The 72,089-nt window shown below is 43.2% G+C and overlaps 1 protein-coding gene across 1 annotated transcript; it reads left to right on the top strand.

Annotated features, from left to right (window-relative positions):
* Positions 1-45,625: 45,625 nt before the first annotated feature.
* Positions 45,626-70,953, top strand: LOC106978753 (ectonucleotide pyrophosphatase/phosphodiesterase family member 7-like). Its single transcript, XM_027042951.2, has 3 exons — positions 45,626-45,935; positions 63,471-63,616; positions 70,297-70,953. Exons 1-3 carry the CDS (start codon positions 45,686-45,688, stop codon positions 70,936-70,938), a joined length of 1,038 nt encoding a protein of 345 aa, XP_026898752.2. The 5' UTR covers positions 45,626-45,685; the 3' UTR covers positions 70,939-70,953.
* The last annotated feature ends 1,136 nt before the right edge of the window (positions 70,954-72,089 follow it).

The following is a 72,089-nucleotide window of genomic DNA, read 5'->3' as shown; positions in this document are numbered from 1 at the left end:
GACCTCAAATGTAACATTTTGGCTGTACTTGGGGCCTCCCATAGAAGCTGCCTCATTTGGTCTACAGAGTTTCCCGAGTCTTGGAATCATTTCCTCATGTGGCCATGCAGCCCATATCTCTGAATATTCGTGGTTGCGAAGATTCTCCCATGGTAATTTGAAGTACTGGGCTTCCATTTTCAAGCTCTCTCCAGGCTGAGAACCTACAAAATCACCCTCCCCCTGATCTCATATTCACTGACACCTTCAAAACTACAAATACTCAAGATCAATAAAGCTGAACTGATTTATTTGTTATTTCCTGGTTACTGGTAACTTTTTTGTGGATTTCTTTGCTTTAACTTCGCATTCATTTCTGCCATAACAAAATCATATATTTTATTGATAAATGTATCAGTGCTCTGCCTTATTCCAAAGAGGAGTTGAAGTGGCTAAGAAAACAATGCATTGAAAATGGCTTTGTCAGAGTCATTCATTGTGGTAGACCCAATCCACAGTGATTTCTCCTGGCGGCCTTCTCTGTGTCTCCCCACTTTTCTTCTGGTAACAGGTACACCTAGCCTTAACTCTAGACTCAGGTTGGGCCAATCATAGTATCTCAAACCCTTGCTCTATACAGATTGGCAAGTGGCCAAGGAGGGTCCATTACAACCCTTTCCTGGGAGTTTACACCAATGTGCAGTCAGTTTTCTTCCTGGCAACAAAGGCATAGGATGAATAGCCAAGACACTTTTGCCAACATCCCCATCATATACAAAAATTCCATCTACAGTAGGAGGAAAGAAACCAACATACAGAGATGAGAAAGGGAGAGAAAACGGGCAAGAGAGAGCTCCCCATGGTCTGATCATGTCAACCAATACTTTCCCTTTTCTGATTCAGTGAGTTAGATGCAGAACCCATGAAGTAATAAAGATAAATACTCATACCTCTGGTCTTTACTGAAGTCAATGTTTGCATATTTTATCTGACCCTTGACACCAAACTTAGTTGACAGAATCCAAAAGCCAAGAAATCTCACCAGCCAGAAGCAAAAGCTATTGGCTTCTGCCCCTCCATCCTCCTCATTTGCAAGCACGGCAGAAGAACTCCACTCCTCCTATCTGTAAAGCAACCCCTACCCAGGAAATCAGGCAATCGGAGACACCTGATCACTCCTCCTGGCCTGCCTGGGGTTAGGGATCTGGGAACATGGGGTTGGCACTTGGTGAGTACAATTAGCCAATTGGCTACCTAAAGAGAAGTAGCATCCTGAGAGGCAAGAAACCCATCTGAGTAGCCAAAGAGTCTAGGCAGAAGGAAAGGATTTGAGGATCCCAGGGGAAGGAGTTTCAAAGAACAGGTGGAGGTAGTCTGAGGGGACTGAGATGAAGTCATGGCTGCAGCCATCTAAGAGGATGCCCACAGCCTCAGGCATGGGCTTTGAAGATGTCAATCCCACTTGGGTAAGCTCAGGTGCATCAGCTGTGGTTCCTAAAAGTCACCTATCTTGCTGCTATAGAATGATCTGTGCGGTCCTGAGATGTGCCAGGCAGGGGGCAGGGGGTGGGGGGACCCACCTGCATGCCCAGCAAGCTACAGCCTCCCCAGTCTTTATTAACAAATAACTGATATGTTTTGATCACCTTCTAAGTGCCAGGAACTATGACAAGAGCTTACCAGGCATTATATAAATTAATTCTTGCAATAACCCTATGAGGTATAATTCCATATTATAGGTGAGGAGACTATAAGATTCAGAGAAATTAAATCACTTTCACCAAGTCAGTGGCACAGCTAGTCCAAATGCATTCTTTCCAGCTCCAAAGCCACAATGCCAGAGTGCACCCCTGAACAGACTCTCACAAAAGACTGGACTCTATTGCCCACATCCACATCTTTAGGGAGCAGATAGCACCTTTTTCCCAATTCTCAGACCACTAAAATTGGATCAAGGATCAGCACTCGCTCGAAACTGTGATCGCTGGCTTTACCCCCAGGGCTTGACATCCTTGGACAGTATCACCAGCCCCAAACCTTCTCACATTCTCCATGCCTCTTTGTACACAGTAATTGAGAATTCTGGGGTTCACCATCCCTTCATTAAAGCCAACTTGGTTTTCCCAACCCCATTCTGTTCAATCTCCCTGCCCTTCCCCATCAGCCCACCCCAGGGAGGTCCAGAATACCTGATGGCCAAATCCACTCACATAATGACACAGGGTCACAATTTTCCATCTCAAGTTCAGAGTGAAAGTCTGTGCACTGGGCACAAAGGAGAGAATGCTTTGGCTTATTTCCAATAAAATGAAAGTACAGAGCAGAGGAGAAATAAGCAAGACCAGCCCTGAAGCTGCACCAAGTCTCATAAATGACAAATGCTATATACTCATGTCAGGAAACCAAGGCTATAAAAGCCACAAGTGAATTAGGAAGGAGTCCAAAGTGGTGATGTCATGTGAGAACATCTTTATGTAGCATCATTGCCTTGCAACGAGGCTGTCGCTCACCTCCTGGTGAGACAAAGTTCTCAGACCCTGATGGAGCCAACCATCAGGAGAAGAAGGTGGAGAAAAGGCAGAAATGAATTCTGGAGTCACTACTCTCAAGGAAGCCAAGGTGGTCAGGGAACACAGCCACCCTTTCACTGTCCATGAAAAGCATTCCAAGGAAAATGTGATAGTAGACATTTGTCAGTCTATGGCTGACACCCCCATTAGCATCCTGATCTGTCTTTAGGGAGAAGTCCTCATTATATACAGCTTCAGTAGGGGTTAAATCTCAAACCTATTTCCCACTGCCATTCCCCTTCCCAAATACCCATGATGTTTGCTACCAGGGTTTTGAATCTTAAGAAAGATTTGCAAAGACAGAGTTCAGTTCTATCCCAATAGATAGCTCCAGCTGGCTGGCTCCAACCATCATCACCCCCAAAGAAACACACATTCCTGCCCATTCCCAGAGCCTGGTCCTGCAGCTGCCTGTAGATTCTTCAAGCCCCCAAGAACCTTGCAGTGAACTCCCTTTTTGCTTCATAAACACTTAGAGCCAAGGATTCTTGCAGCCAAGAGTCCTAACTGATATACACTTCATTGTGTTCATTGGGTTTGTTTTCAGAGCCAGCAGCCCTGAGGATATTTCAAACTGTGGGCATAGGTACAATTCTATAAAAAGGAGCCAGAAACTATTTAGATGCTTGCCAGGAAGAAGCACTTACAGATGTTTGGAGGAAAGGTATACAATATTGACATATTGAGTGAGGCCCAAATATGGGGTTCTCTCTTTCAATACCTCATGATCTTTGCACATGCTCTTCCCTGGGCTTTCCATCTGGCTAATGCTCACCCAAGTCTCACCCTAAATGTCACTTCCTCAAGAAAGCTACCATAACTGGTCACCATATGTTGACTTTATTTAACATCCATGTACCTCACTAGCTTGTGAGCTCCAGAAAGGAGGGACCAGGGCTATTTTTCATACCACTCTGTCCCAATGCCTATCATATCCTGGCATCAAATAGGCATTTCAAAAATATTTGCGAAGGAATTCACATTCATGGGATAGAATCACCCATCCAAGCTGTTGTTGTTATTTAACCTTCTTGACAACCGTGAGGTAGATGTTATCATCATCCCCAGTTTACAGATGAGAAATCTGAGAATAAGGAATTTGCTGTAAGTAACCAAGTGGTTACAGGATAAAGAGGGGATTTGAACCCAGGTATTCTGATTCCAGAGTTCTTTTAATTAACCAGAGCAGGAACTTTATGCAAAGTCGGTGTTCTAATTATTTCTTGTTGCATAACAAACCACTCCAAAATTTAGTGTCTTAAAAAATACATCATTTGTTTTGCTAACAAATCTGTGATGTGGGCAGGACTCCACAGGAAAGGCTCATTTCTGCTCTTTATGCCTTCAGTTGGGGTTTCTTGAGTGGGGTTGGAGGGACCACTCTCAAGATGGCTCAGTCTGGGGCACCTGGGTGGCTCGGTCGGTTGGGCATCCGACTTCAGCTCAGGACATGATCTCACAGTTTGTGAGTTTGAGCCCCATGTCAGCTCTGTGCTGACAGCTCAGAGCCTGGGCCTGCTTCAGATTCTATCTCCCTCTCTCTCTACTCCTTCCCTGCTTGCACCCTGTCTCTCTCTCTCCCTCAAAATAGATAAACATAAGAAAAAATTAAAAAAAAAAAAAAAAGATGGCTCAGGCCATGGCTGGAGAGTTGATAACACTGTCTTCTGAGAGCTCAGTTGGGGTTCCTCCATGTGGGCCTTGCCATGGGCTCCTTGGGCTTCCTTGCAGCATGGTGGCTGGGTTCCAAGAGTAAGCATGTGAACAGAGCCAGGAGGAAGCTAGACAGCTTTTTTTAACTCAGCCTCCAAAGTCAGAGAGCCACTGCCACCGCAACCTATTTGTGGAAATGTTCAGATTCAAAAGGAAAGGAATTGTGCTCCCCTTTCTGTGGGGGGAAGACAAGTTTCTAGAAGAATCCATAAGATGGGAGAGATTATCATGGCCATCTTCGGAGAATACAATCTGCCACAGCAAACAGCATGTTGCATGACCAGGCTGTCCTAACTTACAAACATTAAAATAACACCCTGCCCCCAACAACCCACCCCAGGGGACCCCAAATAAGAGTTCAGAAAATCACTGCACTCAGAAAAGAAGCTAGAAAAAGTAAAAGCCACTCGAGGGACAGGCATGGCAAAGGGAGTCTTCCCCCACAATATTTACATATTTTCACTTCATTTCCTTACAATGCCTAAAGCTCTACTAATTAGAAACTCATTTGAGATAACTAGTAACCAATTTAAAAATGCAAACACCTCAGGGGCTAGCCAGAGTCCTCCAAACAGTCCTGTAAATTGGTTTCATCAAGGATTTCCTCCTACCCATTGTGAGAGGCCTGTTGCAAGGACAGACTGCAGGAGGGCAATGGGTAACTCTGTTGCTTCAAGCACTTCCGGATGGAGAGGTGGGATAAAGAGACAAATGGAGTTCACCAAGAGGAGGTAGAAAGGGAAGCTTATTTATGCATCTGAACAAACGTCCTGGTTTGTGGCTCTGCAAATATAGCCCTGATCAGGCTACAAGATGTTGTGGCAGCAACATTTACACTCAGTCACTCCTCGTGGGCCCAGCCACTTTTCAAAAAAACCCTTGCACAGCCATGCAGAGCGGCCGGCTCCACTGGCAACCGGCAGAGCCATAACTCACGCTGTCACCGCTCCCCTCAAACCTCTTCTGTAAGCACTTTTAATCAATGTAACAAGAATAAACATTTGCTGCAGAGTGGCAATATGCAGCGGAGGAACATGGTTCCACTTGGCTCAGAAAGCAAAACCTTCCAGCTGTTTCCATCTATGAGAGCCCACAGGAAAAGCCCCTCCATCCCAGTGTCACTGCCTGGCTGGACACATTTTCCCCAACCAGGTAAGCTTCTCTTTCAGAGTTAATTTGTGCTCTCAGGTGCCATCTGTCAATGACATTGTTCTCCAGTTGACTTTTCAAAGCATCACTTCTCTCTAAATGGTCACCAGCCCCGCCCCACAAGCCTCCAGGTGACGTTAGACTTCAGTGAGAAAACTGAGCATCCTCAAGTCTCTGCATGGGGATGAAGCCTTTTTTTCCCAAGCTGTGGTCTAAACCTTTGTTTGTAACTTGCTTTGGTTGCTGGAGACTTGGAAACTGACTTCCCATGTAATCAACAAGAGTAATGCCATCGACTCGGGTCTAGCAATGAAGTTTATGATTAATATTACCAAGGGGTGAAACTTGACCTGAGCATTAATTAGCACATTTCATCCTCCTGAGAGCCCTGCAAGGTGGATACCCTTGCAATGCCCACATTACAGAAGCGGAAACCGATCCCAGAGAGGTTGAGCAACTAATACAAAGTCACAGAGCTAGTGAACCAGGATTCTAAATCATTCTTCTGAAGTCTGTGCTTGAAATCAATCTGCTCCTGGGATGCACAGAGAGGTCACCTTCTCCGTGTTCGGGGTAAGAGAAGAAATAGAAGTTGATAGCCTTAGAGGAGAAATAAAGCAGGTGAGAGCATAAAAACAGGGGAGGGAGTGGGGAGGAGCCACAGCCTGTCCTTGAGAAGTAGCATGCCTTTCTTCCAAAGACAAACCAGGTGTACAGAAACCCAAGAATCAAGAGTCAACTTGGGGGAGCCACAGTGTAAAAGCAGAAGGGAATCATGGTATGGCTAAGGTGGTAGTCTTGTTTCCAGGGCACCTATGGGGAGGTGGAGGGGGTGAGAGTAGCGAGGGGGCCATGAGGTGCTCGGACTATTTGCATCAGAATCTCTAGGAGGCAGGCTTCTTAAAAATTCAGGTTCCTATATATGGATGAATCCTGAAAACATTTTGCTAAGTGAAAGAAATCAAGCACAAAAGGCCACATATTGTGTGACTCCATGTCCAGAACAGGCAAATCTAGAGGGACAGACAGCTGATTAGTTGGTGCCAGGGTCTGGGGAAGGGGAGTGGAGAATGACAATGAATGAGTGTGGGGTTCCTTTTTGGGGCGATGAAAAAGCTCTGGAGCTAGATAGTGGTGATGGCTGAGCAACATTATGAATGCTATAAATACCACTAAATTGTACACATTAAAATGGTTAAAAAAGTAAATTTTATGTTATGTGCATTTTACCACAATTAAAAATGTAGCTTCCTGGGTTTCATTATTCATTTAACAAATACTAATGGTACCTCACTACATGCCAAGCACTGTTCTAAGTGCTGGAGATACAGCACCGAACAAAAAAAAGACAAAAACTCCGCTTCCGTAATGTTGGCATTCTAGGGGGAGGAAAGGAAATTAAGTAAGATAAATGTTTTAAATGTTTATGTGTTAGAGATGAAAGTGAGAGGGGAAACAAAGTAGGGACCAGGATAGGGAGTGTTGAAGGAAGTGTGGGTATCATGATTTTAAAGATATTCTTTTAATGTTTATTTTTGAGAGAGAGAGAGACAGAGTACAAGTGGGGGAGAGACAGAGAGAGAGGGAGATGCAGAATCCAAAGCAGGCTCCAGACTCTGAGCGGTCAGCACAGAGCCCGACACAGGGCTTGAACTCACAAACTGTGAGATCATGACCTGAGCCAAAGTCGGACGCTCAACCAATTGAGCCACCCAGGCGCCGTGGGTATCACAATTTTAGACAGGGAGACTAGGAAAGGCTCATTGAGAGGTAACAATTGAGCAGGGAGTTGGAGGGAGAGACGGAGTGAGCCATATGGATGTCTGGGGAATGGCATTCCCAGGAGAGCACAAGTGCAAAGGCTCTGAGGCAGGAGCAGGCCCAGCATAGTCATGGAACAGAGAAGAGGCCACTGTGGCTTGAGCAGGAGGAGTGATGGGGAGAGGGGTAGCAGATGAGAATGGGGAGGAGGCAATTAGGGGCCAGGTCTTATAGAGCCTTGTAGGTTATAGTCAGGGTTTCAGCTTCAACTCTGAGTGTTGGGAGGCACCAGACAGTTCTAAACAGAGGACTAATACAACCTGACTTCTGTTTTAAAAGGAACATTCCAGATACTGTGTGTAGAATAGACTCTGGGCAGGCAAAGGCAGAAGCAGGAGACCACCAAGGAGAATGAGCAGTGATCCAGGCGGGAGTCAGTCATGGCTCAGTCCAGGCTGGCACTAAAGAGGGGGCTGGAATCTGGATATACTTTGAAGGTGGAGCAACTCATTGATTCTAAGAGTGGCCCCCCACAAGTCAGCATTTGTCACAACCTTCCTAGAGGATTCTAACTCAGCCTGAAGCTGAAGAACTTCAGGTTTAAGCTAATCTTCTGTTTCATATTTTGGGAAGATCCTTCGGGATTTTCTCCAACCCAACTCAGAATAGATTCTAGGAAGGACATTCCACAACATCTGACCTTGTGTGCACAGCTCTAGACAGACCTCATGGCTTCTGGCAAATAACACAAGCTTTGAAGAGAACGTCAGGTAATGGGAGCACAACAGTGAATGACCATGGGCCCTTTCCTCAATGAGCCTTGCCTTTGATGAGGGAAATAAATAGTAAAAAATCAAAAATCAAAAATCAAAAATCAGGGGAACCCGGGTGGCTCAATCAGTTAAGTGTCTGACTCTTGATTTCAGCTCAGGTCATAATCTCACAGTTCATGAGTTCAAGCCCCGAGTTGGGCTCTGTGCTGACAGTGTGGAACCTGCTTGGGATTCTCTCTCTCTCTCTCTCTCTCTCTCCCTCTCTCTCTGCCCCTCCCCCAGCTCACTCTGTGTGTGTGTGTGTGTGTGTGTGTGTGTGTGTGTCTCCCTCAAAATAAATAAATAAACTTAAAAAAAAAAACCTCATTCACAACTCCAAGTGGAAAGTGCTATGACAAGAGTTCACATGGGGAAGTGGAAGCACACGGAAGAGAAAAAGAATCTAATATTAGGTGGTCGGAAATATATCTCCGATCAGATGACCCTAAGTTGAAGACTAGAAGGTAGTAAAGTTGTCCAGGTGAATAAGGAGGACCATGGAAGACTGCTCCAAGCACAAGGATGAGCACATGCAAAGACTGAAAGGCAAAAGGGTATGTGAGGAGCAGAAAGAAGTTCATATAATTTTAGGAGTAAGAGCTGAGGAATGTAGAAGTTGGAGCCAAATCAGGGCTCTTGCCAACCACGTTTATTCTGTGGACAAAGGGAGCCAAGAGATATCTCCACGCAGAAGAATAACAATCTTCTTTGTGCTATGAAAACAGAAATCCGGCTGAAGGATGGATGGGAGGAAAGGAGACCAGGTGACAGACTGCAAGAACCAAGTGAGACAAGGTGTTGGCTGAACCAAGCTTGTAGTGCTGTAGTTGGAGAGGAGAGGATGGACTAACTTGACTGAAGAATAGGGAGAAATACAAAATGGCATCTAAATTTTTTTGGAAGCTTTATGGATGGTGGAGTGAGTTGGACCAGTTGAACCCAGGCAGAAGAGGAAATCAGGAGAGGAGAGATAACCTGAGGTCAGTATGAGAGGGACATCCAAGTGGAGAAGAATCCCCAGTGGACAGCTGGATATGCCAGAGCAGAGCCATGGACAGAGTTCTGAAATGTAAATAAAGATTGAAGGACCTTCAGAGTAGATGATCCCCCAGAGAAAGTGCAGAGGAATAAGCATAGAACCTAGAACACAGAGGAAGGGGAGAGATTCGTGATTAAAACCAACCAACCAGGGGAGCCTGGCTGGTTCAGTCGTTGGAGGATGTGACTCTTGATCTCAGGGTTGTGGGTTCAAACCCTATACTGGGTGTAGAAATTACTTTAAAAAAATTTTTAGGGGCGCCTGGGTGGCTCAGTCGGTTGAGCATCCGACTGCAGCTCAGGTCATGATCTCCCAGTCCATGAGTTTGAGCCCCACGTCAGGCTCTGTGCTGACAGCTCAGAGCCTGGAGCCTGTTTCGGATTCTGTGTCTCCCTCTCTCTCTGACCCTCCCCCATTCATGCTGTCTCTCCCTGTCTCAAAAATAAATAAACGTTAAAAAAAATTTTTTTTAATTTTAATTAAGAAAAAAACCCACAACCATCAGACATCTTCCCAGAAACACAAATTGGAGGTTTCCTCAGTATGCGTTATTCAGGACCATATTTAAGATCACATTCAAAATAACTATTGGGAAGTTCTCAAAACATGTAATGGTGCTTTTTAAAAAAATTTTTAATAAAAAAATAGGAGTTCAGCTATTGCACAGACCTTGAAGCAATTTTCCAGCAAGTGTCTATCAAACAAGAATCTGATCTGACTCAAGAGGGTGTCACATCAAGTGTAAGAATCCAATTCCATTGTCTGTACAAGCCTTTCTGCCAGGTACAAGACTCTAATCCAGTTGAAGTGATTTTCTATTGATTAACAGGCTGGGAATACACAGGTTGTTGGTTTTTGAGATTCCCTTTCCTGGGTCTTGATGCCAGCTGTGAATAATTTTCACAGAGTGGAAAAGCTCCATACCATCAAAATAAAAATGACACTCGGTCACGAAGGAGGCAGATTATAGGTCAATCACCTTGATTATTTTTTAACTGTGAAGCACCATTAATGTTACTGAATAAGCAAATCTGTTTGCATAACCAGATTTTTATAGGCTACTGGGAATAAAGGTTTTCCTAAGTGGATGATTTGTACAACGATAGCCTTTGGGTCTCTGATGGAACAGCTCTGATGAGGAAATGTTCCTTTAATTATGTGGAAGGCCAATTACCATGTTATAGCCACATTGTTTTGCAGATTGCATATAATTTTGCCATTTCCATAGCTTCAGCACTATAATTCTGGAGAAAACGCAGGCACCAAGAAGACACTTGAGGCACATTATGCTGGAGATGAAGATGTTTTAGCGAATTCAATTTAAGCTACAACATTAAAGTTATTTTGTTGAATAAAACATAACGCAATAATGAGCTTGTGTATGTCAACTCTATAGTGGAGGTAATAATAGCTAGAGAGAGAGCATCCCCTCTCCCCTTTCTCATGCTCATTAGAGTAATAGATAATGCTATGGAGAGAACCTTTCTCTAATATGTGCTTCATCTAGGTTAAGTGTGTTTTCTGCAACTGTGCTTCATAGGGGAAAAAAAAAAAAAGTAAAGGGACTAATTGGGAGCCATTCACAGAAGTACTACTACTTGATGTTTTTTATCCACTGAGATTTCTTGTTCCCAATGCCAGCCAGGAAAGGACTTCCTTGAGAAGGGCAAATTAATCACTATCTTTATGAACTTAACAATGGGAGGTTTGTAGAGAGAAACTGAAGAAATCAGAGCAAAGGTAGAAGAAAAACAACATGATGGCACAAAGGCAGAACTATTGCAGTGTTGGTCTCAAATCTGCCACTAATTAGTGATACCAATGACTTCCCTCTCTAGAACTCAGTTGTTCTTGTCTGCAAAATGGAGGAATAGGAGAGTCTTTAAAGCCCCCCAAAAGTACCACCATTCCATGACTCCAACTATCTATAAAATACTTTTCATTCATACTAGTAGGGATCTTGACCACTTTGCCAAGAAGATACAATAATTATCAAGCTGAATACAGCAAACAACATAGCCTTGAACTATGTAAGCAAAAACTGTGTAAATTATTTGGGAAGACAGGCAAATCCCCAATAAGAATAAGAAATGTTTGGCACACTCTCCGTGTGCCAGACACAAAACTGTGTCCACCACACTGTTCCTCTTCCTGGACATGTAGGACATTTCCCAGCCTCCCTTGTGATTAGGTCTGGAACCATGTGACTGCATTTCCACCAACAGGAATATAAGAAATCATATGTCACTTCTGGTCCAAGATAATTAAAGGCAAGTGTGGGTTCTCCATGCCTTCCTCTTTTTCCACATGGCTGTAAGTGGAAAAACTGTGAGATGGCAGAATTACAAAATGGAAACCTCCAAGATCTCTGAAACACTGACTTGCACTGGACTGTGATGTGGGTGATAAATGATTGTTGTGTGAAAACTCTGAGATTTCAGGGTTTATTTGTCATAGCAGCACTGTCAGAGTGTTACTCTGACTAACCTACAAGGTTCTGAGAGATCTAGCAGAGAAAGAAGTTAGACTTCAATTATACTGCTATCCTTGGCTATATGTTTAAAAATTAAAACTCTCCTAAAAAGACAGATCATCCACATGCCTTTGAAGGACACATGACATGTTTGTGAAAAGTTGACCACAATGGAGGCCCTAAGAGAAATCACAACAAAATCCATGACATAACTGGCATTTTACAGGCCACATTTTCTGACCATAATGAAGCAAAATTAGAAATTAACAGCAAAAGATAACTAAACATAAGCATACATTTAGAAAATCCTTCTGAATAATCCATGAGTTAAAGGGAAAATCACAATAGAAACCACTAAATATGTATACTGAATGACACAACTACATACATATTTTTTTTCATGTGAATTCATTCAGCTACTTGACTTTTGCTTTCATCAAGTTATTCTAGGGACAGTAGTTGCTCATTCCAACCTACTTTTATTGCAACCCGTAATTGATAAGAACACACCTCTTCCAGAGGGCTAAACACTGAGCTGAATTATGCTGCAGCACAACCATGGAAGGAACAACTATGCTACTGGGGAGCGGTGGGGTGAGCGTGCACACACTGGCAAACCTGTGCAATGACAGAGACAAACAATGGCCTTGAGCAGGTCTTTTGTTATGCCAAGCATCCAGACAGAAGCTAAAAGTCAATCACTAAGCCATCTCAATACATTTTTTTTAATTTACATCCAAGATAGTTAGCATATAGTGCAACAATGATTTCAGGGGTAGATTCCTTAATGCTCCTTGCCCACTTAGCCCATCCCCCCTCCCACAACCCCTCCAGCAACCCACTGTTTGTTCTCCATATTTAAGAGTCTCTTATGTTTTGTCCCCCTCCCTGTTTTTATATTATTTTTGCTTCCCTTCCGTTGTGTTCATCTGTTCTGTGTCTTAAAGTCCTCATGTGAGTGAAGTCATGTGATATTTGGCTTTCTCTAATTTCACTTAGCATAATACCTTCTAGTTCCATCCCCGTAGTTGCAATTGGCTTAATACTTTGATTTCACTGTAACTTTTGGCAGCAGGTTGCAATTGAGAGGAAGAAAATAAAGTAACGAGAGTGTAAGGTAAAGTACACACACACACACACACACACACACACACACACACACACACACGTATAAAAGAAGCTGGTGAGACCAGACTATATATTTATCTCTCTTTAGCTCCTCAGGTCATTTGTCTTATAACATACCAAGGGGCAAAATACAAACTTGCTCCTGTGTCTACTTCCTGCTCTTTGCTCATGTGTCCCAGACGTATGAGGCCCTTTCTAGGAGCCAGTGTGCAGGGCAGTTCTATGTGACAAGCATGTGCTCAAGAAAGCACAGGCAGGAAAGAACTTTGGACAGTGGTTTCCTCTGAGAAGGGGGGAAATGAGATGGGGTGGGGATGTTCATCTGTATCTGTGATGTCGTTTCTTAAGAAACCACAAAAGATCTGAAGCACATATTGCAAAGTGATGTTAATAGGGGTCTTTTGTATTATATTTCCTTATCTTCTGTACATTTCTGTATGTTTGAAATATTACACAGTTTAAAAGAAATTTAATAAAAGAAAAATGAATTTAGAGAAATACCTAACCCTCCTTTGGGGGCGAGAGGGAGGGGGGGACATCCAAACTGACTTTGAAGCAGACCCAGCTCAGAACATGACTGAGAATTCATCTGAGAACACCTTCAAGGAGGGGCTCCCGGGAAGACACCTTATGTGGCCCCACCTGTCCTGCTGCAGGATCAGCCAGAGCCCAGAAGTCCTGCATGCAGTCAAGAGTTTAATTCTACAATGGAGTTTAATTCTAAAGTGTCTGGTTTGAAATGCTTTTGTGAACTCCGTGGCTGAACCACAGATGTAACAGTGGATGGGAGGGAAATAAAACACGGGGTTTGGGAAGGAGCAGGTCACCTACCCCGCTTTCCCCACTGAGGGATGCAAGGGCATACCTACGTGCCCTCAAATACCAGCACGCTGATGGAGGTCCCTTGTACCCCTCGACATACTACTGTTCCATTCTGACTTGGGGAGAGGGTGCCTATAGCCTCCAACTAAAATCAAATCCTTCAGGGCTCTGCGAACGAGCCTGGAACATTTTTTGATTCATCTTGGGCACCAGAAACACCCAGGTGTTAGAACACTGTCCCTTCCACATCTGAAACGCCAAACTTCATCACAAATTTCAACCTAAATTGGAATGTTTCTATAAAGAATTCACCAAACTCCACACCCAAAAAACAAATAATCCAGTGAAGAAATGGGCAGAAGACTTGAATAGACACTTCTCTAAAGAAGACATCCACATGCCCAACAGGCACATGAAAAGATGCCCAACGTCACTCCTCATCAGGGAAATACAAATCAAAACCACATTCAGATACCACCTCACGCCAGTCAGAGTGGCTAAAATGAACAAATCAGGAGACGATAGATGCTGGCGAGGATGTGGAGAAACGGGAACGCTCTGGCACTGTTGGTGGGAATTCAAACTGGTGCAGCGGCTCTGGAAAACAGGGTGGAGGTTCCTCAAAAAATTAAAAAGAGATCAACCCTATTACCTAGTGATAGCACTGCTAGGAATTTACCCAAGGGATACAGGAGTGCTGATGCAGAGGGGCACTTGTACCCCAATGTTTATAGCAGCACTTTCAACAATAGCCAAATTATGGAAAGAGCCTAAATGTCCATCAACTGATGAATGGATAAAGAAGTTGTGGTTTATGTATACAATGGAATACTACTTGGCAATGAGAAAGAATGAAATCTGGCCATTTGTAGCCACATGGATGGAAATGGAGAGTTATGCTGAGTGAAATATGTCAGGCAGAGAAAGACAGATACCATGTTTCACTCATATGTGGATCCTGAGAAACTTAACAGAAGACCATGGGGGAGGGGAAGGGGGGAAAAAAAGTTACAGAGAGGGAAGGAGGCAAACCATTGGAGACTCTTAAATGCTGAGGACAAAAAGAAAGAGAAAGAAAGAAAGAAAGAAAGAAAGAAAGAAAGAAAGAAAGAAAGAAAGAAAGAAAGAAAGAAAGAAAGAAAAAGAAAGAAAGAAAGAAAGAAAGAAAGAAAGAAAGAAAGAAAGAAAGAAAGAAAGAAAGAAAGAGAGAGAAGGAAAGAAAGGAAGATAGAAAGAAAGAAAGAAAAAGGATGGAAGAAAGAAAATGCTGAGAACAAACTGAGGGTTGATGGAGGGTGGAGGAGAGGGGAAGGTGGGTGATGGGCACTGAGGAGGGCACCTGTTGGGATGAGCACTGGGTGTTGTATGGAAACCAATTTTACAATAAATTATATATATATATATATATATATATATATATATATATATATATATATATATAAATAAAATATAGGGGAGCCTGGGTGGCGCAGTCGGTTAAGCGTCTGTTTGTGCTGAGTTCCATCTGTACTATTATTTCCTTTACCCCTTTCTTTAAGTCACATCACTTTTCAGCTTAAATACGGTTAGAGGGGCGCCTGGGTGGCGCAGTCGGTTAAGCGTCCGACTTCAGCCAGGTCACGATCTCGCGGTCCGTGAGTTTGAGCCCCGCATCGGGCTCTGGGCTGATGGCTCAGAGCCTGGAGCCTGTTTCCGATTCTGTGTCTCCCTCTCTCTCTGCCCCTCCCCCGTTCATGCTTTGTCTCCCTCTGTCCCAAAAATAAATAAACGTTGAAAAAAAAATGTATATAAAATATAAATAAATAAATAAATAAACAAATAAATAAGAGATGGATCTAGCTACGCAAACTCAAAAAAAAAAAAAAAGGAATGTTTCTATACAGGTTTTATAATTCTAGCTTAAAACTGACCATTCACTCCCTAATACCTTTTTCTTTTTCTTTTTTTCTTTTCTTTTTTTTTTTTTTGTTTGTTTTTTGTTTTTTGTTTTTTTGGAACCAGTTGAATTTCTGATGGAGCTTCCTTACAATCATGGTGCCTGGTTCAGGGCCAGGCAGGAGGTAGCAAACCCTCCCCATGCTGCCTAAGGCTGAGGGGTTGGGAGTAAAAACAAAAGTTTAAAGCTATGTTTGACAGTTTGGGCACTGACAGTGCCCTGGATGCAACAACCAGGAAAATCATGTTAATCAAGGAAACAAAAATCCTTCTAAACTCTGTGATACTCTTTTTTAAAAGCAGCAAATGAACAAAAATAAGTTGCCTAAGCTACTGCTCTCAGGATAATGGTTGGCCCGTCCACTCCAATATGTGGCTGCTGTGTTCAGAGTTCCTTGATCCAGTTATTACTCAAAAAATGGTTATTGAGCACTGACTGTGTGCCAGGTACCACTTGAGGCACTGAGAACATAGCTGTGAGCAAGAGAGACAAAAACCATGGGTTTCATAGGGACTGCAGTCCCTAAGGAACACAGACAGTAAACAAATTAATATAGTAACGTGTTATTAACTTACCATCTGTGGAATGTATTGCTATACAGTTACAGCTAATTAATACATACTCAAGTAATAATAATATGTGCATATAACTGTATATTGACATCACATATATAGTATATACATGACATATAGTTAGTTAGTTTGTTAGTTGCAAGTGCTAAAGGGGAAAAAAGTGAAGCAAGAAAGGAATAAAAAGTGCCAGGGTTGGGTTGCAGCCTCAGCTGGTTGGCCAGGGAAAGCTTCCATTAAGTTAAAGATGACCCTGTAGACCAGAGTCAAGCCCATACCGCTCCTAGGGAAAGAGCATTCCAGGTGGTGGGAACAGCAAGATTGAGTGCCCTGAGATTTGGTTTGTTGCAGGAATCCCCAGAAGCAGGGAGGAGAGGGCAGAGCAGCAGGAGATAGAAGACTCTGCTCTGGGCCACTGAGATGGAGGGAGGCCTGTGAACACAGGAGTGACACATTCTGGCTGCTGTACATGGGGGAGGACAGAAGCAGGAGGGCCAGGTCAGAAAGTGCTGTCATAACTTGGAGGAGGGATGAGGCAGACCTGGAGCAGGGTGGTAGCTGTGGAGGTAAAGGCAGGGAGAAGCCCTTGGGAATTGCTGGTCAAAATCACTCCTAGGATGGGCAGAGCGATGTCAATCTAGGGAGTGACTTTTTTTCTATGTGCTTTCAGATTTCTGTGCCTTCTTTTCCTTGTCTTGAAATGGGCACAACATCACCTCGTCTGCTGCTTTGGAACGTTCCATTAGATTCAGTGATCTAAAAGGCTGTCAAGGGGGCGCCTGGGTGGCGCAGTCGGTTAAGCGCCCGACTTCAGCCAGGTCACGATCTCGCGGTCCGTGAGTTCGAGCCCCGCGTCGGGCTCTGGGCTGATGGCTCGGAGCCTGGAGCCTGTTTCCGATTCTGTGTCTCCCTCTCTCTCTGCCCCTCCCCCGTTCATGCTCTGTCTCTCTCTGTCCCAAAAATAAAATAAACGTTGAAAAAAAAAATTATAAAAGGCTGTCAAGACTCAGAGGAGAAGTTGGCTCTGATGACACTGAAGGAAGGCTAACTCACTGTCCTGGTCACACTGTCATAAACGCCATGCCCTCAAATTTGCTAATAGAGAGTCTGTCCTCTGTCAAGATACCAGTGGTGGAGAAAAACAACTCTCCCCACAGAAAGCCAGTCTCCCCAAAAGCCTGTCCCCACTTGGATCCTTTTTTATTATTCTTGGGAAAGTGGTGTGAAAATTTGATAAGGCAAGACATCAAAGTCCTGGTATTGTTACAGAAAGAGCTCTCACTTGCTGATAATGTGCAGATACGGCAGGTCAAAAAGTACTTTTTTATTGCTTCAGGGCGCTCACTCTGTATCGAAGTTCCAAAGCAGCTGGCTGAGTCAGCTCATTCTCAGCCACTCAACCTTCCAGAACATCATCTGCACAAATCTGCAGCACAATGCTGATTTCTGAGTTCATCTTCTGGGTGAAACCAAACCGTCTCAGGGAGCAGGATGGGTCAGCCACTATCTCCACAACAATGGCAGTCATGATGGCAGATGGCAGACACCCAAGCTCTCTCAGGTGGAGGGTCACTCTCCTAGGAACACAGGTGTTCCAAATGTAACATCTGGGAAGGATTCTCCTCTTGGTTCAGTCCTGCCACAACAATCTCATTAACACATACTGCTGTGTTTAAAACTTCTAAATCTTTCCTTTGGAATATGTGATATCTGGATTTTACTTGTAAATAACCAAGGAGCTAGGGGGAGGAAGCATATGGGAGGTATAGATTAAACAAGACTGGCCATGAGGTGGTAATTTTTACTGTTGAAATGCATGATGGGTACACAGTATGCGTTAAACAATTCTCTCTACTTTTATATATTTGAAATTTTCTATAATAAATTTTTAACCACCCTTAAAGCAGTTTGACAATATCTCATAAAATTAGAGAGGTTCATATCTTTTGACTCAGCAATTCCACTTCTTGAAATTCATCAGACATACTAGCAAAGGTGCCAGATAAAGTGTTTTTCCTTGTAGCACTAGTTGGAATAGCAAGAGGCTAGAAACAAGCTAAGCGTTCATCAGGAGGGAATAGGTTAGGTAAATTGTGGTATATCCAAACAATGGAACATTGTCTATGAGGCTGATACAAGGGAAAGAACACTCTATGCCCTAACATGGAACAATCTCCAAGATTTATCATGATGGGTACAATAATGGTCCCCAAAGAAGTCCACATTCTTATCCCTAGAACCTCAGAATATGTTACATGGCAAAAAGGACTTTGCAGATATGATTAAATTAAGAATTTTGAGATAGGGAGACTACTCTGGATTATTCAGTTGAGTCCAATGCAATCATAAGAATCCTTATAACAGGGAAGAATGAGGATCAGAGTCAGAGAGAGATTTGAAGATGTTATACTGCTGGCTTCAAAGATAGAAAGGTCCTTGGGGCGCCTGGGTGGCTCAGTCGGTTAAGCATCCGACTTCAGCTCAGGTCATGATCTCACAGTTCGTGAGTTCGAGCCCTGCATCGGGCTCTGTGCTGAGACCTTAGAGCCTGGAGCCTGCTTCAAATTCTATGTCTCCCTCTCGCTCTGCTTCTCCCCCGCTCATGCTCTGTCTCTCTCTCCTTCAAAAATAAATAAAAACATTAAAAAAAAATAAAAAGATAGAGTGGTCCTTGAGCCAAGGAATGCAGGCAGCCTCTAGAAGGTAGAAATGGCAAGGGAACAACTTGATTTTAGCCCATTGGGACCCATTTGGAATTTCTAAACTCCAAACAACACAAAAATAAATTTGTGTTGTTTTAAGCACTAAATTTGTGGTAACTTGTTATAGCAGCAATGGGAAACCAATGCATAATTTAAAGGAAAAAAGTTGCAAAATATTATTTATAGTAAGCTATCATTTATAGGAGATGAGTAGGTATAGGTATAGATATAGATGATATAGACATAGATATTCTTTGCGGAAGGAGACCAGAAACCAATAATACTTGTTACCTGTGAGGGGACAACTGGTAGCAGGGGGAGAAGGATGGAAGGCTGACTTTTCAATGTGTACCCCGTCTGTAACAAAATACCACTCAAGCTGCTATAACAAAATGCCACAGATTGGGTAGTTTATAAACAACATAAATTTATTTCCTCACATTTCAGTCAACTGGGAAATCCAAGATCAAGGTGCCAGCAGATTTAGTGTCTCTTGGTTCCTAAATGGCCATCTTCTCCCTGTGTCCCTGGTAGAAAGGGTGAGGGAGCTTTCTGAGGACTCTTTCATAAAAACACTAGTCCCATTCATGAGGCTCCACCCTCATAACTTAATCATCTTCCAAAGGCCCCACCTCCTAATACCATCACATTACAGGTTAGAATTTCAGCATGTGAATTGGGGGGAGGGGAGGACACAAATATTTAGTCTATAGCAACCCTTACGCACCTTTTGAATTTTGTACTATTTGAATTTATTGATTAGTGAAACAATAAAATTTCAATATAAGTAAACCTCCCTCCATTACCATGACATACAGATTTTTGAAGATTCAGATTATTTAAAATGTACAAACTGAAGAAGTGTGGAAACAGAATGTTCACTACCCAGTGGTTGGGGCTCCTGGGAGACCTGGAGTACCTGAGAAGTGGAGACAAAAATCAGAGGAAAATCTTAACCAGATTTCACCAGCTACATGGCATTCAACAACTCACAGGGCCAGTGGCCCATTTCAAGACTGACTTAAGGAAGAAATTTCTGGCAAATAATACATAAGCCCCTATTATAGACCTTTCTCCAGTCTTCTCTGGATCCTGCAACATGCCCCAAAATGGCAGTAAAAACAAGCTGTGATGCCACCTATCCTGGAGCCTGCTCCGTCCTTCGAGGTTCCAAGTAGGCCACAGCTAGACTCTGCAACATCCCTTGCTCTACCTAAAAAATCCTCAATCCTCTGATTTTATATGTCAGCTAGGGAAAAGACTGGAAGACTATAATAGCCCAAGGCAAAAATGCTTCCAGACCTAAAGTGATTAGCTTTATGGAAGCCATTATGCAAATTTATGGCTATTTCAAAGCTATTCAGCCTTGAGAAGACCTGGCAGAGAATGAGAAGTAGAACTCAAAAGTTTTTGATTATCCATGTTCACTCAAATTCTAATATGAATATTAAACTTGCTATGATTACTATATGGTCCCTGTATCATCAGATGCTTTTAAGCTTTACTGATATCATGTTCAAAATCAGGGCTGTAGAGAAGTGAAAACAGTAATGACTCAAAGAACAAAGGTTAGTCTAGTGTCATCAATTCCTGGGGGTTTTCTCTCCCATCACCTTTGTACCTGGACCAAGGCATCAGCCTGATCTTACCACTTAATTCTTGGACAAGCAAGATGAGGTAGCTGCAGACATACCCAAGCTCAAAGACTTTAAGCTAGAGTCCAGACTGAGGTCCCCAACAACTCAGAAAGAGACAGGAGAACATTTACTGAGCACTTGCTACCAGCAGGTCACACTTCACAATAGAGTACTTGTATGAATTCACGTACTCCTCCCAGCAGCCCCATGAGTTCCACACTGATACTACCAACCACATTTGACAAATAAGGAAGCTAAGGCACCATTGATTAGTGACAGCAGGGATTCCATCCAGCAATTCACACTGTCTCCTGGATCAACATATGCTTCCCCCTCTAAAGCATATAAAACTAGTAATTTGGGATTTCTTAGATATGACATGTATGTATCCTACTTGGATGGACAATGTTCTGAACAGGATGAGAACGGGCTTGGGCCCTGAAAGGAGACAACCTGTGTTCAACCTTGGCTGTGACAATGCTCCTTAGGTCATCACAGATGAGAGTCTTGTTGTTCTTGTTGTTGTTGTTGTTGCTATTGAGATATGATTCACATATCTTAAAGTGCACAGTTCAGTAATATTTAGTGTATTCACAAAGTTATGCAACCATCACCACTATCTAGTTCCAGAACAATTTTCTTCACCCCAAACAGTAATCCTGTACGTAATCGCAGTCACTCCCAATCCCTTTCCCTGCAATTCCAGGCAACTGCTAATCTACTTTCTAGCTCTATGGATCTGTCTATTCTGGACATTTCATATAAATAAAATCAGACAACACGTGGCCTTTTGTTTCTGGCTTCTTTCACTTAATAACATGTTTTTGAGATTCATCCATATTGTAGCATGTGTCAGTACTTCATTCCTTTTTATAGCAAAATAATATTCCATTGTGTGAATGGACCACATTTTATTTATCCAATCATCAGTTGATGGACATTTTGGGGTGTTTCCACTTTTTGGCTATTATGAATACATTTTCTATGAATATTTGTGTACAAGTTTTTATGTGGACATATGTTTTCAGTTCCCTTGGGTATATACCTAGAAATGGAATGGCTGGGTCATATGGTAACTCTATGTTAACTCTGAGGAAATGCCAGACTATTTTCCACAGCAGCTGCACCATTTTACATTCCTGCCAACAATGCATGAGTGTTCCAATTTTTCCACCACCTCACCAAGCCCAGTTATTATGTCTTTTTTTATTATAGCTATCCTCATGGGTATGAAATGGTATCCCATCGTGGGTTTTTTATGTATTTATTTTGAGAGAGAGAGAGAGAGCGCGCATGGGAGAAGCAGAGAGAGAGAGAGAGAGAGAGAGAGAGGAGAGAATCTCAACCAGGCTCTGCAGTGTCAGCACAGAGTCCAATGCAGGGCTCAAACCCACAAACCATGAGGTCATGACCTGAGCCAAAATCAAGAGGTGGACACTTAACCGACTGAGCCACCCAGGAGCACCCCCACCATTGTCATTTTTTAAACTGAGATATAACTCACATATCATGAAATTCACCTTTTAATTTACAATTCAGCATTTTTTGGAATATTCATAAAGTTGTGTAACTATCACCATGATCTAATTCCAGAACATTTTCTTCATCCCCAAAAGAAACCCCATACCTATTACTGGTCCCTCTCCATTTCCCTCTCCCTATAGGCCCTGAAACCACTGGTCTACCTTCTAAGGGACAAGACTTTTATCCTCTCCATCTATACAGAAAGGCTGATAATAACCCCTGCCTCTTGAGCAGTGGTGAGGATAAGATGAGATCATGTGTAGAAACTTGTAGTGCAGAGACTGGCACATATATGCTCTGATCTAAATCTAGGCACTGGGCTGATAGACTCCCCTCTGCTCTACTTGCCATCCTCAAGGCTGTGTCAAGAAAGACCCCCAGCTCCAAGGCATTACTCAGAAATTCAGAATATTGGCCAGCACTTTCTTTTTCTAAATGAATGATCCTCCTGAGAAAAATTCTGTGAATGAGTGCAAACCCTGCTTGGTATGTCCTGGACCCCACACCCAGCAAAGCACTTGAATGTGACAGTTTCAAACTGGCCTGATCACACCATTCCCTTTCTTAAGAACCTTCACTGTATCCCCACTGCCCAAAAATGAAAATACATGAGTGACTCTCCACAATCTAGCCTCAACCTATTTGCTCCAATGATTACTAAATGTTGAAGAGATTCCAGTTACTCTAGAGAAGCTCCTTTGAACTCAGACAAAGGTTGTGACCTTGCTGGCTGTGGCCTTGAAAAATCACTTCACCCCTCTGAGTCTAAGATCCTCATTGTTAAAGTAGAAGCAATAATGGCTCCCTTGCAGGGCTGCTGTAGTTATTAGATGGAAATGTAACTAAAAAGGGTCTGCCCCAGCTTCTGGCATACACAAGACCAGGTATCACCTATGTTTTTGTTTGGTTTGGTTTGGTTTGGTTTGGTTTGGTTTGGTTTGGTTTGGTAAATGGCCAGACAGTAAATCTTTAAGTTTTGTGGGCCATATGGCCTCCATCATAATTACTCAAAGCTGCAGTCATAGGGCCAAAGCAACCATACATCATATGTGAAGGAATGGGAGTGGCTGTGTTCCAATTAAACTTTATTTACAAAAGCAGGTGGTGGGCAAGTTTTGGCCTAAGGGCCGTGGTTGCCAATCCCTGCACTAGTCAATAAATTTCTCTCATTTGCCTATGATGTCTTATTCCTGAGCCACACCAGATTCCTCACAGTTTTCTGCACACAACCCTATACTCCACTCCATGTCTCCACTCAAACTTGTCTACTACCCCAAACTGTCCAGCATGAACCTTTGTCTCTTTTGTGGAGAATGTCCTGGATTCCCCCATGCCCTGCAGGCTGCCAAAGTCCATGCTCTTGTCAACACATGTCCACATCATCCCATGATGAGTGGCTTACAATTCTCTCTTCCAAATTGGACAGAGATCCCTATAGTCCTCATAATCTCAGGGCCTAGCACAGCACACAACACATCACAGGTGATCAGTAAATATTTACAGAGGAAAAGCAGCAGTAATATTCACACAACACGATGAAGAAATCTCACAGACATGATGCTGAGTGAAAGAAGCTGGACACAAAAGAGTTCCTACTGCAAGATTTCAGTTACACAAAGTTCAAGAATAGGCAAAACACACCAATGATGACAGAAATCAAAACAGGTTAGTTCAGGTGAAGAAAGAGGTTATAAACTGGGAAGGGGCCCAAGGGAAATTTCTAGGTGCTAAATCTGCATCTCAGTGGTGGTCACATGGGTATATCAATTTGCTAGGTTTCTATAACAAAGCACCACAAAGTGGGTGGCTTAACACAACAGAAATTTGTCGTCTCAAGTTCTGGAGGCCAGAAGTCTGGGACAAGGATATGTCAGCACAGCCACATTCTCTCTCTGACAGCTCTAGGAGAGAAATCCTTCCATGCCTCTCCCAGCTTGTGGTGGCTGAAAGAAATCCTTGCCTTCCTTAGATCGTAGAGGCATCCTTTCAATCTGCACCTTCGTCTTTACATGGTCTTCTCCCTGTGTGTGTGCCTGTAACCAAATTTCTCTCTTCTCATAAAGACGCCTGTCACATTGGAATAAGAATCCACACCAACCCAGCACAATCTCATCTTAACTAATTTTATCTACAACAACCCTGTTTCCAAATCAGGTCACATTCTGAGGTCCTGGGGGTTAGAACTTTCCATATATCTTTTATGAGGACACAATTCAAATCACAATGGGTGTATACATGTGTAAAAAATCATCAAATTGAAAATTTAAGATGATTACACCTTACTGCATAAACATCATGTCTCAACAAAACAAAATGAAAGAAAAACAATAAATAAGCATAACCAACAAGTCCCACCTCTCTGTCAGCATCTGAGAGAACCGGTAATAATACACCTCACTTATGGAGAAGATATGTTTTATTTTTTTCCTCTCACTTATGGCATCAGATATGCACTCCCTCCCCGTAAAATCTGCTCAGGCCTCTGGGATCTGCCTCTTCCAGAGGTCAGGGAGAGACTGATTGTGAAACAGCCATCATTTTCAGCGTGAAACCGTCTCAAAATTAGCAGGACCAGCCAGCTGCTCACTTTCCACCCTCACGTGCCACCCTTGGCAGACAAGAAGGAATTTTAAAAGACTGATTACACATTCTTTTTTATTGGTGCCATGTTTGTAGTATTTGCTGTCCCCAGCTGGTGCCACAGTAGGTGATATAAAAAGATATATGAATAATGTATACAACAGTTCCAGAGTCATCAGAGAACCTCACTGCCAAAACAGGCAAGGGACAGCAGGTCGAGATAATGGATTCGAAGGGGAAGCAAAAGAAATGCATATTCCTGCTCAGTTGTCCCTGAAAACTGTGGGCTACAGTCAGCTTGAAGATGAGCAAGTGAGACCCTCATCTAGCCCTAGAGGAAACGCTCACCAGGAATGTACAGGGTATTTGAACACAGCAATGCCACATCCCAAAATGTAACTTACCAAAATATGGTAGCAGATGTACAAATATTTATGGACAAGGATGTTCATTTCAGCACTGTCCTACTTGTGAGTAAAATAATTAAACCTACTGATTTAAGAGGGTTTTTCCAGAAAGTCCTCTTCATAGAGCATGAGCCCTACAAACAAAAGCTGCCTCATAATGAGACCGTCCCTGACATGAGTTGACATATATAGGTCTTAAGTGATCAACAAGATATGACTTGTTGCATTGGGAAGCACATGGAAGAGCATAATGGATTAATTGGCGATTTACTGGGAAGAGTTGGAAGGTTGTCTATCCATGGGTAGAGAGACCCCTCCTCAGCTCTTTTTTTCTCTCTTGCCTCTGTCTACAGAGGCTGAACAAGAGATGTTTGCTTTCCCAGCCTCTCTTGCAGCTGGGGTGGCCAGGTGACCCAATCTTGACCAGTGAGATATATAGGAAGGTCTCCTGGGAAAGACATCTCCTCCTTCATAAAAAAAAAAAAAAAAAAAAAACCTTCCTCCCGCTCTCTCTCCCTCCCTCTCTCTCTCCCTCCCCCTCTGTCTCCCTCCCTCCCTCTCTCCCTCTCTCTCTCTCTCTATCCCACACACACACACACACACACACACACACACACACACACACACACACCTGGCCATACCCAGCACCCTCTCACTCACTCACATTTCACACCTTTGGATGGAGCTGTGTGAACACTTCCTGCTTGATTCACAGCAGCCATCTTGCAACCAAGAGGGAAAAGCGAAAAGAAGCGCAGAATCCCCTGATATCGTGAAGCTTCCGAACCATCCCCAGAAACACCAACCTTCAGGCTTATTATGGATCTTCCCATTTACCTTCTGAGAATTGGGTTCTCAGTTGCTTGCAGGTGAACACTCCCTAACTGCCCTATGCCTAGCCTGTGACTGCCTGGCTGCCACAGTAACACCTGTTCAGCTCCAGAAAAGTCCCAGCCTTTTGCCTAGGACAACTGGAAGTATACCAGAACTCTCCCTGAGATGAGTTAAATACTATGACTCTCCCCACTCCCAAATATCTACCCCAAGCCTCAGAATATGACCTTATTGGGAAATAAGGTCTTTGCAGATGTAATTAAGGTAAGAATTAAGATGAAATCATTAGGGCAGGCCTTAAATCTAATGAGAGTATCCTTGTAAGAGAAAAGGACACAGATATGCAGGAAAGAAGACCATGTGAAGACAGAGGCAGAGCCTAGAGAGACATAGTCCCAAACCAAAGAACACCAGGAGTGACCAGAAGCTGGAAGAGGCAAAGAAGGATCCTCCCCTGGAGCCTTAGGAAGGGAGTATGATGGCAACACCTTGATTTCAGACTTCTGGATTCCAGAACTGTGAGGATAAGTTTCTGTTGGTCTAAGCCACCAAGTTATTGGTGATTTGTTGTGGCAGCCCTAGCAAAGAACAGCATTCACTCGAGTCTGTTCTGTGTTCTGCTAGACTCACTGGTGAAACCACTGTGCCTCCTTGACCAGAAGGCCTGACTCACACTCTTCCTGAGGCCTTTCAGGCTGTGGGGATGATGACCCGATCCCCACCCATGGCCAGAAAATTGCACTCCTTACTCCCTGGCTCAGAGACTCCTCCCTCCCACCCCACTAGGTGTGGAAGTGGCAGGAGACAGCCATGAAGTACACTCTTGTTTTACTTAAGTCTAGAGAATCTGTGTCTTCAGTATAAGGTCCCCTTCAAAAGAGGAAAAAAACCTTTCATTTAATTCCACATTTACAAGTAGAAAATGCGTCCTTATCTGGCTAGTATCCAAAAAATATAAAAAACTCACCAAACTCCACACCCGAAAAACACATAATCCAGTGAAGAAATGGGCAGAAGACATGAATAGACACTTCTCTAAAGAAGACATCCACATGCCCAACAGGCACATGAAAAGATGCTCAATGTCACTCCTCATCAGGGAAATACAAATCAAAACCACACTGAGATATCACCTCACGCCAGTCAGAGTGACTAAAATGAACAAATCAGGAGACAATAGATGCTGGCAAGGATGTGGAGAAACGGGAACGCTCTGGCACTGTTGGTGGGAATGCAAACTGGTGCAGCCGCTCTGGAAAACAGGGTGGAGGTTCCTCACTGTGAGGACCCTATGACCTAGTGATAGCACTGCTAGGAATTTACCCAAGGGATACAGGAGTGCTGATGCAGAGGGGCACTTGTACCCCAATGTTTATAGCAGCACTTTCAACAATAGCCAAATTATGGAAAGAGCCTAAATGTCCATCAACTGATGAATGGATAAAGAAGTTGTGGTTTATGTATACAATGGAATACTACTTGGCAATGAGAAAGAATGAAATATGGCCTTTTGTAGCAACGTCGATGGAAATGGAGAGTGTTACACTAGGTGCAATAAGTCATACAGAGAAAGACAGATACCATATGGTTTCACTCTTATGTGGATCCTGAGAAACTTAACAGAAGACCATGGGGGAGGGGAAGGGAAGAAAAAAGTTACAGAGAGGGAAGGAGGCAAACCATAAGAGACTCTTAAAAACTGAGAATAAACTGAGGGTTGATGGGGGGTGGGAGGGAGGGGAAAGTGGGTAATGGGCAGTGAGGAGGGCACCTGCTGGGATGAACACTGGGTGTTGTATGGAAACCAATTTGACAATAAATTTCATATTTAGAAAGAAAGAAAGAAAGAAAGAAAATGTATCCTTACCTAGACTAAACATAGCTGAAATGCCCATTAATATGAGACAGGATAAATAATTTACAGAATATTTATCAGTGGGATATTACACAAGAGTTAAAAAGCCTGGGGGTCTACTGAGAAAGTTATAAATGCAGTGATATGATATATGGGAATATGTGTGGGAAGGGGGGAATTGGATGGGGTAAGTGTCTAGATCAAATATGTTTGGCTAGGAGTTGATAAATGTTAAAGTTCAGTAAAGAGGATTCATTTTATTATTCTCACAACTTTTGTATATGTTTAAAAGTTTCTATCATAAAGAATTTTTTAAACGGTCTTCAGCAATTCTAATCTAACACTGTATGTCATTATATTTCAATAATAATTTTTTTAATGAGGCAGTCCCTAAGTATACTCCAGGAAAGAGATCCATGATATATTCTAAAGTAAAATAAAACAGCTAGTTGGTGAATAAACCCACTTATATGTATAAGTGTGTGTGTATACATGTGCACACTTTATACAAATGTAAGTATGGAGAATAATCTGTAATTATTATTACAGAAAATAATTATAAGGTCTATAATGATTTAGTTATAAAATCTATAAATTCTATAATAATCAATACAACAAACCCAACAATGGTTTTAAAATTTGGCCCGCTGTTACGCTCTCTCATATTACTATTTCTTTTCCATAATATGCCTTCTCATGTTTGTGATCACACACTTACAGCCTGTGCATATTAATCACTCCATGGATATTTCCTGGGTGGGTGTTTGACTTCACTTCCCCATACCTGTGCAGCTTGAGAAATCACTGAATTCACCAAACGAACAAGTGAGATATTGGACCTAAGGAGGCTCCGGAAGTTATTACCATTCCAGAGCAGTTTATTATTTATTCTCTTAAAGACAGAAATTCTACTCTTGGCAGAATAGCCTGTGGGCTCAAGTGCAAAACTGTAACATGAAGGCAGACCTTAGGAACAACCCAGGCGGCCCCAAACAAGATCATAGGCTTGAAATCGATCAACACAAAAACCATGGAAGGGCTTCCCACCAGGAAAAGTCCATTTTGAAAGAGCACTTCACTGGGACCCAGAGGTCAGCTCACAGTGGGAGGGTCTGCTTAGGCTGGGAGCAGTGAGGAGTGGGGGGCACTCCATGAGAAAGGATCTGTCTTGACTGGAGTTCACTCTGCCAAGTTCAGCTCAAGTTGCTGTCAAAGGCTGGTACACAAGCAAAGCCAGGTCTGAGGTAGACACACTGACTCAACAGGGAGTATGGCAGCCAGGCCTGAGGTCAGGATCCTACCTTCTCAACCTGTACTGTAAATTTATAGGGAGGCACCATGATGCCTCCTGCAGCTGGGAGTGGGAGGTATGGCAAGAACAGATTGGAAGCTGCCCAATCCAACACACGCCACACACTACCCACCAGTTACCCATAAACTCCACAGTGCAAAGTACAAACTTGGAACTGGACAGTGCTGCCAACAAACCTGGGCTCCAGTCCTGGCTTGGCTCCTAAGCATGGCCAAGTGTCTTCCATTCTCCAAGCCTCATTTTCCTCACCTGTAAAATGGGACTGATGATCATGGCTCCTACTGGGCAAGGATAACGTGAAGATTAAATACGAGCATATGCTTAAGATAGTTTAAGCACATACTGTCCCAGAAGCAGACCTCTTGAGATAATGGTTTGGGTACAAGTAGTTGATTTGGGAGGTGATCCTAAGAAGCACTGATAGGGGAGTGGGGATGTGAGATGGTGACAGGAAGAAGCCAATACTAGGGGTGTGATGAGCAAGCCGTGTTGTGGGCAACTGGGGCTCAATTGCACTGGGCAACTCAGGGAGACTACGTACAGCTTATCTCAGAACCTGTCTCCTAAAGGGAAAGGAAGCTGGGTGTTTAACAATGAACCCCTGCCTGTGGTTGGCTGAGGACTGCTCCTGGCATGGTAACTTCCTGGTGACTGGTAACTTCCCATAAACCACTTGGTTACATCTGGTCTACCCTGTGCACTGGCTGAGCAAGCAGGTGGACATGGGTGCAGAAAGAAGCTCTGTATACAAAGGAGTGTGAGTGCTAAGCAATGAAGCAGGGCCCCAGCAGCGTCTGCTATAGCTACCTGCTACGGTGAATAAGAGAGCAGACTTTGAAGCGAGGCTGCCTGGGCTTGTATCCTGACTCCACCACCTAGCAGCTGTAAGACCTTAAGAGAGTAGAGAAGGCAAGAGTCCACAGATGATAAGCAGGGCTGTTGACAGAACATGAGGAAATGGGAGTGAGCAGCAAACAAAACTACACTGGGCGCAGTGATCATTTAAAAAGTCAGTCCAGGGGCACCTGGGTGGCGCAGTCGGTTAAGCGTCCGACTTCAGCCAGGTCACGATCTCGCGGTCCGTGAGTTCGAGCCCCGCGTCGGGCTCTGGGCTGATGGCTCAGAGCCTGAAGCCTGTTTCCGATTCTGTGTCTCCCTCTCTCTCTGCCCCTCCCCCGTTCATGCTCTGTCTCTCTCTGTCCCAAAAATAAATAAACGTTGGAAAAAAAAAAAAAAGTCAGTCCAGTGATCCCTGAGAAACACAAGTACTTTGTAATATAAAATATATCACATAAGCAAGACAACCACTCAAAAATAAGTGGAATGACTCAGCTGACATGCAAAAAGAACCTTCTGAGCCTCATCTACGGCGGTGATTCTCCAGATTCTTCCGCATCAGGGTCACAGGGTGGGTTGATTCCTGGGCTCCAATGTGAGAGATTCTGATACACGGTTCCCTGGCAGGGCCCGGAAATCTGCATGTTAGCAAGCTCTCCAGGTGATTTGACGCAGATCGGCAAAGGACTACATTTTGAAAAACACAGTGCTCACAGAACCCAAGGCATTGGTTTTTCAGATCTCCTGACAATATCAGATGAGTAAGAGACCCCCTCCAGGGAAAGGTCACTATTCAGCATTTAAAATGAGTGCACGCACATCAACACTCATATATGTGTGCGCACACATATGCACATGTATGTGTGCGCACACATCAACAATACCAACAAACAAGGCTTGGAATACCAACTATGTTTACTCAACAAAATAAATGACTCTGCTCCCCAACATACTCCAGAAATTATCAAAGAATAATTCATAAACTCTACGACCATCACCACCAACACCTCCCCCCAACCCAAAAAAAACCTCTTGAGAATGAGCCAAGGTTAATGAGGCTGGTGGTTATCTGCTGAGTAAGTGCTGGCCATGCAAGTTAAACTGCCTGAAGGTGGATTCAATTTATGGGTGCAATTTTTCCAAGAGTGCAAAGAAAAATGTTTGCATGGGAAGAGAGGCCAGATGCCGCAGGCCTGAGTAAGAGACGGCGGGGTTCCACTAGGCCAAACTTGGAATTTGGTCTGGGGAGGCTCTCCAAATGCTTTGTTTCCTCACTTTCAGACTTGCTCTTTTCCCATTCCAACCACTGAGCCAAAGGCAGCAAAAGGAACCTCTCCCAAACCTTTCTGTCACCTTGAGCAATGCTCCCTACTTCCTGCTTCTAAAGGCAAAGGTACCTGCGGTTTCCATCTCCCCTGTTTAGCTCCCCATCCATCCACAGAAAGTTGGCAACAGGCTACTTTCAGTGAGTGTTACAGCTGGGGAACTTCTCTTCTGATGTGCACAGTGGTAGCACAGATCCTTGAAAATTTTATTGCTCAAAGTGAGGTTCTCGAACCAGCCAGCATTGGCAATGGCACAAACTCAGTAGCTCGTCAGAAATGCATAATCTCAGGCCCCAACCCAGACCTGCTGAATCAGAATCTGCATTTTATTAAGATCTCTGTGTGACTTGTATTACAGCCTGAGGTCCCCAGTGTCCTCTGAATAGGACCTGAAGTCCTCTCTATTTGTACCTTAGAAAGTTTGGGGGTGGAACAATTACAGACCTTGGCTGTTTAGGACACTAAAGTTTACAGACAGTCATTTTAGGTCTCCATAGACAGCAGTTGGAATTTTTCTTCAGTGTATTTTTTTTCAATTAATGAGAAATTGGCCATTTTTATTTTCTCCCTAAACAAACATGATTGTGTTTGGCTACACAGATGATTTCACATACTTTTAAACTTCTCTCATGAGGTCTCAGGCCACAGTCCAAAACAGGGCTGCAGACCTGGTTGGATTTGCCTGCACAGTGTTTTTAAATTTTTGTTAATTAGTTGTCAATATTCAAAAATGAGGATTTTCTGCATTTTCTTAAAATCGGATTTATAACTTCTCCTAAAAACTCAGAATATATGGCACAGTCAGCCAAGGCTTAGGGGTGGCTGTCCCTCTAGATAGGGACTATTTGTTCTTGGCCCCATCCAGCCCCTTTGGGCAACTGATTCAGCCACCCCAGTGATCACCACAATTCTAGTGTTTATACACTTTCCTCCTGGGGAGCAAGGGGACTAAAGGAGCAGATTTGCCCCTCCTGCATTTTCCACCCCTCTGTGTTAGCTTTCCCCATGGCTAATGTAACAAAGTACCACAAACCAAGTGGCTTAAGACCACAGAAATTTATTCTCTCACAGTTCTGGAGACAGAAGTCCAAAATCAAGGTGTTGGTAGGGCACTGCTCCCTCTGAAGGTACTACAGAAGCCTCCTTCCTGCCTCTCCTAGCTTCTGGTGGCCCCCTGCAATGTCTGGCACTCCTCGGCTAATAGCTGCATCCCTCCAGCTGCCCCCATCACACACAGCCTTCTCCCATGCCCCCTCCATGTCTCTGTGTCTGAATCTCCCTCTTTTTTTCTTGTGAAGACACCCCTTCTTCATTGGATTCGCCCTCCCCTTCCCCAATCCAGTATGACCTCATCTTAACTTAATGTCATTAGCAGAGATCCCATTTCCAAATAAAGTCACATTCACAGCTACCAAGGGTTGGAGCTGGGGCATATCTTTTTAAGGGGACAGTGTACTGCTAACTCCACTCACTTCTAGCTTCCTTTCTTATCTTCTCCCTGCCCATCCCAACTGCCCACACCCTAATCCTTGGAAATTCCACTCTGTCCCCCACGCCTTTGCCTTTGTGGGATGCTTTTTTAGCTCTCTTCCTCCTGGCCCCGGCCCCATTCCTACTCCTCCTTCAACCTCAACCCAAGCCTTACCGTAGACCGCTGACCACCCAATAAAGGCCCTTGTTTTTTTTTTCAAATTATATCCCATTCCTTGAAACTGCCTTTTAAAGCATCTCTCCTACCACTGTACATAAACTCCGAGGGAAACAACTGTGTCTATTTGCTCACCTTTGTAACTCTAGTACCTGGTGCTGTGTGGATAAGTGGTAGACACTCAAATATTTGTTGAATTAATGAATGAGCAACAGTGAATGAAATGGAGAAAGTAGGGAAAGGGGGGAGGAGACAATAGCATATATCACACCCCAGATTTACAAGGATGTATGCTGTGGCAAGAGATACTTTAAACAAAATGCAGTCATTGCCTGAGATTGTCAAGAACCGCTCGGCACATTTTATTTCCTCTCTTAATCAATATTGCCCAATCTCAGTGCTTGCTCCTGTCTCATTAACATTTATCAACAACGCTCGATGATATGTGGTCTTCTGCAATTGTTTTCCGACTCTGAATTTTAGTTCATCTTACAGGCAGCCCATTTAGCATCAGGCAAGGACAAAAGCTTCTTCTAATCTGTATCCCATTGAGCACCACCAGCTTTATCAATGTCATTCCAAACCCAGGCTGGCTGAGACTCTCCCTCCCCCTTTGGAATTATATCAATTCTAAGAATCCTTCATAATCCAAACTGACGCTCCATCTTACTCTATCATGCCACCTTTTCTGTTGACAGAGGAGGGTCCTTCTCCATCTTGCCTGGCAGTGATGTACAAGCAAGCAATTTCTATCCATTCTGTAGGGCAGATGTTGACAAGAACTAAGAGCAATTTCAAAGTGCAGAACAGAGCTGGATTTGAAAAGGGAGTGAAGGGGGCCCTCAGGCCAGCTTAAGACCTCCCTGGATATTTATTTGCTCCACTGTGGTCCCATTAGGGGAGCTGTGGGCACAGCTCTATGAAAGAGACCCTGTCACAGGCCCTATGAAAGAGGTCTCAGAGTGACCCTTTCAACTCACTCCCCGGGAGTGATCCTGTCATGCTCAAGGCTTCACTGAGAGGAACTTAGAGACCTCAAGGTTAGTGGCTTTTTGTTTCTAGCTGACCTTGATTTGTATCTTGATTGTTATCAAGTGTGCCCCATGGCCCCGTGAGCAAGAAGAGACTATTTTCCTGCACAGGTGGTTAGTAATTTGGTTCTCAGCACATCACACCAGCTCCTGCAGCCCTCCTTCTGTGGAACTGAGACAGCATTTGTTTTGTTTCAAAGAGCCTCTGACATCTGGCAGTTTCCGAAAAAACATCACCACTTAAAATTCATTTTCTCTCTGGGTTTTTGTTCACTTGAAGTTTGTCTTCTTTTGCCTGTGGTCTGCGAAGCCATTGGGAAAAAGTATCATGGGTATTTCTCTGTCCCTGTGATCCCACCTGTTGCTCACCTGGGTCTCTGATCATGGCACCTGGTGATCCTAACTCACAGCTGAAGGGTCTCAGGCTAGGATGGGGAGGGCTGGGAGACTACAGGCAGTGACTGGGGAGGAAAGAAGCAAAAGAATCCAAACAACCTGGTCTTAACATTGGCCTTGGCTTACGAAGGCACAGCCCCAACAGAAGCACAAACTGGACAAAGTTTTATACACTTACTTCCCAGCTTCCTCCATCTGAGCCCAACATCAGGCTCTCTCAACCTCTGGGCTATGCTCATCTGTGATAATCCCTCCCTTCAACATCTTTTCTTCTTAGAGTAAGGCAAAACTCTAAGATAGCCCCAAGATCCCCACTCTCTAGTGTCCATGTCCTCTATAATCCTCTGTCACTGAGTGTGGACAGAATCTGTGATTAAGTTACATGGAAAGGGGGAAGAAGTTTTCAAATGTGATTAAGGTCCCTAATCAGTTGACTTGGAGTTAATCAAAAGGGAGATCATCCTGGGTGGGCCTGACCTAATCAGGTGAGCCCTTTAAACAAGGTGAAGTTTCAGAGATTCACTTCTTGGTCTTCAAGGAGAAGCAGACAATCATGCTATGATCAGTCTGTGGAGAGGGGCAGGCTCTAAGGAGCTGAGGTCCTCAGCCCAACACCCACAAGAAACTGAATTCAGTCCAACAAATTGGATAAGCTTGGATGAAGACCCCAAGCCTCAGATGAGACCCCAGCCCCACTGACACCTTGATTGCAGCCTTGTGAGACCTAGTTAAGCCCTGGCCAGATTCATGACCCATGAAAAACATGGGATAATAAACCAGTGTTGTTTTAAGCCACTAATAATTTGTTATATAGCAAAAGAAAATTAATTATAGAAGCTACCATTTTTGATCACTGATAGAAGTTTCCATTCTCTCTTACATAATGATCTTTATCTCAGCCCTGAGATAAACTCCATTTCCTACAAATGAGGTTGAGACCCAGGGAAGTGATATAATTTAGCAAAGCCTTGGTATCTGGTGCACAAGCTAGAACTCATTCCCACATCCATACAAGTGAAGTCCACAATCTGTAAAACACCTACTAAATTCTGCCCCTCTCCCCCAGCCTTGCTCTTCAAAAACTTCTCCCTTCAATGATGGATCCCAGCCAAGAATTCAAAGTTATTGAACTCCTGATTTTGAGAAAATTTAGTAATTATCTACCAAAATTAATAATAATAAATACTATTTTTGAGTCCATATGTTTCAAATACTGAGATCTCCCCATTGGGATAGATGATATTATTATGATTATTACATATATTTTTATTATCAATTATATTATATAATAATATTATCATTTTAATTATCTCCTCCATTTTATTTATGAGGAAACTGAAGCATGAAAAGGTAAATAAAGTTGCCAGAGATTACACAGTCAAGAAACAGTAGAAATAGCACCTGAACACAAGCAAACTAACATCAGAGCCCTGCATTTAACCATCACAACACAGTATCCTCTAACAAAGGTCTTAAGTCTGACATTCTGAAACCAAAGAGTACCCAATAAGAGCTTGGAACTGCACATAGCCTCTGAAGGCTAATGGATTTCAATTTGCTTCTGGAAAATCACAAATAAGTACATTTATATGAGGTCTTCTGTGTAACTGATGGGAGTAGTCAACGAGACTATTCACAATTATTTGGTTCACGTTCCAGGCACATGGAAGTTGGCATAACCATGTGATCTATTTTGTCCAGTGAAATATGAGCAGAAGTAACTTATGTCACTACCAGGTGGAAGAATTAAGACACTGTTATTTGCCACATTACTGTCCCCCTGCAATGGTGATCAAGCAGATAAATACAGATGGAGCTTTCATCAGCCTGGGTCCCTAAGTGACTAGAATGGACAGACCACCCCCACAGTACCCAGACACACATTGGACATGCAAGTGACTAAGAATAAACCTTGTTTCACTGCACAACTGAGATTTAGGGATTGTTGTTACAGCAGCATAACCCAAACCAAACTAATACATTGCCCTACCTAGGTCTTCTTACCAAAAGCAAAAGCATTTTTAAAGTTAATGACATTATAAATAAAAAAGCAAATATCAACATAATCTGCACTTTGTCAGGCTAACAGACCCCACAAAGCCAACAGCCATAAGTTAAGAGAAACAAATCATTAAGTTGAAAACATAACTGTCAAAAGAGGCACAACCGACTAATTTAGTGATTGGTGATGAACATCAGGCAAGACACAGATGTTGTCCTATCATCATTTATTGTATGCCTAATTGCACATAACGTCTGACTAAGAAAAACACAAAGTGTTCAAGCTCATTGTCTGTAGTTCAAAGAAGTCACTCTCCATTAATTTATCTGTACAATATGGATTTCTTGAGCAATTCTCATGTCTCAGGTACTATGCTGGGTGTTGGCAGTTCAATGATGAGCAAGGTGTGGCCTTTCCCTTGAGGAACATGGGCTACTGAGGGACACAAAAATAAAAAAGCGATTTAAAAAAACATATAAAATGAAAAAAAACAAGAAAGTCCATGAAGTGAGAAGCAAGAGGCTGAGGTGGAGAACAACAGGAAGTCCACTTCATAAAGGGGGTCAGGAAAGACTTCTCTGTGGAGACAGCATTTAAGCTAAGGCATAAAGGATGACAGCCTAGTTTGGGGAAAAGCCAAGGAAAATCATTCCCAGAGATGAGGAGGTCCTAAGACAGGAAGAGGCTTGTTGGGTTCGAAAACCAAAAGGAAACTAGGGTGACAGAGGCAGAGGAGACAAACAGGTGGGAGACAGGAAGGCAGTGGAAAAGTGGGAAGGAGGCTCAAGTTCTCAATTTTATGCTCCAAGCAATGGGAATCCAAAACAGGAATCCTAAGATCACTTTAGATGCTGCCAGGTGGGATATGGATTGCTGAGGGCTCTTGGCAGGAGCAGGAAGACCAGTTAGGAGGCTGCTGCCAGAGCCCAGCTGAGATATGGTGGTGTCCTAGACTAAGAAAGGAACAATAAAGATGGAGAGAATGGACAACTTGAGATAAAGTTTAGAACCACAGGACTTAATGATGGGGGGAAAGGGCAAAAGAAAACAATGCCTAGCTTACTGCTTTAAATATCTGGGTAGATGGTGATGTCATTTAAGGAATGGAAGAGGCTCAGATTGGGTGCAAGGAAGGAAAAGGATGAAAAGCAAGAGCGTGGTTTTGGTGACTTTGGATGTGTTAAATGTGAGATGTCAATTTTGTTGACAAGTGGGGGAAAAAAAAAAAAAAAAAACAAGAAAAATACTGAATGTGTAAGTCTCATGTTCAAAGGAGAAGTCCGAGCCAGAGCTAGACATTTGGGAGTCAACAGCCCAAAAATGGCAGGTAAAACTATGGGAATGGATGGGCTCCCCTAGTGAGAAAGTCTAAGGAGAGCAGAGAAGTATGTCAAGACTAGGCTGTGAGAACAGCCAACATTTAAACGGTGATATTGCTGGATGAACAAAGACCTAATTGAATGCCATCCCCTACCTCCCAATCCCTGCATTACACTAAGAGGGGGCTCAGCCTCTGTGTATTTCCAAGGAACCCCTAGGTGTCTCTTCTGAGACCTTTTCCAAAATCCTCCTTTCATGTTTAGTGAAAGGGGGTTCTCAAAATACTTGCTTTTTCTTCCCCCATCCAGCCTAAGCAAAAACTTTTAACTATGAGAGGAATAAAGAAGCTTTAGTATCTGTTCTGCACTGCTAATTCCATCAAAGATTTCTCATTATTCATGCCTGGCAGTCTAATTTTCTTCTTTCGCCTCTCCCAGCACAGTCAGAGCCTTAATTATTGACCTTTTCACTCTCCTACCACCACCTCTTCCCCTCATCTCAGTTCTCAGGGAGTTCTGCTCACAAGATTATCTGCTGGATCCTCATCTGGGGATAGAAGTTGTTTCCCGTGGATGAGTGTCCCCTTCAAATCTCTATCAGAAAAGTCAGAGATCTCTGTGCATCAAATATTAAACTCAAACTGAACAGATCATGCTTCCGGTTTCTTTCCTTCCAGCCTGTGGATTAACAGGTTTACAACCTTTACTAAGAAGGTCACCAAATGTTCACAAGGTTGGAGTTCCCAAAGGTAATAGTACGCCAGCTCTCATTCTCCTGCTCAGAATGCAGCATGAAACAGTATTACATGGCCGCATTTGCAGAACGATCCATCTTGTTCTAGGGGCCACATTTTAAGAGAGATGGACAAACTAACAGGTACTCAGCAAATGGTTACTACAATGAGGAAGAAAATTGAAGCCACACCAAGTAAGCAGGGGTCAAAAGACTTAGAGATGTTCAGGCTGAAGAGAATATTCTGGTAAAGGGGCCAGGAAACTACGGCTCAGAGGCCAAATCCAGACCGATGTGTGTTTTTGTAACTAACATGTTACTGGAACTCAGTTACATCCATTTATTTATGTATTGTCTGGCTGCTTTTCATGTTTTTCATGCTAGGGGCAGAATTAAGTAGTTGTGACAGAGACCATAAGACCTGCACAGTCTAAAATATTTACTATCTGGCTCATTACAGAAAAAGTGTCCCAACCCAGATCTGGAAAAGGAAGGGAATGGGCAGGGGGAGAGAAGCGCAAATATGGTTGCATTCAAACATCTGCTGTAAGTAAAAGGAATTCAATTTGCTCGGTGTGGTCCAAGGAGGTCAAATGAGGGGTGAGAGACTGAAGGTACAGACAAAGGATCAGCTGAGTATGAGGACAAACTCTCCAACAGGCATAGAATCCACCCCAGGATGCCTCCCTGGAGTAATGAAGATGATACTGGTAGAAGTCTGCATGTGGCAAGTGCACTGTGTCCCCTAGGAGCACACAGGTTTAGATGGAGATTTTGTTAAAGGAAGCATGCAAACTGAAGGGGTTTTGAAAGGCAGAGTGAGACTGGAGAAAAGGCTCCGGCCAGAGAGAGCAGAGAGGAGAAATTATAGGGAGGAAGGACAAAGTGATGTGGCCACATAGCAAGGAAATTCACAAAAGTTCCGTTCTTTGGTTTAATTTTTTCTTTCATTTTATTTATTTTAGAGACAGAGAGAGCATGAGTAGGGGAGGGACAAAGGGAGGAGAGATATTCCCAAGCAGGCTCCATGCGTAGCACAGAGCCTGATGTGGGGCTCGATCCCACAACCCTAGGATCATGACCTGAACTGAAATCAAGAGTGGGACACTCAACCGAGCCACCCAGGCATCCCCAGTTCTTCAGTTTAATTTTCAGTTAAAGCAGTATTTTGTCAATGTTTCTGAGGTTGCATTTGTGGAAATTTAGAGGAGAGTGGTGGCATTTGTCTTAAAGAAATAGTACATTAGCCCCCAGAGACCTAGGTCCACTCCAGAAGAACCAACCCTTCTGGGTATGTCACAGACACTGGGAGGTCATTCTGATCCTGATAACCCTGAAGCCGTGTGAGTCTGAAAACATGACCTAAGAATAACACCAGCACTTATTTCAACATGTGGCATGAATCTGGCTGAAGTGAAGCCACAAGAATACGTTTTTAAATTTTTTCTTTCATGTAAAATCCTTCCTCGGAATTTGTAAGGCTCAACCACATGGAGATATTTCCAGGAGGTAAAACAAGTTTTGAGTTTTGAGATTTCCCTGAGATGGTCCAAACCTGTGAAAATTTCACAGAAGCTGCCCAAACCCACAGAATGTACAACACCAGGAATGAACTATAACATAAACTATGAACTTTGGGTGACTGTGATGTGTTCAAATGTAACAAATGTCTCACTCTTGTGGGGGATGTTGATAATAGGGGAGGCTGTGCATGTGTGGCGGCATGGGGTGTGTGGGAAATCTCTGTGTCTTCTCAATTTTGCTGCGAACCTGAAACTGCTCTAAAAATTTAAGTCTTTAAAAAATGTTCACAGAGGTTTCAAGCAAGAGGACATTGAGGAAATAAGTCAGTTCTGGGTTGAATCCTATGAACTCATGGGTCTTCAGCAGATGGGAAATGCAGATCCTACATGCTCATCCCCTCATGAGCTATTCCTACTGCACCGAAAACTAAGTAGCTTTAAGCCACATCAGCTCATTATTTCTCATGATTCTGTGAGCTGGCCAGTCTTTCCCTCTGCTTGTTTCACCTGGGCTCACTTGTGTGGCTGCATGCAGCTTGAGGCCCAGCTGGGCTGGAAGGTTGACAATGGCCTCACACAATGCCTGGCAGATGATGCTGGCTATTGGCCAGGGAACTTGGTTTTCCTCCACATGGCCACTTATCCTCTAGAGCCCCTCTCCACACGGCCCCTTGAGCAGGACAGGCAAGGCTTATTTAGTGCTGGCTTGCAGGAGAGCAAAAATAAGGGAAGCTACAGGGCTCGCAAGACCTAGAACCAGAAGTCAGAGACAATCATCTCAGCCACGATCTCTTGGTCAAAGCAAGTCATAGGCCAGTCTAAGTTCAAAAGAAAGGAAATGACTCCACTTTTTTTTTTCAAGTAGGCTCCATACTGGGTGTGGACTTGAGCTCATGACCCTGAGATCAGGACCTGAGCTGAGATTAAGAGTTGGATGCTTAACCAACTGAGCCATCCAGGTGCCCTGTTGACTCCACTTACTAATGGAAGGGTTTGCAATCACATTGCAAAAGAGCATTTGTGGCATGTTGGACTCATGTTTGGAAATTACCTACCATACACACACACACACACACACACACACACATACACACACACACACACACACACACACCTTTATATGCAACCCTCCCTTGAGGTGCATCCACTGCCAGCCAGAATCTAAACCTGACAGTACTCAATGGAAGAAAGAAATTAGAGTGTCCTACATGCCAGTTCTCTTCTTGCTTAATTTTGGCCTCATCATAAGCAGTGCCTAACATGGTTTACATCTCTTGAGAAACACTTTAATTGATCTTTGGATCTATCAATAAGAACTTGAACCCATAGCAACAGCCTGTGCATAGGAAATGTTCAGCTCATATAGGTTTTTCCTTTCTAGGGAATCATCCTGAGAGGACCACAATGAAACTTGATATTCAAAAAGTTTAAGTCCCAATAATTACTAGGTTTAACAGGATGCATCTCCTAATCCTTTCCTTTCATCACAAACATGTAGCTTTTTCATCTTACCACTTCTCTCTTCTACTGAGACTTGTACCTCTTCCTACTTCAGCCATGTGGCTCTAGTGAAGGCTGCCATGAGCTTACATGGCCCTGCCCCCTGGTCACAATTGATTGGTCCAGGGATGGGCATCTAACCCAAGTAGGCCGATCAGAGTTCTTCCCTTGGATTATTTTTCCTAACTGGAACTGGAATATAGTCATCTTCTGTGATGACAGGAATTCTGAAATGAGGAAATACAGAAGCTTTTGTGGTCATATTCCTCACCTTATGGAGGAAACCAGTCCTGAATGAAAGAAAATTAAGGTGATACACAAAGGCAGACACAGAGATAGAAAGAGAAATCTGGTGGTATGTGAGTACCTGCTTGTGAAACTCAGCTGAATCCCTGCCTTTCTGCAGGATGATTTCAGTGACATGGGAAATCATTCCCTAAAAAACCCATAGCAGAGGCCATGCCCATAGCATATTCGTACTCATCATTCTAGCACTGCATGTACCCAAGACTGAAACACCCCATGTTGGCCCCCTTCCCTTCCTTGAATCACTTCCCCACTCCCCTAGTGGTGCTTCCTGGGATTATCTCTCAAATAAACTCTTGTACCCCCATCCTTGTTTCAGGGTCTGCTCCAGGGTGAAACCAGACTCAAACATGGTCCCTCTTCTTACCTAAACTAATAATATATGGGTTTTTGCCACTTTCAACCAAGAGTTCTATCTATTACCTCCTTCTGGGATAATTCCCAAAATGTGTTTGGAATTCCCCATCTCCACTCCATTAACTATGTCATAAATATACAGATTTCTTTAAAAAGTTTAATGATATTCTTATAACTTCACAAAGTTTAATGGTATCCTTAGGTTTGACACAACACCCTGAAATTTCATAAAAGTTTCCATAACTGATATATGAACCATTCAAAAGACAGTAAGAGCCAGAAATGGCTCTACTGGACTTGCAAGGAAGTATGGCACAATCAAGAGGACATGGCTGGAAGCTGCTTCTGGAACTGTGGGACCCTCAAGCCTGCATGCCTCAGAGCTGAATACTAGGAAGCTTGAAAACATACTGGCAAGAAGAGATTTACTCTCTCCTCCATATTTCATCCTCCACCCCATTCAAAGTGCTCAATAAATATTTGATAAACAAGTGATGGATTTATGCCTTTCAAACCCGAACTTACCAAAGAGAAAACAAGACACTGCTATAACCATAAGCATCATATTGACCATAATGAGAATTTTCTCTAGTCAACTACCTCCACCAAATTCTGCTGATTACACCAAATGTGGCACTTCAGGGATGTTTCAGTGGACATGGCAGACTGTTTGTTGCATTATTGAAAGCTATTTTTTCTGTGCTTCCAGAATACAGAGATGCATACAGATTGTCCCAAAAAGGGCCTAAGTGATTACAATTATACAATTGTATACAATTCTCAAAGGGCCAAACCACTTACTACAAGTATTATAATTCCCTTGGAGAATCTACACACCAAGACTCAATATTCTCTCCTTGCACAGTCCCAATTCTGGGATCAACAGCAATTCTCCTCTGGGTCCGGCTTTCTCAGAGTAGCATACATTGTTCATTGCCACCAAGGGTACCCAGGGACACAAACTAAAGATAATAATGCTTTACTGTCCCTCAATCATCTGTCCCTGCCACATGTGGGAAGGAACGCCAAGTCCAGTTTGTCCAAGCACAAAATAGAATCATTGGCATCATCAGATCAGATAACAAAATTTTTAGTGGCAATTTATCATCATGCTACAAGTAACCAACATCTGTTGAGCACTTACATTGTTAGGGACCAACATAAGTACTTTACCTGCTGTATTAGCCATGATACACTGGTTATGCCACAGCAACAAATTAACCCCCAAAATCTCAATGGCCTGGCAACAAAGGCTGACTTCCCGCACTCCATGTGCACCATAGGTTGGCTGGGGAATATGCTCCATAGGGTCACTCAGAGACCCAGAATTATGGGAAGCCTAACACCTCAACACAAGACTTCCAGTTAATGGGGTGGCAGGGGATAAGAGAATGGGATGGTCAGGCACCAGCTCTAGACACCTTCAGGCTGGAAGTCATGCATGTGGCTTCCACTCATAGTACATTGGTTATAATTCTAAGGGGGCTGGGAAATGAGGGGGAGAAGATGGATAGTCCATGAGCAGTAAGCATTCCTACCAATGTACAGTATCTCATCAAAGTCTCACAAACTTAGAAAATACATCATTATTCCTTTTTACAGAGAAGAAAACAGAAATAATAGGGAAGTTAAGGGACTTGTGCCAAGGTGTCACAGACAGTAAGTGGCAGAGTCAAGATATGAACCCAAACTTCAAAACACACTCAACCTGGAAAACTTCAAAACACACTCAACCATAATGCTGCACACTCATCACAAAATTCTATGGAAATCCCTCAAATAGCAAAACACCACGCTAATTAATAGGAAAAGCCAAGTTATGCAAATACACAATGGAGCTCCTCCAACACACCACCTCTTCACCCCGAAGATTCAACCTAAGCAAATACCTGGAACAGAATTCCAGGCAATTTCAGCAAGGGGGAAATGAGTCATTGATGTGGGGTCTGATATCCAGCCTTCAGTCCCCCATGTCAAGATAAAAATCTTCCAAAAACTTCCCCTAAATACCTGAGCAGACCTTCAACTCCTGTCACAGAAAAACCCATTGGTGACATCTTTACACAATGCAAAGATCTTTCTAAAAGAGCAAAGGTAAATGTCATCCATATACCTACAGGAAGAGGTCAGAAGCAGATGCTGTCATATCCAGAAGGATGGCTGAGCGATGGTTCTTCCAACAGTTAATTCCACACAGCCTGCAAAACTCAAACCTAGCACCACCTCCTCCAAGGAGCCCTCCCCTACCCAGCTTCTCCAGGTTGGGACCCTCTATCTCTGCTCCCACATCACTTCCCATGCACACCTCCAGCAGGGCCCTTCCATTGCATGTAATACTTTACTTGTCTGCCTGTCCCCTGGACTCTGAGCCACCCACAGGCAACCTCTGCATCTATTTTTCTGTGTCTCTTACCCCTAGGATAGAAAATGTGCTCAACAAATGTGGGGTGTGGGGCACCTGGGTGGCTCAGTCAGTTAAGTGGCTGACTTCAGCTCATGGTTCATGAGTTTGAGCCCCACATCAGTCTCTACGCTACAGCTCAGAACTTGGAGCCTGAAGCCTGCTTCTGATTCTGTCTCTTTCTTTGCCCCTCCCCACCCTTCAAAAATAAATAAAATAAACATTAAAAAATAGTATGCTTTAAAAAAAAGAATAGTATACAAAGCAATTTGTTCCCTTGGGAAATTTAATACACCCCTCCCATGCCCAGCAAACATGTAGCCAAGTATAAAAACTGAAGTTCCAGCCTCACATCTGCTGTAGTACCTTGAAGTGGTTCATAGTCTCTCTGAACTATTTATGCAGCAGATAATAAGTAAAAACCACCTGATAGATATGTTGTAAAAATTTAGTGGAAAGCAGAGGGTATTCAAACAAATATTCATAGTAGCACTATTCACAATAGCCAAAAGGTGGAAACAACCCAAATGTCAATCAGCTGGTGAGTGGATGTATAAAAAGTGGCATATCCATACAGTAGAACACTAATAAGCCATGAATAGAATGAAATGTTGATGCATATAACAACACGGATGAACCTTGAAAACATCATGCTCAGTGAGAGAAGCCAAACACAAAAGGTCACATACTTTATGATTCCATGTATGAAATGTCCAGGCGAGGCAAATTCAGACAAAGAGCAGATTAGTGGTTGCCAAAGACTGAGCAAGGGAAGAATGAGGAGTGACTGCTAATGGGTATAGGATTTCCTTTTGATGGGATGAAAAAGTTCTGTAATTACATAGAGATAATAGCTTTACAACATTGTGAATGCACCAAATGTCACTGAATTTGTACACTTTCAAATGGTTAAAATGGTGTTATCCTATGTGTATTTAGCCACAGTATTCTTTTTTTATTTCTTATGGGCATTTCCAACTAATAACCTACCTAGGATTTTTTTTAGTTAAATGGAGTAGATAATGTATATACAGTTCCTAGTCCTCACAAGCCCTCAATCCATGGTGGCTGCGTTTGTAGTCATAATTCACAATAATTTGTTCTCCCTATAAAAACAGAATATACTGAGCAAAGGAAAGCACCAATCTAATTTGTTTCCCAAATCTTCACAATAGCGGAATTGATATAAAAGTCCAAAATATTTCACATGGTTTGACTTATTTTTATCATGGTAACATATGCATGACATAAAATTTACCATTTTTACCATTTTACAGTGTACAGTTCAGTGGCATTGAATGCATTCACAAGGTTGTACCACCATCACCACCATCCATTTCCAGAACTTTCCATCATGTAAAACATGACATCTTGTTACATTCCAGGTGTTTTGATCCACAGCGGAGCTCAGGCAGAATTATCAATTTGGACTTTGTTCAATCGCAGATAAAAAAGGGAGAAAATGGGAGCCGGCCCACAAACTCTGTGATGTTGGTGCTCGCAGCATGACAGGGTTTGGGGTCTTCACGCTGCTGCTGCCCGTCCTGCTGGGCTGGGCCAGCTGCCACCCTGTCCCTGGAAGGAAAAACGTCAACAAGCTGCTGCTGATCTCCTTCGATGGCTTCCGCTGGAACTATGACCAGGATGTGGACACCCCCAACATGGACCGCCTGGCCCAGGAGGGAGTGAAGGCCAAGTACCTCACACCACCCTTCGTGACAATGACGTCCCCATCTCACTTCACCACCATCTCAGGTAAGCTCCACTCTGCAGCCAATTTGCCAATGCTAGTGGAAGCCCCAGTGTCTGTCATTCCCTGAGATACAGCTCATTCTCAACCAGCTCTTGGGAGATGGAGGCAGTTCATGCAAATGGAAGAATCACTAGCTAAGAATATTCTGGTTTCTAGAACCCCACTGCTACAGAGCCCCAGTCTGCAGACAGAATCAGGACCACACAGCTGCAGCCTCCCTAGCCCCTGCTCCCTGTTCCCCAGACCCACCCACCCTGCACCTTGCCTTACACACAGTGGCTGGTGATCTTTTCCAAAAGTAAATTATTAGGGGCGCCTGGGTGACTCAGTCATTCAAGCATCTGACTTCAGCTCAAGTCATGATCTCGCAGTTCATGAGTTCGAGCCCCACATGGGTCTCTGTGCTGATGGCTCAGAGCCTAGAGCCTGCTTCAGATTCCCTGTGTGTGTGTGTGTGTGTGTGTGTGTGTGTGTGTGTGCCCCTCCCCCACTCATGCTCCGTCTCTCTCTCTCTCTCTCTCTCTCTCTCTCTCTCTCGATAAACGTTTAAAAAAATAATGATTTAAAAAAACAAAAGTAAATTATTAAAAGAACTTTATAAAAATAGTAAAACATTAAAGTTTAAAGAGCTCAATTAGATTAGAGGATTCCCTGGCTTATTACTGAAGAGTTGGAGGGACACCAATACTCTTTGAAGAGAATTCAAATTTTGTCTCTCTGTGGCCCAGAAAGTCCCCATGACCTGGCCCCTGATCCACTCTCTCCTATCTTCTCTTATTTCTCTTTCCCTTACACGGTTCTTTCCAGATCACAAAGGTCACCTGCCTGTGCCTCCACCCAGTCCCCACCTGTCTTAGTACCTTTGCCCTTGCCAGTCTCCCCAGCTTACCTAGAACGTGTAGCTCAAGAGGAGGACACAACATTAGACAAGAAAAGATACTAACAGATCTCATTACAACTAGGAAAGTCACTGAGAAGGAAGAGAAGAGTTTCTCCAGAAGAGAGCAAGGGCAAATTGACTTGAAATTGGAAACAGGAAAAGGCTCTCTGAGATGGAGCAGTTGAACTGAGAATTGAAAGAGAGTACAGGAGACAAGAGGAAGGAAAAGCATTCAGGCATAGGGAAGAGCATGTTCCAGGTGTCTGTGATAGGAAGGAATGTGGTCATTCCATAATCCCAAATACCAAAATGCAAAGGATTCCACGATAGTAAGAATAACATCAGCTTCCTTTTCTCCAACATGGGCCTGAAGCCAGGCATGTGCTAGGTGCTTAGGCTTCAATGTCTCCAATACAACAATACTGCAAAGCAAGTGTTGTCCTCATTCCACAGATGAGAAAATGAAGGCTCAGAGAGGCCAAATAACTCATCAGTCACTTGGCCAAGAAATGGGCAAGGAAGAAGCCAGGCCTGGAACCAGGGTGTCCCTGGCCACGTGGAACTGGTTCTGCCCAGCTCTGAGCCTGGAATCCACAGACCCCTCTTGTGGGGTATGGAATGGTGCCTGGCAGTATGAGCCTCACCCCTATCCAGAAAACCACTCCCTTGGGGTCCAAGGCAGCTCTGGGAGGCTCTGAAATGATACACAAACTGCTAGTACCTTTTTCGGGGAGAGGGTTTTATCACTTCCATCAGACTCTCAAAAGGGCCCTTGAATCATAAACTTAAAAAATAAAGCTGAACAACCACTCAGAGGGAGATTTTCCTACATGTAAACTCTTTGAGAGGCAAGTCATTTGGGAACTATTAGTGCCAGGAAGCAGGAAATAAATAGCCCTTTTCTGGAGAAAGAGAATGCTACTTCCCAGTGGCATTAACTTTGTAACACTTAAAAGACCTCCCATGGGCAGATTCTGGGTCCCTGAACACTGAGAATATGATGGGCACAAAATATTATAAGGCATGCCCACCTTTTATTTATTCCCAGAAGATTCTTGATGAGAAGATATAAACAGTGAGAGCAAATTTTAAAAATTATAAAATTACTGCACCTCCTCGTCTACATTCATTGCCAGTGGTAAATGGAATTGGGTACAGCTTCAATGGAGGGTAATTTGGCAACACCCAATACAATCAGAATTGCACAAATTTTCTTATTTGGCAATTCCACTTGTAGGACTTTATCCAACAGATATATATCTGCTGGGTGGAAAATGATGCATGATGTACATGCAAAGTTATTCATTGCATTGGCATTTGTAACCACAAGAAAACAGAAACAACCTAACTATTCACCGAGAGGGGAATGGCTAAATAAAATACCAGACACCCATTGAATGGCATAGTCTGTTACCTTCAAAAGAAAAATGAGGAAGTTCTTTGTGTCCTGATAGGAAGCTATCTCCAAAATGGATTCAGTGACAAAAGCAAGATGCAAAGAATGTGTGTAGCATGAATATATGTGTTCATATAATATGGATGTGTATATATATGCATACAATTACTTGTAGATGCATAGAGGAAATCTGGATAAATACACAAGAAACTGGCGATACTGGTTCCTCCGAGGAGGGCACAGGGTAGGAGACTGGATTGTACCCCCTGTATAATTCTTAGATCTTGGACCATGTGAAACGTATTGCCTATAAATAACAAAGCATTGTATACAAAATAATCTTTTTAATTCACCCACTGTGGAAAAAACATGTTCCTTTGAACCCTCTTATTTATAACTAGACCTGCCATTTATTGAGCAAGTGAACATTCACTCTGCTTCAACTATAAAACAGGTTTTTCAACATCAGCTCTATTGACATTTGGGACTAGATCATTCTCTGTGCTGGGGTTGGAGGGGCGATATCCGGTGTACTGTGGAATGCTGAGCAGCATCCCTGGTCTGTACACCCACCTGATATCAGCAGCACCCCTCCTCCCGATATGACAACCTAAAACGTCTCCAGATATTGCCCAATGTCTGCTGTGGGAGCAAATTGGCCCCAGCTGAAAACCCCTGCCTTGAATGGTTGAACCTGCTTATGAATAGGCCAAGCAAGTACCATGATCATCAGACCTTTCAATAATTTTAACAGTGATATGAAGTCAGGACAGTTACCCTCTTTACAGGGCAGAGATAGCTGAGGCTCAAAGATGTACAAATCTTTTCTGGGGCAGAGGCAGGATTCAAACTCAGTCCTGGATGGTTCCAGACACTGGCTCCTCAATCCCTACCCTCCAGCATGACTACAGCCCGTCAGTGTCTTTGATTCTAAGTAATCTTTCCAAACCCCTCTGAATGTTGTCCATCCCCAGAGCTTCCAGGAAATGAGTATATATCCTGAATATGTTGTATTAATGAAACAGAGACCACCCCAGACCCAGCAAAACCCCCAGCATTTGTCTTCAGGAGCTGAGCTCAAGCCGACCTCTGTCTGACTCCAGTGTGCGCAAGAATTATCCGTAATAGAAAAAATAATGGTTAAAATGTGTGCTGCCAGCACCCAAAGACCTCATCAGATTCTAGGGTACAGACCTGACACAAACTATGATAAAGGGGGCTCTCCTAGCTCAACGACTAATTAACTTGTGTTCTTACGAACACCTCTGGGCAATTTAACACAGAAGAGAGGTGATGAGGAAGAGCCTGTTGCACTGCTTCACATCCTAGTTCCAACACAGGCTCAGGTCCGAGAAGCCATGTGGCCACCTCCCTGAGCTTCCTAGACAGAGTTCAAGGAGCAGGGGCCAGGTGGTCCCAGGCCAGGAGAAGCCATACCCCAGGCACAAGGACCCATGAGCAAGCTTCCCTAAGACAGCTGACTCAGCTGCCCAAGGTCAGAACCCTGGGCCCCCCAGAGAATCTGCTGCCCAGATATGGGCAGCAGGGCCTCCTCATACCTGGGGGCTGTCGGATGTGTGGGTATCTCAGCCCTCACCCCAGAACCAGAGTCACATGACCTTCATCAGTTTTCCCTGCTGCTGGTAAAGAAAGTCCTCCTGGAGAGTTTTTAAGGGGGCTTCCAACGTATTCATTCTTCCACTCAACAATTATTTTAGCATCTCTGTTGGGCCTGGCAGTGGGAACAATGGCCAACTATACACTTAAGTGACTCCAAGGTCTTGCCACTTCCTAGGACTTGTCCCAAGACACAGGCTCATGTCCCCTCTGTTTCCAGATCCCACAGAACTATTCAGGTGTTGTTTCCTTTTCTCTGCAGCTCTGCCAGGGAGAAAGATGAAGAGCCCCTTTCTTGTGGATCCTTCTGCCTCTGTGTTTCCTTTCACTGACAGCTCGGGGAATCAGACAGAGAGATGTGTTCTCACTTGGCTGTGTCCCCCCCATAAGCCTTTTTCTGCACCACAGCTCCTCTATGGCTACCATGAGGGGCAGAGCTTAAGAGGAATACCCACTTTCCATGCTTTCTCCAATAGCATCCTCTCCTTGAAGCAGGAAGGGCAGAAGTCCTGAGCAAAAGACTCAAGGAAAGAAGATTTCTTCAAAACTGGCTACTAATTCAAAATATCCTACTTCATCACCTCTACACTCAAAAAAATCTTTACATCTTTACAAAGAATGTAAATTTTTCCTCCAAGTACAGGCTCCCCCAGCACCACCTACAAGATGGGGAAGTAGAGCCCCTGTCTAGGATTTAAGCTCCCAAGTGCAAAGCAAGCCTTGGCTCTGGAGGAAACATTCTCCCTCCAGCTCCCCAAAGACGGGCACTGGGTAGGCCTGCACATTAATCAAGCTCATCCCCTCCCCCAGTGAATGGGCCATTACTTCCTCCAACATAGTTTCCTTCTTCCCACCTGGCTTCATAACCCCCACCCCCAAACTCCATGCCACACACACACACACACACACACACACACACGCACGCACACACACACACACAGGGGAACTTGGCCACAGGACCTGGAAGTTTCTTAAAATAGAATGATGTATTACTTTTCTGTGGCTGCAGAACAAATTACCACAAACTTAACAGTTTAGAACAACACCCATGTATTATCTCTCAGTATCCATGGGAAAGGAGTCAGCACCAGTGAGCTGGAGCCTCTGCTCAGTGTCTCACAAAGTCACAATCAAGGTGTCAGCTAGGATGGGGTCCCAAGCTCTCATGGCTGTTAGAAGAATCCATTTCCCTGCAACTGTAGAATTCATGGCAACTTGCTCCTTTGAGGCCACAGGAGAGGGTCTCTCTGCTCTAGATCCTATTTTAAGAGCTCACCTAATAAAGTCAGACCCATGCTGGATAATCTCCCTTTTGATTAACTCAAAATGAACTGATGAGGATTCAAAGGATCTGCAAAATCTCAACTTTTCCATGTTCTGTTGGTTAGAAGCAAGCCACAGGTCTTACCTATGTTCAAGGGAAAAGAATTATACCAGACATATATATCAGGGGACAAGAACCTTGAGAACCATTTTGGAATTCTGCCTAGCACAAACAGGTCCCTGATGGGGCTTAGATAAACAGGAGGTGAGCATCAGTCTTTGTGAAAAGGCAAAAGTTAACAGGATCATGCCCCAGAGTGAAGCTCCAGAAAGCCCGCAGAATTATGCCTAACCCCTGAGCCCCAAGGGTTGATGTCAGAGGGGCAATAAATGTCCATGGAGGCTGGGCTGTCCAATCATAGTGTGTCACGACATCAGTATTAGACTTTCTGTTGCTTAGGCAAAAATGAGGAGGAGGAGGACAAAGAGGAGGAGGAGAAGAAGTTGGGGGAGAATTATTAATTGAAAGTATTTATAGTCATTTCCTAGGGCTGCCATAACAAAGCACCACAGTTTACTTAACAGTACTGGGCAGTTTAAAGCAACAGAAAATTATGAAGTGCCTGGTTGGCTCAGTTGGTAGAACATGTGACTCTCCATCTCAGGATTGTGAGTTCAAGCCCCATGTTGGGTGTAGAGATTGCTTAAAGATTTTTTTTAATCTTAGGAAAAAAAACAGAAATTTATTGTTTCACACTTGTGGAGTCCAGAAGTTGGAAATCAAGGTGTTCATGGAGCTGTATGCCCTCTCAAATCCACAGGGAATCCTTCCTGTCTCTTCCTCACTTCTTGTAGTTTGTTGGCAATCTCTGGCATTCATTGGCTTGTAGATGCCACAGTCCCATCCTCCATCCAATCCACAGAATTTTCCCTGTGTCTCTGTTTTCACATAGTCATCTTCTTATAAGGGAACAAGTCATTTGGATTAGGGGCCTACCTCACTGCAGCATGACCTCATCTCTGTAGTGGACCTATTTCCAAATAAGGTCCCATTCTAAGCATCTAAGCTTAGGACTTCAACATCTTTTTTGAGAAACAGTTCAACCGATAACAGTACCGTAAGACATAATTAATTGATAACTACAGGCATTAGTAATCCAGATCCTCATATTATGTCATCACAATGATCTATCTCCCTCCTTTTCCCTCTCCCTCTCTTTCTCTCTGTCTCTCTCTAAGAGTGACCACAAAATTTCCAAGACTGGCTCTCATTGGACCAATTTACTTCTCAGAAGCAATCGCTATGGCCCGGGGGAGAGTGGAACAATGCTGAACACCCAAGCTGAGACTACGTGTCCACCCCCAGTTTGGGGTTAAGGGGGTGGCAAGCCTCACACAAACCAGGTGGACTGCAAGTCAGGGGCTGGTGGGTTCCCAGTGGAAAGTCAAGGACTGTTATCAGAGAAAAGACCAATAGAGGAAGAACTGGCAGGAAGTGCTGAGGTCTACCACGCCAGCCTGGGGCTGACGATGTAGGGATGGGGGTGTACAGTCCAGTGGCCCAGTACTCAGTCCCAAGAAATCACAGCCTCAGCTATGGGGCACCCCGTGGATACAGTACCCACACCTGCAAACAGCCACATCCCAGCATGGTCCCCCCAGTCTCCCTGAACTGTCCCAATTCCCCTCAGATCTCACTGAAATGAAAAGCCATTCTCTGAGGGTTAGAAGCTCATTCTGCTAGTTTAAATCACCCAATTCCTTCTCCCTCTCCAGAAGCCTGTACTTACTGCTCCATCACTGGTAATGACAGTGAACATTTCTGCAATCTCAGTTTTTATTGCAAAGTGATTGAAGACCAGTGAGAATAAGTTATGCTGCTGAAACTAAGGAAATCCCGCCAAGCAAGTTGTGGGTGGATAGGAAGTCTTATGGCAGCAGCATATATTTTCTCCCCCAAGGAACCTACTGAAAATAAGAAGCTATCACCACCATGCTTCAGACAAAGGCTATAGAAAATGTAAGCTGTGATATTATAATTTAACAATTTTAAATCTAGTCAAATAGATATGGATCAGAGGTGAAAGGGGGATGCTCGTAAGGAGATGATGGTGGAGGATAATAACAGTGAGGTTCTCTCTGCTCTTCATTTCCTCCTTTCTTGGAAGGACACTCGATGGTAGGCTCAAGGTCCCTACCAGTCAGAAATTAAGCTTCTCCCAATTCCAGAACCCCACCAGAACAACTCCAAAATCAGAACCACCACTTGTAACCATGTAGACGGTGTACAGCACAATTCTGGGAAGAACTGTTTTCATGAATGCTATGTGGGTGGTGCCCCCTGGAGGTGGGCAGGGCACAATTTGCACAAATGATCAGTTACTTACATTCTATCCCAAAATCAACCTATAAGAGGTAAAAAGTCCTCATAGATGTCGTAACCAGTCATGAATCCACCTCTCCTTCTGCCTGAGACAAGAGCAAAAGAAGCATGGCCAAATGTATTTAGATGATCTTTAAGACTAGAGCAGGGTTCTCAATGTCCCACCACTGACATTTTATGCCAAATCATTCTTTGCCTTTGGGGAGGCTGTCTTGTGTGTTGTAGAATGCTTAGAAGCATCCCTGGCTTCTACTCACTAGATGCTAGCAACATCCCTCCCCTCTCCCAGTTGTGACAACCGAAAATGTCTCCAGACATTGCCAAATGTTCCTTGGGGGGCAAAATCACCCCCTACTTGAGAACCCTTGAACTAGAGGTATAATACACAAATCACATATAAATCAGAGGGCCAAAGGTCACCCATGTGACACTCTATCCAGTGAAAAAAAATAGAGTCTGAAAGAGGTAAGAGAGGTAGGGAAAGGAAAAGGAAATTAAATCCCTGCTGCTGGTTAACAGTACAAGCCCAGCAGATGTTGTTGGAAACCTAGTTAGAAGATGTAAACCTTTTAATCAGCTCCCATCCTTCTCCCCCAGAAACCACTCTCCACTGAGAAAGTCCTGGAAGTCAACAAAGCCCCAAACACAGATGAAACAAAGCAAAGAAAACCACAGATAGAGACAGAAAAGACGTGTTTCCAACACTAATCATTTCCACAAGGAACGAAAAGTGGAGAAATAAGAAAATATTTCTTATTATTAAGAAAATAAATAAGAAAAGAAAATAATTGAAAATAAGGAAGGCTAGAAAACCAGGGTATTCCCTAACTTTTCAGTACACTAATTTCTAAAATTAGTGTAGAAAAAGCAGAGAAAAATGCACAAGGAACCCCCTATACCCATCACCGAACTGTAAGAATTTTTCCACATTTTGCCAGTCTTGTTCCATTGTCTCCACTCAGTGGACTTTTCTTTCTTCTTTTCTGCCTGCCTGCCTTTCTTTCTGGAAACTTTTTTTTTAATGTTTATTTTTTGAGAGAGAGAGAGAGACAGAGAGAGAGAGAGAGACAGAGAGAGAGAGAGAGACAGAGAGAGAGAGAGAGCATGCTCAAGTGGGGGAGGGGCAAAGGGAGAGGAGGACAAAGGATCTGAAGCGGGCTGTGCACTGACAGCAGTGTGCCCCATGCGGGGCTCAAACTCATAAACCATGAGATCATGACCTGAGCTGAAGTTCGATGCTCAAGTGACTGAGCCACCCAGGCACATCATGGAATCTTTTTTTTTTTTTAAGTTTATTTATTTATTTTGAGATGGAGCATGAACGATGGAGGGGGGCAGAGAGGGAGGGAGAGAAGAGAATCCCAAGCAGTTTCAGCACTGTCAGCACAGAGCCCAATGCAGGTTATGTGAGATCATGACCCAAGCTGAAGTCAGACACCTAACCGACTGAGCCACCCAGGTGTCCCCTTTCTGGAACCTTGTAAAGCAAATTCCAGACATTATGCCATGTCATCTATAACACATCAGTGTAAATTTCTAACCAAAGAATTTGATTTGGTTTTGTTTTTATATAACCTCCACACCATAATTAACATGAAGAAACTAGGACTCTTCCAGGTGGAGAAAAGATCTAATTGCCACCTTAGAGATTCTCCTATTAGTGCTTCTCAAATTTGAATATGTATATGAATCACCTGGGGATCTGGTTAAAATGCAGATTCCAGTTCAAAGGATCTGAGGTGGGGCCATTGCAAGAAGCTCCCAAGTAATGCTGATGCTTCAGGTCTATGGATTACACATGAGAACGTGTCAGCCCAAAACACCACAGCAACTGAGAAAAAAAATCATGACTGCTCTGGATTCCAAGGTCTTGAGTGAGAAAAGCTGGAACCACTTGAGGGTAACAGCACAGGTGTATTAGTTTCCTATGGCTGCTGTAACAAAGTACCATAAGCTGGGTGGCTTAAAGCAACTGAAAGTCCAGAGACCAGAAGCCCAAAATAAAGTATCAGTGGGCCATGCTCCCTCCAGAGGTTCAAAGGGAGAATCTTTCCCTCCCACTTTGTCTTCTAGTGGCTACCAGCATTCCTTGATTTGTAGCCACATCATTCCAATATCTGCCTCCATGATCATGTTGTCTCCTTTCTCCTTTTCCGTCTGCGTCCTCTCCTCTTCTGCCTCTTGTAAGGATATTTGTCTTTGGATTTAAAGTCAAGATGGATAATCCAGGATCATCTCATGTCAAAATCCTTAATTACAACTATGAAGACCTAGTTTCCAAATAAGGCAACATTCACAGGTTCTGAGAATAAGAATATGGACATATAAATGGGGGGGGGGGGGGTGCCAGTGGGCGCCATTCAGTCCACTATAGTGGTAAGAGGAGAAAATAAAGTGAGGAAAAAAAATACAGCGGAGAGATCCCATTTCCGTGACAGTGGCTAGTAAGGCAGGTCAAGGGTAGAACTGTGTGTTAATAGAGTTTCCAGATGGAACTCAAGAAGCCGTCTGCTTCCAGCTACTCAAAGAGAGAACGTTTCTGCTTTTGACAGCAGATTAAAGGAAGAGGTATAGAGTGTGAAAGACCATTCTCTGTTGGCCTAGTTCCTAAGGAATCGTGCCTCTGCCTTAGGGCCATTCTCAAGTCTTGTTCAAGGATAAAATGATTTATTGATGGCCATAATTAAAAAGCAATGTCAAAAAGAAGCAGCATCAGCATTTTTCATTCGCACTTACACATGAGCAAGAGTGGTTTAGTAAAATGGGCATGCTAGGGTTTTATATTCTCTGTCCAGACAAGGGCTGCCATCATGAGTGCTAGTGTTGGGGACAAGCCTCAGTTCTATAGCAGGAATTGATAAGGTTTTAAATTTTGATTGGTTCACCTGTTCTCATTTCAAGTACTTTTGTTATGGGTCCAGTGTATTATCAATGGGTGGTACCCTGGGTGTGTAAACTTGGGTGAGTGTGGTTTTCAGCATCAGTGGAGGCTGCTTTCCCATCAGTGTCTTGGCTGTGGTTCTAAATGAGCTTGTTAGATTGAGAAAGGAATATTGGGTGGATTTAAGGTGGTTAGTTGACCTGATTTGGCAACCATTCTTCCTGACTTCATACTAGCTGGTTAACAAGACATCTTCTTCTTTGGTTTTGGGAATGTGAACTTAATGAATCACAAATCGGGAGGAAAATGAAGATATGCTTATAGTTTATATGGTAGATTAGTTTAAAGGAATTAGTGAATAACACAAGCAGTTTCTCAGCATTAAAGTGTGTCTACACCCAGATGGACTATCTGTAAATATACACTGTTCCACCTGAACATTAGTAGATAGGAACAGAGCAAATGTTTGGGGGGGGGGGGGGAGAGGAATGCCCTTATTGAGTTATTAAGTTATGGCATGGTTTATTTTAATCCCACTAAAATATCTTTTTTCCCAAATTGACTTTGGATTAAATCAGGTTCTGCTTCCTACTTGTTCAGAGCATACCTGGCCATCTGCAAATGGGGCAGAAGTAAGAGGGAGTTTTTTCAATTAAACTCAACAAACATTTGTTGAATGCCTACTAAGGGTAAAGCCCTATGATTTGTGCCAGGTTGATACCAAAATAAATGAGCACAGCCCTACTCTTAGGAAGCTTTTAAACTAATGGAGAAAACATATTTATAGATAATCACCTGAAATTCAAGAGGAAATGAGATGGATGCTGAATGCAAAGTATAAGCAGGATGGAATGGCATTAATGCCATGTGTGCCCAGTTCCAATGACACTCCCTGACAGCCAATGGCAATACTGCACAGATATCCATTTCTTGTATGATCTGAAGGCCCATGAAGGTTTGAGCCTTGGCAGATCTAACATAGGTCTAGAGTCTACGTCTGGTCTAGTCCTAACCTTAGGAGTGGTTTTCATCCATCACAAGCCAAGGAATAGCCTAAAACACTGGCAAAAACTGAAAAAATTGCAGGTTCTAGAGCAGGGCTTCTGCTCTAGAACAATAAGCCAGTCACAACAATTTTGTTGTTTGTTATTGTTCACAACAATAAGCCTGTCATGAACCATCTCGACCATTTTGTCATTATAATCAAAAAAGGAAAGATTTTCAGCAGTCTTACCGGGTAGACGCCTGACCCTATCTTAGTTCAAACTATGGAACTAACTCTCAAGCCATCTAACAATGGCCAAAATAGTGATCTGTCCACAACAACAGAACAGAACAGTGCTCACTTCTTTCCCAAGGCATATCATGTAAGTTTAGGTCATTAACAAATAAGAACTAGGCAAACTTGAGCTACCTAATCCTTGAAGGGAGGTAACTGACAATGGTTACAACTCGAGCAGGTTATTATAAAACCACCACTATCTACTTCTGCCCAAGCAGTGAACTGCTTAGTTTTAATAGTTAAAAATCATGGCAAATACAGCTGACACTTGAACAACATGGGGGTTAGTAGTGGTGAACCCACACACAGTCAAAAGCCCACATAGAACTTTTGAATCCCCAAAAACTTAAAAACTAATAACCTAACATTTACCAGAAGCCTTACTGATAACTTAGTAAATTAACACATATTTTATATGTTATATGTATTATAATCTATATTCTCACAATAAAAGAAAATGTTGTTAAGAAGGTCATAAGGAGGGGCGCCTGGGTGGCTCAGTCGGTTAAGTGGCCGACTTCGGCTCAGGTCATGATCTCGCGGTCCGTGAGTTTGAGCCCCGTGCCGGGCTCTGTGCTGACAGCTCAGAGCCTGGAGCCTGTTTCAGATTCTGTGTCTCCCTCTCTCTGACCCTCCCCTGTTCATGCTCTGTCTCTCCCTGTCTCAAAAATAAATAAAACATTTTAAAAAATTTTAGGAAGGTCATAAGGAAGAGAAAATACATTTATAGTACTGTACTGTATTTGTCAAAAACAATCTGGCATGTAAATGGACCTGCACAATGCAAGCCCATGTTGCTCAAGGATGGACTGCATTTACTCTCACCTGCCACCAGGCTCCAGTGTCACCTCCTCTGTGCAGCCTTCCCTGATACCCTCTTTTCTGTGTTCCCACTGCACTTTGTTCAGCATCTATTGGAGCACTGATCTCCAGCTATGTCAGGGAACAACAGCTGTAAAATACAGAAATCCTTTCACACTAGCTCAAGGGAAAGGAACACCTTGCAAGACTCTAACAGGCAAACTTGGGCAAGGGAACCAAATGAGGGATAATTAGGAAAAATGGAAAATGGAGTTAGAGAAACCAGATCCCACTTTTCTGGCTCTCAGAAACCCAGTGGTCCCTATTTTTTTTTTATTTATGTTTTTCAACATAATTCATTGTCAAGTTGGCTAACATACAGTGTGTACAGTGTGCTCTTGGTTTTTGGGAATAGATTCTCATGATTCATTACTTACACACAACACCCAGTGCTCATCCCAACAAGTGCCCTCCTCAATGCCCATCCCCTATTTACCCCTCTCCCCTGCCCCCCCATCAACCCTATCCAAAATCTGTAAAGAACTTACCAAATTCAACACCCGAAAAACAAATCACCCAGTGAAGAAATGGGCAGAAGACATGAATAGACACTTTTCCAAAGAAGACATCCAGAAACCCAGTGCTCCTTCTAATGAGCCCCAGGAACTCTCTTATCTCTACTTCTCTCACTCACAACCAGCTTTCTCTTTTTGCTCATGACCTATCATGGTAGGCTACTGGGAGCCCACCACCAGCTGATTAGTTACTGCATCTCTTGGTTTAAGTCTTGAGAGAGAATTGGGTTTCTCGCCAGCCAACTGAATGTAGGGAGGAGACATCACATGGTACAAATATGGTACCTAGACCTGCCTCTCGGCAGGGCCTGTAAGTTGGGGAATCCTAAGAGTGAGTGACTGTGAGCATTGCAGGCACCCCCAGAACATGCTCTCTTATTAACTCTCTCCCCTGGTCCCTAGATTATGAACACCATGGGACAATGGAGGATAGTACTTGGGTCAAAATGTTTAAAGGGGAGGGTTTGGATCAAATGCTGGATTTGATGGTTCTCTAAATTCACCTTGCAAGTATTTGAGAAATAAATGTCAGTCTCTGAGAATCAAGAGAAAGGAGTCGAATCTAGCTGGGTTCGTTCCCACACCTGAAATGCTCGGCTGGGAGAATTTACCCGCATCTTGCCATAACTGGTATGGTGTGGGAGTATGCATTGTACCCTGATTAAAGCATAATTAGCAAGCAGCAGGAATCACGCTCTCTGAGAGAGCTCATCCTACTTCCTGTTTAACTTGCATAATTACCCACATCACAGACACTGAAATGACATGGATAATAGACTCTCAGAATGGATAAAGCCAGAGAGGACCTTGGAAATCATTAATCCTCTCATTTTATGAAGGTGGAAAACGAAGCCCAAGGGAAGAACAAGTGCTTTCAAGAGCCAAGACCAAACCCAGGTGTCCCACTCCTGAAAGCAGCCCTGCTTCTGTAGCATCATACTGCAGTGAGGGCAGCATCACCCAACCCAAGTGAAACCAGTTCCTTTGCAGCTACTGGAACTCCAGGCATGGCCAACACTGTTGCCTTCACGCAGCTTTCCCAGCCCAGTCCCTGATTGTCTCCAGAGTACAAAATGCAATTTTAGTAAAACTGATTGCTGCTCCCTACAGCTGTTCATTTCTTGGCTTTCCCCCCACCTCCCCTCTTGTTCTGCCCACATTCCAGAACAGGGCCTTAACCATAATAAAAGGCTTGAGCAGCAGGAAGGAGGAACCGAAGGGGCAATGGAAATTCCTGCTGGGTCATTAGTGGTTCCCAGCCACTGGCTGGATTTAGAACATACCTTTAAGTGTCAGGGTGGAAATAACACAAACACCATGAAGACAGTTCCCTTTTTGCAATTACTGGGACTAGCCATGCCACAAAATGGAAGGGTCATGCTCCCTGAACTCATTTTAGATTAGTTGTTTGAAACTTGGGTAACATCTCTTTGAGGGGAAAAGGGATTCTATGATGGGTTCCCAGGCTAGTCTATTTAACTGATACTATAATTGACCTCTTGGTCCCAGAGCCTGGAAACCAGAATCATTAAGGTCCAGGGAGGGGAAGTTTCCATGTCCATGGTGTCCTTTGCTTCCTCCTATCCCTCCTCCAAATCCTCCCAATGTCTCTGAGCCCCCAAGCTTCCCCAGATACTGGAATACTCCAGGTTTTGACAGCTGCCAGCCTTCCCTTTGGTCTCTCAGGGAAGCTGCTATCAACCCAGATTTTGGAGTAATGGGTAATCTGCTAGAACTAATCCACATACATGTGTGAATGACTAACAGTCCCTGAACCAGTGGCTCTGACATGTCAGTTGGCTTATGAAAATGCAAACTCGCAGACCCAACCCTAGATGTGTGGATTGAGCAAGGGCTAGATTGGAGAACAGAGAATTTGTGTTTTTTAACAGTAGTTCAACTGATTCTAATGTTGGTGGTATAGATACCATGGATAAATACTAGAACAGGTGAAGTGGCAGGCATTTATAATTCCATGGTGATTTGCTCTTTACTGGGCAGGAAGAGTCACACAGAACAGAATCCAGGATTTGCAGGTAAAAAAGATAAAGACAAAAGCAAGCTACTACCTGGGTGAATTATCTCTGTGCTTCCATTTCATCTGCTGTGATATGACATGGCTCAACCATGAGAAAACTTGGACACTACAACAAGGAGAGGATTTGTTGTAGATTTCAAAAAAGGACAAGTTCTTGTCCGTTTGGCCCCCACCTACCCATAACAAAGTACCCTCACTTGTGGTATTCAACCCCCCTCGTGACATACAGTATCACGGAGAGATTAAAAGCCCAGGTTGTAATGCTCAACACCATAAGTCATTCAGTAAATGCACAGCAAACCCAATGAGATACCCCTGCACATCCACTCAGTTGACCAAAATCAAAAAAAGGAAGAAACAAGTATTGGTGAAGAGGCAGAGAATTCGGAACTCCTGTACATCGCTAGTGGAAATGTAAAATTGTACAGCCACTATGGAAAATGGTTTGGCAATTCCTCAAAAAGTTAAACATAGAGTCACCATATGACCCACCAATTCTACTCTGAAGTATATACCCAAAAGAATTGAAAGCAGGGACTCAAACAGATACTTGTACATGAATGTTCATAGCAGCATTATTCGCAGTAGCCTAGCCAAACAACCTAGAAACAACCTAAATGTCCACTAACTAATAGATGGATAAACACATTCTGGTCTATTCATACAACAGAATATTATTCAGCCATCAAAAGGAATGAAGTACAGATATATGCTACAACATGGATGAACCCGGAAAACATGAGACTAAGTAAAAGAAACCAGACACAAAAAGTCACGTATTGTGAGATTTCATTTCTATGAAATGTCCCGAATACCTAAATTTATAGAGACAGAAAGCAGATTAACGGCCAGTAGCAGGTAGGGGAATGGAGAACTGGGGAGTGACTGCTAATGGGTACAGTCTCCTTTTGCAGTGATGAAAATACCTTGGGACTAGAAAGAGGTGATTATTGCACAACATTGTGACTATAATAAGTGCCACTGAATTGTATACTTTAAAATGTTAATGGTTATTTTCATGTTTTGCAAATTTTACCTATTAAAAAAAAAGCGGGGTGTAACCAAACCTCCTGGGTTCAAAGCCCAGTACTGCTACATGATCTTGAGCAAACTCTGTGCCTGATTCCTGTAAAGGGGAAAATCTCTAAAGGCAAGACAATAAATATGTGCCATGATTTCATCACACAAACCCTACCCACTATTATTCAGGCAAACCAAGGCCAGGCAGGTTAGGGGCTTGTTCAAGTTCACATAACAGGTTCAGAAGTTAACTCAGAGTTGGTACCCAGCTCTTTTTGGACTCTAAGTCCATGCTCTTCCCCTGTTGACCATCCAATTTGATCCCTCACCAGGAACCTTGATACCAAGACCCCAGTCCCTGACAGCAGTGCAACTTTTTCCCAGTGATTCCAAGCATGGTGTACCTACAAGGCAGAAATGATAGAGTAACAACTATTTTTGCTTCTTCCCAGCTGAAAGCCTTGGCCATCCTAAGAGGACTTTACCCACCAGCAGCTTGGCAACGACTGAGCCAGTGGAGAATTTTCCCCTCTCGATTCCCGTGACAATCAAGTTTTAGTCACAGAATGTCCTGTCTTGATTTACCTTGGAAACAGGAGAAATCATCACTATCTTATTGCAATCAGTAGGGTCACCCAGAGGAATCTGTTCCAGAAGGTGGGGGAGTGGACAGTCAGCTGTTCCCTGGGTCTTTTGGTTAAGTCTTTAGACTACTCCCCAGTATGCACTCTCCTTTTCCCCAGTACAGTGTAAGATCACAGGTACTTTCTATATCTGGTTCAATTCTTATGTTTTCAAGAATAATCTAGCTTACTCACATTCCCCAAAATCCACTTTCCTTCTTTAAGTAGAGAGAAATAAGTCTATACCCATCTATGTCTAGAAATCTTTCTTGATTCCATTGTTTTCCTCAAACAGCACAGCCAATGGGAGTCCTAGGAAAAACCCTGGGATATTTGCCAAGAATTGGGCTCACTGGATATTCAATATTGAATCAGACCATCACAAGCAGAAGATAAGGAATATCACCCCACAGGATATATCTAAATCCCAGGCTCTTGCCTTCTGGACACAGAATAACCTAAGTAACCTGGCCTCCCTAAGCCTTCCCTCCTCGCCCATCAGTTTCCACAGCCGACCCCAGCTTCCTCCAGGACTGTTCCAGGCAGCAGATCCAATCTGGCAGGTGTGAGATTCTATTAGCCCTTTCTTTATGGCTACCAATGTTTGCACCTCCAGAAAACCAAATCTGAAGCCCCAGGGTGGCCACCCAGAGTGACAGTCCCCCAGAAGAAGTAGGCCAACCAGAAGGATATTGGAGGAGGTCTTAAGATCACTTTGACACCGCTGGCAGTATCCATTCATTGAACTTATCAGTACCTTCCCTCCTTCATTCCCAAGGTCGCTGGATTGAAGATCATGGAGTCATTCACAACATGATGTTTAACACAGAGACACATTGGAAGTACTCCTTCAAGACCACACAGAATAAGACTGAATGGTGGGACAATGGTGTTCTCCCCCTCTGGATCACAGCCCAGAGACAGGTACTTTCAGAAACCCTGGGTTGGCTTCCAGGGACATCGCATCTCATTCCTAAGCATGTGGGACGGGGATTAAAAGCTATGACCTCGAGTAAGTGACTTAACTTCTCTAAGCATGTTTCCCTAAATGTGTAATGGGAATAATGATGATGTGCTTATTTAATAGATTTTACATAAGTATTAATTGAAATATGCATTTAGCCATTATTGATGGATAAGTCTCTACGAGGGCAGAGTCTGGCATAATCACAATTGTACCTCCAGGGCTCACCATAGGGCTCTGTCACATTTTTTTAACCCAGCAGCACTTTCATAAATGTCTGTTTATACACTTGTCTCAGACTTAAGCATAAAAGCCCTTAGGAATGAAGTTGACCATTTAATGAATCTTCAGACCACGGAAAGTTCTTAAGATAACATTCACTCGAAAGGATTCTGGTAGCCATTTATTATTGCTTCAAAAAGGCAGAAATCAGAGGTCTGTGTTTAAGTCCTAGCCCAAAACCTTTTGTCAGCTTTGTGTTTTCTTAATAAGCTTCCACAGTCATCACTTCAGAGTAGGACCTCCTCCTTGTCTTCCCCAAGACACCAATCTTTGCTCCAAAGATCCCCTTGGCACTGGCGCTTCACCTCTATGCTCCAAGGTACACTGGGTGTGTCATGTTGCAAGATGGTGCCATTGCAGCTCAGAATGCAGGCTGCGGACTTGGACACCTGGAGCAGGATCCAGCCAGCTCCACTCTTCTCCAGCTGCATGACCTTGGGCAACAACCTCCTCTGGGTGTGTGATTTGCCCCAACCATAAAATGAAAACTGTCAGAGTCCCTGCTTCTTAAGCCCATTGGGAGGGTGAACTGAGATAATGCACATGCCTTGAAAACTAAATGTTCAAAAACTATTAGTCATTAAAGGAAGTTGAATCATCTTAGCACTTCAGCTGGTCGCTACAGCTCTAAACCAGAACTAACCAAAGGAACTTTCTTTGATTATGGACATGTTCTACTGTGTACTTTCCAAAATGGAAGCCACCAGCCATGTGTGCTTATTGAGCCCTTGAAATGTGGCTAGTGAGACTGAGGAACCAACTTTTTAACTGCATTTGATTTTAATTAATTTCAACTTAAATCTAAATACCACATGTGGCTAAGGGCTACCATATTGTACAATGTAGCTTCTAGATGAATCACAGGGAGTTGTCAATGACTCTACCTTAGCTTCATTTTCCCCCCTAACTGTTGGGCTCTAGATTCCTTCCTCTTCTGTCACATTTTTTAAAATTTTTTTAACATTTATTTAGTATTCAGAAACAAGAGAGACAGCATGAGCATGGGAGGGGCAGAGAGAAGGGAAGACACAGAATCCGAAGCAGGCTCCAGGCTCTGAGCTACCAGCACAGAGCCCGACACAGGGCTTGAACTCACAAACTGCGAGATAATGACCTGAGCTGAAGTCAGACGCTTAACCAACTGAGCCACCCAAGCACCCCCTTCTGTCACATTTTTTAACTTTGAAGCAGAGACCACCATGCAAATAAATTCTGTCCTCCCAAGACAATAAGATTCATAACACTACATGTCTAATACTGATTTAAGTGCTTTACATTTATTAATTTATAACAGCTCTTAGGTGGGTGCTACAATTATGTCCACTTAACAGATGAGTAAACTGTTAAACAGAGCAGTGCCATAACTTCTCAAAGTCACAAAGCTTGCAAAAGGCAAAGCTGAGATTTGAATTCACTCAGGGTTCAGCAACTCTTAACTCTTAACCATAACAGAATATTATTTCCTTGGCCAAAACATTTAGCCATGGATCTGATAGTGAATCTTACTGCTAGGGAGATCTGGGCAGTCTTCATTAATTCACTATTCAACTTGCTATGATATTTGTTCATTGGCATGAGGGTTCTGGTAGCATTCTTTCCTGCAGTTTTTCTTATTCACAGTTCTTGTCTCATTGCCATTTATTTTCAGGACTTCGTTTCCTTCTGCTCAACTCATAATCAGAGTGTTCTTCCTCTTTGCTGAATTCATAAGTGGTTATGCAGAAAAAGGATCTGGTTCAGGGCCAGGCGACTGAAAACACACCATTCATTTAGCAAGTGAAAGTCATGTTGGTGCATCTCTCATTCTACCACTGATATCTCCTGCCATGGGACAGAGCCATTGCCCAGCAGCCTGAAGAGATAGCAGGAAAACCACTGCATTCAAGGCAGACCTGTGGCCCCAGGTCAGCTCCCCAGTAACAGGATTCCAACTGGCCGTAAATGTCATTCAGGAGCCCATATGTTTTGCCAGGCAGGGCTATGGGGGGGCGGCCTGGCCTGTATCCATCACTGGGAAAATCCATCGTTCTCCTGAGTCTCTTCCAGGCAGGCTTTGTGGAGATTGATGCATTCACCTTTAATAGGACTAAAATGTTTTCCTTCCATGACACTAATGCTGCCAGAGTTCATCAAGATACACAAGCATTGACATGCCTTACACATGATGCCTAAAAGATGGGATTCCTGGCCACCTTTGCGTCCATTAGTCATGGTCCATGAGCATATCCACACTCCAGCAGGACTTCACTAATGGTCAGGGTATGAACAGAGAAGCTCCATTTAGAGCAAGCTCATATTTTAAATGAACATACCTGATAACTGAACAAGATTAATGGCTGAGGTGGTTCACCATGTTCAGAAGTCCTAATCCTCAGAGAAAGGCAGACAGCCATGACTGTAAGATCCAAGAAAACCATAAAAACCTAGGGGCACGTTTCACCTCTCTATGGAGGAGCTATAGAGTGTATTAAGGAGTGAAATTGCAGAGGATGATCCGAGTGAGATCCCCATGGCTGCCAAGAGTCTGTATCAGGACCATGGTAGGCTATTACCAGGAGGGGATTCAGAGAGACGGTGGGGAGTTTAGCTATGGTTTTCAATGTAAGCCAAGTCTCCTAGACAATAGCTTCCAAACTTGGAAGAGCTGTGAGCAAGATGGTGCCAGGTACTTCTGCCTAGAGTGTTAATAACAGAATAATTCATCCCAATATTGGCCCAAACCATGTTTTTATAATGCATCATAAAGGCTCTAAGAATAATAATCTGACCTCCAAAAGGGTGTGGGATGGGGAGAAAATAGAACCTTGGCCGTCTGGCTCCTTCTGTTCAGTGACTCCTGTGGAGCACAGAAAAGCAATGAAAATGCTCAGACTTCTGAATTTCACATACATACAGTCCATCTCTTTCCACCCAGTTACTCCCTAGAAGGAGGAACTAACTCCTTTCCCTAAACCACACACTCTTCCCACCAAAGCACAACCATGATAAAATGTTCAAGGGCCTTCCTAAAACATGTGCACCTTGTGACATTCACTCTGTCACCTAAAGGAAGAAATAAAACAAAATACAAAACCAAACTGAAACTTCTGCTCTAATGATTTGTTCTGAAGAGTTTGGTGGGATCTGTACAAGGATTTTTCCCATAGTAAGTACCAACTCTTGTTTTAAAAAAGCAACTTAAGAATAATAGCCACATTGATGCAAAACTACACTAAGGGAGAATAATGAACCTAATAAAACCAGCGATTTTCCAATTGCTATTGCTACTGGAAACACTGATTATGCTAATTAAAGGGTAGAATAGTAAATACCCACTCTTTTGCATCCAATTAAGTGCTCAGATTATTTCTCAGAAGTATTTGTTGAAAATAGCACTTTTGATTATCACGGGTCCCAAATAAACAGAGTCGTGTGTGTGTGTTTGTATGTGTGTGTGTGTGTGTACACACTCAAATACACATTTATCTCTGGAGCTCTTTTCATGGAGTAGTGTAACTCTTAAAATTCCTATGGGACCAAGTAAAAAAAAAAATCATACAGCTTGGGATATCTTTAAAGAAAGTGTATGTTGAGAACACAGCACAAGAAAACAATTTCAAGTTGGGAACATGTGAGATTTAACACACAAACATCAAGAACACAAATGGATAGGCAAGGCTGCCTAAGTCCCTCATAAAGTCAATGTCAGCTTATTCTAGATAATAAAATAGCCAAACTATGTTGTACAAAACGTTGAAAGTTTTATCCTTCCAGCCAATTCCATACTTCAGAGCAAAGTCAATTTATATGTAAGTTAAAGAAAGTACCATTGCTAAAAACTGAGAATTATGAGTAATGCCAATCAGAAATGCAATAAATAAATATTAGAGGATTTGCAAGTTAAAGCAACCATATAAATTCTATTATCAGAAATGAAAATGTGTTGCCTGAAGAGATTACAAATAAGATGCTAAAACCCAAAAAAGGAAGAGCTTCTGTAACTATTTCCATAAGTTAATCAGGAGTGAGAATAGGATGGGTTTTGCACCCACTAAAGGAGATGCAATTCATACATTCATTCAACATGCGTTTAACCAACAATTACCACCTACACTGAACCAGGCCTATTCTAGGTCCCAGGAAAAGAGTGGTCAACAAAATCAACATGGCCCCTGATCTCCTGGAACTCCCATTCTAAGGGAGGGAAATAGATAGTAAACAAGTCAACAAAGTAAGATAATTTCAGATTGAGTAAAGTGTTTTATAGAAAATAAAACTAAATCACATAATAGAAAATGAATGCTGGAGGGCAGAGGGCACAATATTTCACCTATAACTATGGATAGCAGAGCTTCTGGAGCCTTGCGAAGAATTTAGTATTAAGAATTCTGCCTTTTTTTTTTTTTAAGTAGGCTGCACACCCAGCATGGAGGGAGTCCAATGCAGGCCTTGATCTTATGACCCTGAGATCAAGACCTGAGCTGAGATCAAGAGTCAGACACTTAACTGACTAAACCACCCAGGCACACCTTAAGACTTCTGTCTTACTTCAAATTTCCTAAAAGTAGAGCTTGAGGCAGGGGTTTAGTGCATGTGAGGCATTGAGGGAGAGTTCTCAGGAGATGGGAGTAAGGGAAACTGACAGGGCAGGGTTTGAAAGATAAATGGTCCCCAAAGTTGGATACCAGCTTCAGCATGATCCCACAGGGAGCTCTGGCGCATGAATTACACCCCCATGTTATCCCAGCCTGAAGCAAGTAAGCTGGTCTTTTGTCCTCCCATTACTCAATTCCTGGCCATAGGCAGCTGGGAGTGAAGGAGCAGTATGGAACAACTTTCCAGGTGAGGCAAGATTTGGCCACTTGGCTAAAGGTACTTTTCCAGAACATGGAGCAGCTGAAGTGAATGTGAGTTCACTGGCCCAGTAAGGGGATCTGGGTAGAAAAACAACAGCATCTCCTACAACTTCCAAATTGCTTTCTTGTTTCTCTCTCTTAAACAGTATATAGGAAGTTTTCATTACTCTCTATTTATACTCTTCTGTTCATTTGTTAATCAAACAGCCACAACCCAGGTGCCATTATCCCCAAAGTCTTCCTGGTCATTTATTCTCCATACCAAATCAACATAGTTACACCAATCTTGGTTCTACTAAAACCAATAAATCTTTTGTGTTTTTCAGAACATTCAAACCTTGGGTGACACAGCAAGTGCCACAATACAGCCTTCAAGTTAACAGCTTTGCTGAGGCAAAGGAAAATACTTGCTCCCCAAATACACAAGTCATTCATTCATTGAACCAAAAATCTATTGAGCCCCTACTATGTGCCAGGTCCTGGCTGAGTAGATGCTTTCCAACAACAGGACTTATTTAGTGAGATGTGTTCATCTTGTTATGAACTCATTAAAGAGCATATATAATTTTTTTTTCCTAACAATTTTCCCAAACTTTGTCAACAGCCACCTTTCTACTGGGGAGATTACTTAAGAATATTTCATAACTTTGCAATCACATGTGTTGTTAAAACAATATATTGAGTTATTTCTGGTTCAAAGCTTTCCTCAGCCCTTACTTCTCCTCCCCAGAAGTCCCAAGATCAAATCTCGTTGGCTCTGACTGGGACATGGGCCCACGTCTGAACCAACTGCTGTGGCCAATGGATGCAGTGTCCTCTAATTGGCCAGGCCACAGCCACATCCCACTTCTGGAGCCTGATGTGGAACCAATACATCCCAAACCAGCCATGAAGCAAGGGCAGAGAGGAGAGCCTCTAGGGGAAGTCAGCGCTCTCTGAACCAGCAGAAGGATATTGGGTGGTAGGCAGGCAAACTGTCCACTATACAATTCAGCAAAGGCTTTATGGTGATTTGCTATACTTGGAGGCAAAGAAAAGACTGCCTAGCACATGCCAAAACACAATACCCAACACTTTACCGTAAAGTTATCTGGCTTAATCCTCACAAAAATACCATCAACTTTTTGGCATTTTACATATAGAAACCCTGAAGCATAAGAGGTTAAAGAACACACTCACCATCAGCAACTTTTTCCTCCATTCCAAGGGACTTTTTTTTTTTCATTTTGCCATCTCTAAAGTTGGAGTGCATCTTAAAATCAGTGGAGTGTCATGGTTTAACTGGCAGCATTTTTCTTCCAGTAGCACATAAAATAATAACATGTCTTGCAACTAACAGTGTTTTAGATTTGATGAGATCCTGGTGAAGCCAGGATGAATGAAATCCAACCCCATCTGACTCCAAAGCTCACATGTTCTCTATGCCTCTGGACTAGGGCAGAGATGTCAACAAGTCAGGCTTTGCTTATTTTATAAAAGATATAAGATACAGCCCTGATAGAATTTTCTTCTTGTACTTGCAGGGGAGGAAGACAGCATCATTCCACTATCCTGGGGGAGGTGCAAAGTACAAAGGGGAGGCTGTCCAGCGGTCCCTGGTGGAGTCTCACACTCACCCAGACAGCAATGAGACAGAGTGGAGGGAGAACATAGATATTGTCATGAACTGGTTCACTAAGGAAGACTTTGATTTTGTGACTCTGTACTATGGAGAGCCAGATAACGTGGGACACAAATTTGGGCCTGAGACGGAGAACAGAAGGGTGATGATTCAGCAAATTGACAGAACCATCGGGTACCTGGTGGAAGCCATTAAAAGGCACAGCTTGACCAAGCACCTCAATGTCATCATCACATCAGACCATGGCATGACCACAGTAAAAAAGAGGCCCAATGTCACTGAGATCCTCCTGACAAACTACATCAAGTTCAAGGACTTGGTCAAGTTTGATATCGTGGACTATGGTGGCTTTGGGATGATCCTGCCCAAACCAGGGAAAGAGGAAGCTGTTTACCAAGCACTGAAGAATGCACATCCTCACCTCAATGTGTACAAGAAGGAGGAATTCCCAGAACGCTTCCATTTTGCTAAACACAAGCGGGTGCTGCCAATTGTGATGTACGCTGACTCTGGTTATAACATCAATGGGGTGAGTCGATTCTAAAATGAATGAAGCCATCTTGGATCTGGGAGACAGCCTCTAGAGAGAAACGATTCTGAAAAAAAATTAAAACATAAGTTGTAACCCACTGTTAGTTCTAAGTGTTCCCCACCCTCACCCCATGTCTCACCCAACCAACTCTGTCCCATGTTACTGCTATGCAGTTATAATGACAAACATCCCCGACCAAAGCTCTGTCCAGCACTGTACTAAAAATTTAACATGAGTTGTTTCATTTTTGTCTTCCCATCAACCAAAGATAGATACTCTTATTTCCCTTGTTTTATTTAATAAGGAATAAGGCAAAGATAGAGAGAAGTGATTCAGGATTAGAAGTATAAGGTTAATGTTTGAATCCAAGCCTGTGTGCTTGCTTGATCATTATGCACAGATCACCAGTAGATTCACCAAAAATAACCATGTGCTGGTTCCCCTTTACACATATCAAGGAGAAGGAGGAGGAGAAGGGGAAGGAGAGGGACAGGGAGGTAGAGAGAGAGGGAGAAGGAGAGGGAGGGGGAGGGGAAGAAGGAGGGTGATGGAAAGGAGAAAGAGGAAGAGGAGGAGGAGGAGGGGAGGGAGAGGAGAAGAAGGAGAAGCCCTGTTCATACACACACACACACACACACACACACACAAATTATATACAAATGGTCACAACAGCATTATTCATAAAAATCAAAAAGTGAAAACAAACCAATTGCCCATCAACTGATGAATGAATAAACAAAATATGATATAACCATACAATGGAATATTATGTTGCCATTAAAAGGAACAAGGTACTGATACATGCTACAACTTGAATGAACCTTGAGAACACTGTATTTACTGAAAGAAAGTAGATACGAAAGACTTTGTATGATTCTATTTAAATGAAATGTTCAGCACAAGCAAATCTATAGAAACAGAACACAGATTGGTGATTGTCGGATGGGGAAGGGGGAGAGATGTTGGGAAGAAATGGGGAGTGACTCCTGAAGGGTACAGGGTTTCTTTTTGGGGTGATGAAAATTGATGGTGGTGATAGTTGCACACCTCTGTGAAAACAAATTTAAAATCATTGAATTGTACACTTTAAATGGGTACATTATATGGTAATTATACAAATTATATCTCAAGAAAGCAGTTATGAAAAAATAAGCAAGCCTAAA

Source organism: Acinonyx jubatus, chromosome E3 (assembly GCF_027475565.1).
Source record: "Acinonyx jubatus isolate Ajub_Pintada_27869175 chromosome E3, VMU_Ajub_asm_v1.0, whole genome shotgun sequence".
Taxonomy (NCBI): Eukaryota; Metazoa; Chordata; class Mammalia; order Carnivora; family Felidae; genus Acinonyx; species Acinonyx jubatus.
The sequence above is the reverse complement of the archived record's forward strand: the minus strand, read 5'-3'. Positions and strand labels throughout refer to the sequence as shown.

What these genes read in the sequence shown, in the direction of transcription:
- LOC106978753 (XM_027042951.2), top strand. Translation starts at nt 45,686, where the DNA reads ATGACAGGGTTTGGGGTCTTCACGCTGCTGCTGCCCGTCCTGCTGGGC. An exon ending in TCACTTCACCACCATCTCAG is followed by an intron (nt 45,936 to 63,470) that starts GTAAGCTCCACT and finishes TTCATTCCCAAG; the next exon opens with GTCGCTGGATTGAAGATCAT. An exon ending in GGATCACAGCCCAGAGACAG is followed by an intron (nt 63,617 to 70,296) that starts GTACTTTCAGAA and finishes TTGTACTTGCAG; the next exon opens with GGGAGGAAGACAGCATCATT.